Here is a 72089-nt window from a genome sequence, read left to right on the forward strand (position 1 = left end):
ACGAAGTGTCTCCTTGAATCTAGGTTTGTAGCAATCTTTTGTAAGTGTGAACATAATGATGTCAAAGAATGTCTTCAGAATCTTGTACGAAGTGTCTCCTTGAATATAGGTTTGTAGCAATCTTTTGTAAGTGTGAACATAATGATGTCAAAGAATGTCTTCAAAATCTTGTACGAAGTGTCTCCTTGAATCTAGGTTAATAGCAATCTTTTGTAAGGGTGAACATAATGCTGTCAAAGTAGGTCTTCAAAATCTTGTAGGAAGTGTCTCCTTGAATCTAGGTTAGTAGCAATCTTTTCTAGTGTGAACATAATGATGTCAATGAATGTCTCCAAAATCTTGTACGAAGTGTCTTCTTGAATCTAGGTTTGTAGCAATCTTTTGTAAGTGTGAACATAATGATGTCAAAGAATGTCTTCAAAATCTTGTACGAAGTGTCTCCTTGAATCTAGGTTTGTAGCAATCTTTTGTAAGTGTGAATTTAATGATGTCAAAGAATGTCTCCAAAATCTTGTACGAAGTGTCTCCTTGAATCTAGGTTAGTAGCAATCTTTTGTAAGTGTGAACATAATGCTGTCAAAGAATGTCTTCAAAATCTTTTACGAAGTGTCTCCTTGAATCTAGGTTAGTAGCAATCTTTTGTAAGTGTGAAGAGAATGCTGTCAATGAATGTCTCCGAAATCTTGTACTATGGGTCTCCTTGAATCTAGGTTAATAGCAATCTTTTGTAAGTGTGAACATAATGCTGTCAAAGAATGTCTTCAAAATCTTGTAGGAAGTGTCTCCTTGAATCTAGGTTAGTAGCAATTTTTTCTAGAGTGAACATAATGATGTCAAAGAATGTCTCCAAAATCTTGTACGAAGTGTCTTCTTGAATCTAGGTTTGTAGCAATCTTTTGTAAGTGTGAGCATAATGATGTCAAAGAATGTCTCCAAAATCTTGTACGAAGTGTCTTCTTGAATCTAGGTTAATAGCAATCTTTTCTAAGTGTGAACATAATGATGTCAAAGAATGTCTCCAAAATCTTGTACGAAGTGTTTCCTTGAATCTAGGTTTGTAGCAATCTTTTGTAAGTGTGAACATAATGATGTCAAAGAATGTCTTCAAAATCTTATACGAAGTGTTTTCTTGAATCTAGGTTAATAGCAATCTTTTCTAAGTGTGAAAATAATGATGTCAATGAATGTCTTCAGAATCTTGTACGAAGTGTCTCCTTGAATCTAGGTTAATAGCAATCTTTTCTAAGTGTGAACATAATGATGTCAAAGAATGTCTCCAAAATCTTGTACGAAGTGTCTCCTTGAATCTAGGTTAATAGCAATCTTTTCTAAGTGTGAACATAATGCTGTCAAAGAATGTCTTCAGAATCTTGTACGAAGTGTCTCCTTGAATCTAGGTTTGTAGCAATCTTTTGTAAGTGTGAACATAATGATGTCAAAGAATGTCTCCAAAATCTTATACGAAGTGTCTCCTTGAATCTAGGTTAGTAGCAATCTTTTCTAGTGTGAACATAATGATGTCAATGAATGTCTCCAAAATCTTGTACGAAGTGTCTTCTTGAATCTAGGTTTGTAGCAATCTTTTGTAAGTGTGAACATAATGATGTCAAAGAATGTCTTCAAAATCTTGTACGAAGTGTCTCCTTGAATCTAGGTTTGTAGCAATCTTTTGTAAGTGTGAACATAATGATGTCAAAGAATGTCTTCAGAATCTTGTACGAAGTGTCTCCTTGAATCTAGGTTTGTAGCAATCTTTTGTAAGTGTGAACATAATTCTGTCAAAGAATGTCTCCAAAATCTTGTACGAAGTGTCCCTTTGAATCTAGGTTAGTAGCAATCTTTTGTAAGTGTGAACAGAATGCTGTTAATGTCTCCAAAATCTTGTACGAAGTGTCTCCTTGAATCTAGGTTTGTAGCAATCTTTTGTAAGTGTGAACATAATGCTGTCAAAGAATGTCTCCAAAATCTTGTACGAAGTGTCTCCTTGAATCTAGGTTAGTAGCAATCTTTTGTAAGTGTGAACATAATGATGTCAAAGAATGTCTCCAAAATCTTGTACGAAGTGTCTCCTTGAATCTAGGTTAGTAGCAATCATTTGTAAGTGTGAACATAATGATGTCAAAGAATGTCTCCAAAATCTTGTACCAAGAGTCTCCTTGAATCTATAGAAATATGTTCTAAATGTGAACAATAGTTACACCCCTGTGTCACAGACCCGGTGGGATCCTTCCCCACTGGAAAACTTTGCCAAAATTTCGTCCACTGTGGGAAAAATAACCTACAATTTCGATCCAACTGGAAAATTGACTTTTAGTATAAATTTAATCTCCATTCAATGGAAAAAGTTGCAATCCAAAAGTATCTCAATTAAATTTTTTACCTGAGAATGATTTCTATTGATTATTATTCAAAAAACATTTCAACAAATATTTTTCAGCATAAGCTTTTCGTTTTATTAAAAAACATCATCAGTGCATATACAAGTAAAACGTTCAAAATAAAATGTTATCAAATTTATAAAAAAGCTAAAAGTAGAGATAATTGCACTAATACTCATGAGAATATACAAGGTATTGTTGCAAATATCTCTAGGTAATTCCATGTCTAAAAAGTTGTAAAATTTTCGTTTCAATTTGATTGTTTAATGACGGGTTTTTAATTGCTATTATTGAAGCTTCAAGATTCTTTCTCTCTCGGGTATGCTTTGGAGCTGATGAGAGAATTCTCCAAGTAAATGCGTGATCATTGTTACTTTTTAAGTGTTTTGACGGTTCAGATTTTCCGTTTGATGAATCATGCTCGGCCCATCTAATTTCAACATTTCGAACAGTTTCCCCCACATATGTCTCACCACAGCTGCATTCGCCGAAATAAATTTTACAAGATGGGTGAGGATTTTGACTTTTGACTTTAAACAAACTTTTAACTTTCCTTGTTTGCCATTTTATCATGAGGCGAAATTTTTCATTTGTGAAGCTGTGAAACTTTTCCATAAACTTTTTCAAAAGTTCTTCATTTTTCTGGCAGAACGGAATGTTTACGGAAACAAACTTTTTGGGTAATTCGAACAGGTTTTCGGGTATGATCATATCATTCTGCTCTTTTTCATGAAAAATCTTAACAACACTTGCTACAAATCTTGAAGGGAAACCAGCTCTTTCAAACTTATCAACTACAATTTCCTTTTCCATTGAAAAATCTGATGCAATATTCTTTGTTCGATGTAGGTCAACATTCACAGCATTTCGCTTGAACTTTTTGGGAATTTTTGATGACCAATGGACTGGAACCTTTTTATCACTCCGAAATACTGATGTGCTAATTTCGCCATTTTCATACGTTAATTTGGTGTCAAGGGATTTTTCGGGTTTCACTTCAACTGTGAACTTGATATTTGGATGATAGTTATTCAGACTCTCGAGAAGGGTATCCGGTTCATCTTTATGTCGTTTGATTATTAAATCATCGACAAACCTTTTGTAAAACTCTGGTTCGGTAGGGGTTATGACATCTTTTTCCAACTTTGTCATGTAAATGTATCGAAAGTAACTGACAATGGACCACCCATAGTGCAGCCATCGATCTGTTTGTAAAATTTGTCGTTGAACATAAAAAGACTATCAGTGGATAATTTTAGAAGTAAACGCTTGAAAACTGTTTTTGAAGCAATTGGTTTGAATTTCTTTCTATTGTAGATTTTGTCAATAATATAATCGATAGTTGGACGTACCGGAACATTTGTAAATAGACTTTCAACATCGTACGAAACAAACTCCTCCGAATCATTCAATCGCGGTAAATTTCTTATCATTGAAGGGAATTTTTGAGTGTTTTTGATCACGTAGTCATTTTCGTCAACCAAAGGTTTTAAGTAGTTTGCGATAACTTGAGACGCGTTGTATGTTGCAGTACCAACTTGAGCGATAATAGGACGAAACTTCAAGTCGTTTACGTTGATTTCCGTATTGCTTTTGAACTTATGCGTTTTTCCTAATCCATACAATTGCGCTGGTTGATTTGATGACGGTATCATGTCTTTATTTTTCTCAAACTTTTAAAAAAAGTTTGTCATAACCCCTACCGAACCAGAGTTTTACAAAAGGTTTGTCGATGATTCAATAACCAAACGACATAAAGATGAACCGGATACCCTTCTCGAGAGTCTGAATAACTATCACCCAAATATCAAGTTCACAGTTGAAGAGAAACCCGAAAAATTCCTTGACACCAAATTAACGTATGAAAATGGCGAAATTAGCACATCAGTATTTCGGAGTGATAAAAAGGTTCCAGTCCATTGGTCATCAAAAATTCCCAAAAAGTTCAAGCGAAATGCTGTGAATGTTGACCTACATCGAACAAAGAATATTGCATCAGATTTTTCAATGGAAAAGGAAATTGTAGTTGATAAGTTTGAAAGAGCTGGTTTCCCTTCAAGATTTGTAGCAAGTGTTGTTAAGATTTTTCATGAAAAAGAGCAGAATGATATGATCATACCCGAAAACCTGTTCGAATTACCCAAAAAGTTTTTTTCCGTAAACATTCCGTTCTGCCAGAAAAATGAAGAACTTTTGAAAAAGTTTATGGAAAAGTTTCACAGCTTCACAAATGAAAAATTTCGCCTCATGATAAAATGGCAAACAAGGAAAGTTAAAGTTTGTTTAAAGTCAAAGTCAAAATCCTCACCCATCTTGTAAAATTATTTCGGCGAATGCAGCTGTGGTGAGACATATGTGGGGGAAACTGTTCGAAATGTTGAAATTAGATGGGCCGAGCATGATTCATCAAACGGAAAATCTGAACCGTCAAAACACTTAAAAAGTAACAATGATCACGCATTTACTTGGAGAATTCTCTCATCAGCTCCAAAGCATACCCGAGAGAGAAAGAATCTTGAAGCTTCAATAATAGCAATTAAAAACCCGTCATTAAACAATCAAATTGAAACGAAAATTTTACAACTTTTTAGACATGGAATTACCTAGAGATATTTGCAACAATACCTTGTATATTCTCATGAGTATTAGTGCAATTATCTCTACTTTTAGCTTTTTTATAAATTTGATAACATTTTATTTTGAACGTTTTACTTGTACAGGGTGTCCCTAATAAAAGTATCGAGTTTGAACATGCGATTGAGTAGAAAGTTTTAAGTGTGTATTCACAAAATTGTATTTTAAGCTCTCCCTCTTTTTTCTTTGTCATTACGTAACAATAAAAACATACTCTGCCTGTTTACAAATGCAACGAAATTACGATCATGAGAAAAACGCAACAATTAAAACATGTTTGTAAAGAATCGTATGTAAAACTATGAAAATAATAAAAATGGAATGTATGGAACAATAAAAAAGTAAAACGAGGGAATTTGAATTTTTATTAATTTTGATTTTTAAAGACGTACATTTATGCAACAGGGGAATAGTAAAAGGGCTATTGATTAATTTATACGTTGTAACTACCTTTTGTAATGAGCCTATGTGATGGAGAACGTTCTTATATTTTAGCGATAACACACACAAACTTTTTTACTCAATCGCATGTTCAAACTCGATACTTTTATTAGGGACACCCTGTATATGCACTGATGATGTTTTTTAATAAAACGAAAAGCTTATGCTGAAAAATATTTGTTGAAATGTTTTTTGAATAATAATTAATTTTCTGGCTATATTTTTTTACAACAACGATTTCTATTGACTGAAAGCTATTTTGATGATCAAGAAGTGTTACTGGTAACAGATAAATTTATAGGTCATTGCGTTATGGATTGTATCTAGTCCGTATAAAACACCCTGGTCTGGAAGCCTATTGTTGTAACTTTTTGTTAACATTTTCCTTTGTTTAATAACGATTATGAAAATCGATTTGCTCAGTTTTTGATCACGTTACCAAATACTCCTCCTGGGATTGGATCAAAAGTTTATCACATGATAAAAAAGTGAGCAAAACAAACTAATTTCTCAACGCAAGTTCAAATTCGAAACAATAGAAAGAAACAAAAGGCTTCCAAACCAGGGTTTCTTATACGGACTATGATCTAACATTCATGTTTTCGTTTCAGACCCAAAGAATACGACGCCGCCAACGACGACGGCGACAACAAAGAAAATACCAAGGAACAGTCGTTTAGGCGGTAAATCTATGTAGTTTTGTAGTTTTCGTCCATTGAGTTTAAAGCCCGAAGGGCTAGAGTAGAATCTCTAAACCTTTCCGAGGCAAGAAAAAGTGAAGCCACTTATTTCCCATCCAGGAGTCTCGGGTCTAGCCCTTCGGGCTCGGAAGTCAATGTTTTCGCCATCATGGAAGTAAACGTTCGAATCTGTACGCAAATCGAACGTTTACTTCCATAATGGCGAAATCACGAAACTTAACAAAACATAAAAAAACATTGACACTTTTTAAGCCTTTGAAGGACGCAGAAAGATTTTTGAAAACTAAATTTAAAATGAAAATTCTTGATGTCTTTTTCTCTTTTTTGGTTGGCCCGGAGTCAACCTAAAGCTATTTGATAGACTGGATGGTGCGATCATTTGGCCCCGTAGTATATGACACAGATTTCTGTAAAGACCGAAGGGCTAGATGTCGTGCTCTTCTTAGCAAAAAAAGTAATTTGCTGCGAGAGCTGTTGCTGCTGTTTTCGAAAACCCGCGAAGCTTCTGATGGGTTAAGCGCTGAAATTCTATTGTAATGTCACGTGACCTAGGTAGGATTTCCTGCCTAACCTCGGCACACTTTTCAGCCAAAGCACGTCATCAAAAATTATCAATAAGCAAATATCAGCTTGAAGTAGACTCTAGTCTGAGTAGAAAGGAAGATGGAGGTCAAAACTATTAACCGAGGAGCATTTTGGTGCCCCTAACATTTCGGTTCTCTCACAAAAATGGCCACCGCTCCCTAGTCACTACAGTTGACTCTCTAATCCGATCTTCGTTGGACCATTCGAATTATAGAAAGATTCGAATTATAGAAAGTATTTCAGGTGGCTTTCTCATTGACGGGTTCTGAGAATTAGTTTGAATTAGAGAAAGATTCGAATATAGGAAGTTCGAATTCATGGTATGCACCACTGCAATGACTTCACAAAATTATGCGACTTTTCTGGTTTTGTCCCACCCAATACGTCACTTTTTCTATTGTTTAAGTGACGTATTTGGTGGAAAATTTTAAAAGTTCCCGGAAAACTTTAAAGTGGTGCAAATCATGAATTAGCGAGAGTTTACTGTATTCTATTTGTAGGACCACATTCGCATGATTACAAGCGGTACGTTTGCTTTTGGTGTGACCGGCGCTTTACAATCTACAGCATGTTTAAAGTTCACGTCGCCTCTCATCTGGAGGCGGTCAGGGTGCCATGTACAATATGTTCTAAATCATTTACGACAAAGAGTTCCTTGAAAGACCATATGCGAACTCACACAGGTAAATACATCACTTTGTTCTTATAAAAAAAATGTACTTTATTTTTTATTTACAGTGCCTCAAAATCAATACCATGACTACCGGAGGCGATTTATATGTTATTGGTGTGATCGCCGCTTCCCACATTTCAGTGCGTTGAAAGCACATATTTCGGCCCATTTGGAGAGCGCTAGAAAGTTATGTACCATTTGTAATAAAACATTCAGCAAAAAGAGTTCACTGGAAGAACACATCAGAACTCATACGGGTAATAACCACTGACCTTTATATACCCCTGGACCAAGTTATATCCGCCATCAATTTTTTGAATTGGTACCCGTAAAGAAGCCATTGCAGTGTTCAAAATGAACGTTTAACGGCGCTACATCATCAAAAGTATTCCAGGAAAAATAAATCTAGCGCTCTCAATTCATTTACACCGCTATTGAGTAGTGCCACCATTAGGGTACCACTTTTCAAAAAACTCCGATCAAAGATTTTTCTTGGCCGGGATTGAGAAGCTTGGTCCAGGGTTTATTAAAGGTCAGTGATAATAACACTGATCTCTTTCGTAGGGGATCTCTACATATATTTTCTAATCTACTACCCATGTATGTTGAATATAAAATAATATAATAGACCTTTTCATAAATAACAGCACGAACAACATCTGCCTCGTTTTCAAACAATCACCAAGATGATCATATCTTATGCGACCTAAAATGACACATCTTTCAATGAAGTCGAGTTTTGATGAACTCCATTTGGTATTAAAAAGGGGCCAGTAGAAGTTCACAATGTAATTTATGAAAAGGCCCATTAAAGTCCTCCTGCAGATTCAACAGTGATTTAGTGGAATCCATCTGATAAAAATTGTTCCTCGTATTTTATTTCAGGTGAGCGACCATACAAATGCAACCAGTGTGGAAAAACGTTCGTTACATCAGGAAAGCTGACATCACATTTGAAAATACACGCCGGCATTTACGCCCATCACTGCCAATTGTGTGGAAAGAAATTCCGCGAACAGTAAGTTGTAGTTATCGTCATATTCCTTTAAGCGAGGAAAATATAGAAAACTCTGAACGAGAAAAATATATCCCATTTTGTACGAGTAAAAGTGTGATAACTGGTTTATCGTCAACTTGAAAAATATCAAAAAACTTTTCTGGGGCCTGGACTTCCCGAGTTATTTTTTTCCGAGTTATTTTTCATGTGACCTCATAAATCACAAAATATGGTAAGTTTTGTTTTCTAGCTTTTAACTTTTCGAGTTATTTGGTGTTTTTTAACTCGGTTTTTTTTTCGTGCCTTTAAGTTATTAGATAAATTTTAACTAGGGTTTTTTTCTTGGCCTCGATTTATGGAAAATTCGACTATGGGTTTGTTGGACCTACCTTAAGGTAGTGTCCTATAAATTAACCCGTGTTCGTTAGTTCGTTCGTTAGTACGTTAGTTACCAACTTTTCTCGAGATTGGCTCATTCAATTTTTCTGATTTTTGCACAAAGGTGCATTACTATAAACCCTCGAATGTGACGGAGCCCGATTTTCGAAAAAAAAAATTTTCCGGCCGGTAGAACCGGAAATGTCCCGAAAAAAGCGGTTTTTTGAGATTTTCTCGATATTTTATCATTAGTTTTTTGCGATTTTTTGCACATAGATGCACATTAGTACTGCCGAAAAGGTGTCGAAAACCGTTTGCCGAAAAGAAATTTTTTCCGGTCTGTAGAACCGGAAATGTGCCGGAAATCGTCGTTTTTTCACATGTCCGTCACATTTTTTCAACTTATTTAATTGTTTCTTTACAGAAAAATGTTCTTTATGATGATGCCCAAAACTTAGCATCGTTTGATTTCCAAAAAAATCATCCTTTGAATCCGGAACTCCTTAAAAATCGCCGGAACAGCCGAAAACCGGCGTAAAACGGTTTTCCTTCATTTTTTCAACTTATACTCGACAGATTTTCATGATTTTTTGCACAATGATGTAAAATGGCAATGCCCAAAATGTGACAGAGCCCAATTTTCGAAAAAGAAATTTTTCCGGCCGCTAGAACCGGAAATGTCCCGAAAAAAGCGGTTTTTTGAGATTTTCTCGAGATTTTCTCATTAGTTTTTTGCGATTTTTTGCACATAGATGCACATTAGTACTGCCGAAAAGGTTTCGAAAACCGTTTGTCGAATAAAATTTTTTCCGGTCTGTAGAACCGGAAATGTGCCGGAAATCGTCGTTTTTCACATTTCCGTCACATTTTTTCAACTTATTTAATTGTTTCTTTACAGAAAAATGTTCTTTATGATGATGCCCAAAACTTAGCATCGTTGATTTCCAAAAAATCATCCTTTGAATCCGGAACTCCTTAAAAATCGCCGGAACAGCCGAAAACCGGCGTAAAACGGTTTTCCTTCATTTTTTCAACTTATACTCGACAGATTTTCATGATTTTTTGCACAATGATGTAAAATGGCAATGCCCAAAATGTGACAGAGCCCAATTTTCGAAAAAGAAATTTTTCCGGCCGCTAGAACCGGAAATGTCCCGAAAAAAAGCGGTTTTTTGAGATTTTCTCGAGATTTTCTCATTAGTTTTTTGCGATTTTTTGCACATAGATGCACATTAGTACTGCCGAAAAGGTGTCGAAAACCGTTTGTCGAATAAAATTTTTTCCGGTCTGTAGAACCGGAAATGTGCCGGAAATCGTCGTTTTTCACATTTCCGTCACATTTTTTCAACTTATTTAATTGTTTCTTTACAGAAAAATGCTCTTTATGATGATGCCCAAAACTTAGCATTGTTTGATTTCCAAAAAAATCATCCTTTGAATCCGGAACTCCTTAAAAATCGCCGGAACAGGCGAAAACCGGCGTAAAACGGTTTTCCTTCATTTTTTCAACTTATACTCGACAGATTTTCATGATTTTTCGCATCCCGTTAAACATCGATGCGTTTCTTAATTGCTTTCTCCGTTCCAATAGATATATAAATCGAAATTTAAAATTATACATTACTTCCATTAAATTCTAATTATTCGTTTTATAAATAGGTAGGTCCATTAAAGTATTACTTGTTTCGTGAAGGGACATATTTGTGTTAAATATATCAACAAAAAACTCGAAAAGTTAGAACAAAACCGAGTATGCGTATTGGAAGTGAAAAGAAAACGAGATTGCTGTACAAAAATATTATTTCTCGCTTACCAGACCCCTTTTTTGAACGAGGTCTTTTTACCGCATATGAAAATGCACGAGAGCCGTGCTCAAGAGGAGAAAGAACCTAAAAAAGTGTATTTTACTTCATAGCTACAATTTGAAGATGCATATGAAAATGCACGAGAGACGTGCTCAAGAGGAAAAGGAACCTAAGAAACCAAAGATGTGGAACTGTAAGGAATGTGAGGCGGGTTTCACGCGCAAAGAAGATCTGAATTCTCACAAGAAGGAAGATCATAAAACACCTCATCAACTCATGTTAGAAGAACGCAAACTAAAACGAAAAGCAGAAGAAAAAGAAAAAGCAGGTATCTAGTCTAGGCTAGTTTTTTTTTCTTTAAACAGACCTGATTTACAGTTTACGCTCTCTAATTTGATTTTCAAGGGGAATTGCATTTTCATCGAATAAGGGTAAGGGAGGGTATTGAAGAGTAGAGTTTTGTTTGTAAGAGTTTCTTGTTGACGGTGACTTTCAATATAATCGAATAAATGAGTGTATCGAATAATAGAACGTCGTTTATGAGAGTTTCTTGTTGACGGTGACTTTCAATATAATCGAATAAAAGAGCGTATTGAATAGTGCAACGTCGAATTAGAGAGCGTCGATCGTCGTTGACGGGGGGGGGGCTTCAAAATCGATTGCAGTAGCTCGGCTGTGAAATTTTCACTGAGTGTCGAATAAGACATTTAGCTGGTTCGAATTAAAGAGAAATTCGTATTATAGAATTTTTACTTGGTATTATTAATTTAAAAATGGTTGTGTACGCAGAACTCTCACGTTCCTTCACTCTGTTTGCAAAGCAAACCCAGCTGGCACACAACGTTGTTTTAACGTTCAAATAACGTTATTTGGACGTTATGAATGTCAAATGGACGTTGTGTGCCGGCTGGGAAGAGAGAGACAAAAGTTAAAAATCGTGTACAAAATGAACAACAGTAAATCTTTCATTATTCGTTGAGCTCGGTAAATATGTTGATCTATTATTAGTCTCTGATTATGTTTTTCTTCTCTTTGCATTCATAGTAAATGAGGATGGTGTATCAGCCGCCAAGAAACGAACATTGAGAACAACCGGCTTCACCCAAAAAGAAGGTCAGTTTGCCCGTCGGTAGGCAAAAATGGGTGCTGGGTATGTGCGGACGATAAGGGTCGGTTTTTTTACCTTCCAAAGTCTCTCTAAGGTTTACAAAAACCAGAAAATTTCAAAGTAATCCCTCTAAGGGTCGGAAAATTAACTATTTTTAGGAAACTTTTTGATGAGAGAAAAAATTGTAAGAAAGTCTCCCTAAGGGTAAGACATTTTTCCAAAAAGTCTCTTCAGGCACTTTTTCGATAGAAATTAGAAACTAGTTCTATCTAAGGGTCGGTTTTCGGAGGTCCCGTCGGCACATATTCCTCATCCGCCAACCCTAGTACCCCCCCCCTTTAAACAAACAACACAACACAAACACATCTCAGATTATCCAAATTCTCCAAATTTCCGAATCTCTTTTATAGATGGCACATATGTTTGCGATTTATGTCAAAAAGAATTCGTAAAGAAGGATTACCTGAACCGTCATTTAAGACGTCACGAATCAAGCACCGCTACGGATTGCGGAGAATGCGGGAAGACGTACCGAGATAAACCAACTATGCGACAACACATGGTTGATGCGCACGGAAGCGAAGCGAAACACTATTGCAATATATGTAAGCAAGGCTTTGTTATTGTATCAACCTTACAACGTCACATGCGGATCCATCTCGATTCACGTCCGTTTACTTGCGATCAATGTCCGGGTACTTACAAATCGAAAGAGGATTTAAGGCGCCATAAGCGGACCCACGAGGCCGACCGCCCGTACAAATGCGATATTTGTCATAATGGATTTGTTGATAAATCAGGGCTGAACCGTCATATGCGGATTCATACCGGTGAAAAACCATTCACGTGTCCGGATTGCGGGCAGTCGTTTACTCAATGCGGAACCATGAAACTCCACCGTGCTAAGAGACATCCCAATAGCACTATCGAGCTTACGGACCTTCGTTCCGGCGCACGAATTGCCGCCGAGATGACGACGAAAACCGCCACTGATGAAGACACTCCAAAAATTCCCGAAAAATCTGACCCAGATGAAGAAGTCATAGAGTCGGAAGACGAAACTGCTCCTACCACGGAAAACTCCAAGTTTAGTACGGTTCAAGAACTCTTGAATTGGATTGGTCAAAATCAGAATTCAGAACAGAATACGTCATACGAAATGTAGTGTGACTTGATTCTGAAAAGGTACAACAACTGTGTATTGTTTAGATTCAGAGATACGAGCACGTTTAAATACCAATTTCCATCATTCTTCCATTTTGTGCAGACGAACGATTGAACAAACTTGATACTCTGGAAATGACTCGGAAAATGTTTTCGAGGAATGACACATTTTCATTCGTGTGTGTATCAGATATTCTCTCTACCTTTTTAAGGCGTACAAACTTTCGCGAGCAGAAACTTTCGTGAACAGAAACTTTCGCGAGGTCGAGAAATCGAGAATTTGGCGAAAAATGTTCTTTCGCGAGCAAAATCACGAATCAAGAAAAGTTTCACACGAAAAATGGCTGGCTTAGAAGGACAAACACTTCTAGAATTGAAAGCGAAACTTCCTTATTATGAGGATTCAACAGGTTAATGTTACAGATTTTCTATTTTGTTAAGATTTTTCGCGAGCATAATTTTTACCGAATGGCGGCCTTTTACGAATTTTTAGAAACATTTACTTTTGCGAAAAGAGCTAAAATTCGCAAAAATTGCGAAAGTTTCTGTTCGCGAAAGTTTGTACGTCTAACGACCATATTTCATATCAGAAAATATTCATCTTTCTTGATGTATGGTAAAGTCTTTACAATATTAAAATCAGGTGTCAGTAAAATAACAAAGAAGCGAATAATCATTGATTGATACAGTTTGGTAAGATCGCAATCAAATCCGAAATTGTTTTTAATGAAGGCTTCTTTGAAAATAACTAAATTGACCTAAATTGCCTAAATTTTCATAGGTACTTTTTATTGATTTGTTTGTAATGATTAGTTACAAGTTTGGACCAAAAGAACGGCGGCCCATTAGGCTCACGGCGTACTTCCACTTCTGACACACTTCCAGTTCACAAATTATATAAGTGCTGGAAGTGTCTTGTGAGCCATAAGGGCCACCGACCAAGAGGAACGCAAAGATCTTCCAGTACAATATTACACGAAGCGTAGTTTTCTTTCTTTTCTCTCTCTGTAGTTCGATATTTGAGGGTCCTTAATGATTTATATCGCCTGACGGAGACTTTCAGCTGAGTGACTAGGCCGATGTTCTAGTTCGAAAAACAGTAAAATCTGAATCATTTAGTTTCGAACATGAGAAAATTTACTGTAGATAGAAATCGATACACTATCATGGAATTCTGATCCATATATACTCCGCAAACAGAGAACAGAAATTTCTTATGTTATGCTAGCTTTGGCTTTGGAGGTGTGATGAGAGGCGGGTAAATTAATCTCACACTTGCTTTTAAGGCTCTTTTCTATTAATATTGGAGATATTATGTGCACAATCTGAATGCTTACATGAGCAACCAGTCCCGCCCCCGCCCAAGGCGGATTCCTTGATCACGCCTTCACATCAAGGAAATTCTGTTTTCAATCACATAGTATGCTTTTTGAGATCAAGGACCACGCCATCACCACATCAAAAAAGTTCCAAGTAAAAATGACGTCTAGGCTAACATTAGACGATCCTATCCTATCTAATCGTCTACACAAGATCCTATCGTCTACACAAGATCCTATCGTCTACACAAGATCACTAAAAAAGGGAATAGTTCAGGAGAGGCGTGATAAATTCGGGTGGAGTAAGCAGTGACGGAGATGTTTACAGTGTTTTGTTCCAAAACTCTACCGCCACTTTTTTCCCGTAAACCGCCTTGACGCCCTAACTCTTTCCCGCGTTTACTGACCTTTAAACGGACGATAGCATCTTCTGGGCTGTGTTTCAATCAGAGTTCTCAAGATGTCGGCTTTTTTTCTTCAGTTTTTCCACCTAAAATTGAGTGGAAAAAAATTGCTGAGTAAGGATCGTATGATTGTAGTCACGGATTGCTAGCCTTCCGAGTAATCAATCAAACCTTTGAGATCATTTAAATAGCTTGAGCAAAAATTTAATTCATCTTGTTATTACGTAAATAAAACATAAAATCACGTGAGCTTGTCATGATACTACTTCTTGTGTGTCTCTCTTTTATTGCAAAAAAAATATTTTTTTTGCACACTGCTCCTTCTAAAACCTTTGTACTTATGTATAAGAAAATATTTTAAGGATGCTAAAAAATCGTTTGATGTTTATACTGTGTAATCGCTATGAATGTACATGCATTTAACCCACACTGAGTTTATAAGAACATCCAAATATTTTCGGGAAAGAAAAATATTTTGTATAGTGTGTAACATATACAATTTTAGATTTAAGATCAAGCATACAAACTTTACTGCGCTAGAGCGGAGATCTGCAGTTCTGAAAGACCACACTATTTGACTGATTACAGATTAGCGGACTCGACGAGGAATCGGTCGCTTAACAAGTGGTTTTTGGCAGCAGTTCCTTTGGCGCATCAAAATTTATCAACAACATCAGGTATATCTTTATATTATATCTATGTTTTATTCTCGAATTAAAAGGTTCAAATTTATGAAGTTAGTGAAGTCCAAAATTGCACTCGCGCGTAGGAATAGTCGCCGCTATTATATTCATGTCCAATTCCGTGGAAAAGCTCTAGCTCAATCTGTCATTCAAAGCAGCGCAAATTTTTAAAGGCTTCACTTTTTCTAGATGATGTTATTCTCTGTTATACAGGGATAGGAAAATAAACATACGCGGAGTTTACAGGCCGTTATGGCGGTATACGAAAAAAAATCGGCGGGAGAGTTTCGATGAAACGCTGGAAAAAAAGAAAGATTGGCAAGCTTAAAAGTTAAAACTCTTTTCGGCAAAAAAACCGTTTGTAAATTATCTTCGTCTTTGGGCTTTTTTCTTAAAGGGTGTTTTGTCGTAAGGCCTGTGGAAATGCATCCCACATCATTGTTGAATAAAATGTTGGGTTCATTTATTTACGCAAGTCATAAAATTGTAAATTTTTAAGAAAAATGTTGGATATCATGTATATTGGATGGAAGTTTGATCCTAGTTAAACTTTTCATCCAACATCTTTACTGAGATTGACGTCCCTTTTCATGTTGGATGCATTTGCGTAATTATGTTGAAAAAGTTGGACTTTTTTTTGCGTAAATGACTTTTTTGTGCAACTTTTCAAATTTTTGCACGTGACTTTCATCCACCAACCATAGAATTTGACATGTTAAATGCATTTACGCTGGCCTTTAAAGTTATTATTAGCATAATCTTCACTTTTTCTTGCTTGAGAAAGTTTTACCAGATAAAAGCCTCTATCCCTTCAGGCTTCAACTCAATGCATGAGGTCCCCAGCGGACCTTCAAGTCACGCAATCACGACGCAAATTTTTTCCCAAATTCACGCATTCACGCAATGGTTTTTCGCAATTCACGCAATATTTGTTCATTGTTGGAGACACTGAAATAAATGGTAGAGGAGTAGTGGTAAAATCCCGTGACCAATTTTTTAGGTGGAGTATCTTGGTGATATCTCCTGCAGTCATCAGTTGTTAGGCAATTTGTGGTGAGTCAGTATTGGATGACATCATATTTTTAAATCAGACCATTATTTTTAGTCCAATAGAACTATGTAGTAGTGTAGGCATTATGTAAAGACAAGCAACAAGAGTGGTCAGTAGTCAGGTAGTGAGTGAGAGTTTCAACAAAAGTTTTTTGTGCCTATGATTATAATACCGTCAACTGCTCTAACTTGGGACGATTTGTCGAAACATGGGACTGTTTGATATTTGGCCTGTACCCTCTTTGACAACAAATTTGTTTTGATAACTCCACTGTCCACCAGTGTAGACCTAAAGCTCTAAAACAGCATCTAATAACATGAAAACCAGAATATGATTCTTCAATGGGAATCAAAACTATAAAGTGCACTTACAAACATCAATTTGTCAGATCTAACAAAATTAATAACCGCACTGTCATCATTGACAATAAAACAAATGATTTTCTGTCAAGAGCCTTGTAAACATTCCAACAACTTCCATCGAAATGATCTATCACAGCTCAGTCTACCATTTTTAGCGCGGTCCGAGGATTGAGCCGAGACCGCTCCGCGAACTCCTGCGCGGGTGAAAACTTCAATCTGTCAATCATTTTCTCAAGCGAAGAGTACGCGAAGCGATTCTAGCTTTACGATAGTGCCGCGGGACATCAATGGATAGTATTCAATCATCATTATCTCTTTATTTTCATTCCTAGAACTTTTGCAAAAAAAAGGAAAAATAGAAAAGTTGTATTTTTTACTGCTCTATTCACATACTGAATTTGAAAGATCTTCTATGTGGCGTTTTTTTGCAAACTTCAAAAAACTGATTTTTGTCCCGCCTTTGCGGGACTTTGGCTTAAGTGCTTGAGTGCAGCATAGGGTACAAAGTCCAAACATGCGTTTCCCGTAATTTTTGTATGAAGAGTTAGGTCTATACTGTCCACCAAGTTTATCAACCATATTTTTTTCTGTCATAGCTATAACATGTCACGATAACTTTCACTTATACCAGTCTGGAAAGAAGGGAAATGTTACGCCTGAGCTGCGCCAACTTAACTGGAAAAAGCTAAAGGCAGCAAATCACAAATCTCAAATCTACGCCGGAGATATCCGGCGCACAAGCCGCAATTTCCAGACTGGCACTGATAGCGCGCTCCCTTTTTAACTTTTTTGTTTTTAAACATTCAAAATGACCAGACGATCTCAATCGAACGGAATCGACGATCGAACCAATTGAACCAAATCGAACGCAATTGACCGATTGAAATTCGATTGTCGAACGCAATCGAATCTCAATCGAACGTCAAAATTCTGGGTAATATTCGATTGGTTCGATTGTTGTTCGACTGGTTCGATCGTCGATTCCGCTCGATTGAGATCGTCTGGCTTTATTCTTGCAGCTTCCCAACATCCAAGCTCTCAAACATCACATGCCGAATGAAATTACTTTCGATTTCCCGTAGAAATTATGCAATGAACAATCCGGGGGTCAATGAATCGACGATCGAACGCAATCGAACATCAATCGAACGCAATTGAATATCAATCGAATCTGAAAATTGCCGTAATATTCGATTGAGATTCGATTGCGTTCGACAATCGAATTTCAATCGGTCGATTGCGTTCGATTTGGTTCGACTGGTTCGATCGTCGATTCCGTTCGATTGAGATCGTCTGGTAATGACCGGACACTGATTGGTGAATTAGAGAACGCCCACCGCCTAACTGCCTATCGCCTGACAGTCTAAACTTAAACTCCTATATATCAGGATTACATAGCTGTCAACTTCGCCTCGGAAAAATGCGGGAGAGCTTCAAGTCGGAAAAATTCTCCCCGGTAATCCAATTTTTCCGAATGGAAAGATCAGGAAATCCAGGGAACTTCCCTGCGAAGTCCGATTTTATCAGAAATTTTTTTTGAGAAAACAGGGAAATCAGGAATTTTTCGTCCCAATTTTCCAAATTCAGGAAATTTTACCATGTCGTATTTACAAAATCTGAATATTTTTTCAGGAAATCAGAAAATTTTTGGAAATGCAGGAGATGCGGGAGAAAATCCTGAAAGTGCGGGAGATTTGACTGAGTTTTTTTCCAGCGGGAGAAAACGTTGGCATGCAGGAGAGTTGACAGCTATGGGATTAGAAACTAGGCTAGTTGGATAAAAGTATCATTCAGTTAATTTCTATTTAGTATAACGAATGTATTGATCTAAACGATAAGATAAATATATGTACAGTAACATAACTATGACTCCATTATCATACATCCCCCTCCAGTTCATGGCGTAAATAAAAGTCACTGAACTCATAATCAACTGTCTGTCCGGGATCAGGTAAATAACAGTCTGTGAATGTGTACATCAAATGTCCTCTATAAGGTTCATGAGTAAAATATTGTAAAGAAAAAAATACTAGTAAATCAAGTCCAATGTCCTCATTCCGGTTCATATCTGGGAGGGGGTCGTTTAAATCGAGTGGGACGGGTAGGGACGTCTAGTGTGGCCAGAGGTGTCATCACCTGAGTTGATGTTGACGACGGTTCGACCAATAGTGGGGTCGGAGGGGTTGGTATTTCACAAGGGTCCGAGCTTGACGCGTCTGGTAGAGAAGGAGGTACCACCATGGTGACTGTACGGGAGGTTGTCTGCGTATGAGCTGATTGATTGACGAGCGGCAGAGCCATAGGATGAGGTCGCTGCGAAGGTTGCAAGTGGACGAAGTTCTTACTGGTGATGTCTGTGGATGCTGGAAGGAATTGCCGTAGATGGCGTCTGTTACAGCGTGTCACTCTTCCAGTACCATCCACCTTCAAAGAGTAACTGTCATTGCCATGTGTCTCAACAACATTTCCTGATCAATCCCAACGTTTTGGATGGTTACCGCTTTGGTTTTGAATAAAGCAGCGGTGTCCAAGAGTCAAATTCGGTAGTGCGTGTGCATGCTCGTTCCTCTTCCCTGCGAAGTGGTGGAAGCGTTCCCGAAGTGCCTCTTCTTTCTTGGCCCATGCGTCTCGCTACAAGGGTCGGACATTAGGGTTGGTAAACTTGTCCAGGCGACTGGCGAAGGCAAATGCATCTCTGATAGGTCTTCCGAATACGATTTGGGCTGGAGATAACTCACAATCACGATCAGGGGTGTTGCGAAGTTGCATCATGGAACGGTGGAAGCGATCAGTATCAAGGCTGCCATCTGGTCCAGTGTTTGATCGTGGCAGACGTTTAGCAGATTTTACAGCAACCTCAGCGCGTCCGTTCGACTGAGGATTGTAGGCCGAGGAGATGCGATGGTTGACGCCCCATTTCTTCAAGAAGGTCTCTGTAGCATTGGATATGAATTCAGGACCACTGTCACTCGAGATTTCAGTTGGCACGCCAAATCGGGAAAAATAGTTACATAAGCATGCGATGAGGCCCTCTGATCCAGATTGAGGAGAGCCGTGCGGAGCTTTGAATACGTCTGACCATCCTGACAGTCTATCACCGACGACCAGGTAGTGTTGGGCTGCAGAGTCAAAGTAATCGGCATGAATCATCTCAAACGGAGTTGATGGTGGGTTAGAGACAATTGCTGGAAGTGGCGGGTTAGACGTAGCGTTTTTGTTGCAGTCTTGACAGGGTCGTCGCACACGTTCAATGTCCTCTGGGATACCAGGCCAAAAGATGATTGTTCCTAGCATGGGCACCCATTGTCGATACTCCCTGATTTGCTGAATGGAGAACTGCAAGGGTAGCCGGGCGAAGAGATGGTGGGATAACAGCACGGTCATCGAAAACTACTACACCGTCAGTTAGGTATAAGCTATGCCGGTATCTCCAGTAGGAGGCTACTGTCTTGTTTGAGCGACTTTCTTCTGGAAAACCACACAAGATTGCGTCTACTAGGGCACTCATCCCAGGATCCTGTGAAGTTGCGTTGGCGATTCGGTCCCAGGTCAAGGATATAACCGACTCTGTGTCACGACGAATTGCAGCTGCAATGAATGCTTCAACACGGTCTTCCTCGACTTGATCATGTGCGTTTCCAGAGGGTTTGCGCGATGTGGCGTTGGCAGCTAGATTAGTTTTGCCTGGTAGATGGACAATACCATGGCAGGGTACGACGCTTAAGACGTAGCAATCTGGTGTTTGTGATTTCATCGAGACTCGTCTTGTCGGAAAATATCTTAGTCAAGGGTTCATGATCTGTGGCGACGGTTTTAAATCATTACACCCCATTGTAAAATATTTAATATCGTCAATAATGCATTGTTTTGAAAGTTCAAATGCAGCATCAAGTTCTGGGGTCCACCAAAACTGAAATCTGGGAGACAACAACCGTCGAAAGGGCTCAAGATGTTTTCTTAGTTGAGCGTAATTTGCCACTTGATTAACGAGACCAAACCAGCTTCTCACATCGGTTGTCGAGGTCGGAGTCGGAAAGTTTTTAATCGAATCAAAATACTTTGGGAGGGGCTCTATGCGGTCCTCTGAAATACGGAAACCAGCGAAGTCAACTGCTCTCTTGGCAAATTGGAACTTTTCAGGGTTTAGGACAACACCAGCCTCTCCCAGAAGAGAGAGGATATCGATTGTTCTTTTCCAGTGCTCCTCAAGGCTTTCGTCATGGAACAAGGTATCATCAACAACTCTTTCTCTCTGTTCGAATTCAGCGAGGATAGTGTCCAACCTTCGATTGTACCCGTCACCGGAGGAGAGGAATCCCTGTGGGAGACGTTTGTAGCGCCACCGACCAAAGGGTGTGATGAAGGTGGTAAGATGGCGGTCGGCTTCACGGAGAGGTACGCTGTGGAAGCCGTTCCAGGCATCTGTCACGGTTTTCCAAGTGTTTCTGGGTACCCGTCGAGCAACGTGGAATGGGGCTTCTGAATTGTGGGTTTCACGTTTGCAGAACTTGTTTAGTGGCGAGAGGTTGACAGTGCGTCTTGGGTTACCATCTGGTTTTCGAGTAACGACCATTCGGTGACACCAATCGACAGGTTCTCCGATGGGAACACGTTCAACCACGCCCAAAGCTTCGTCACGATGCAAATCAGATTCAACAGTCTTTTGCCAGTGCAGGGGTATCGGAGTAGCCTTGTGACATGCGATCCGTTTGACATCGTCCTTGATATGAATCTCAACTGGAGGTCCTGTCATTGAAGGAAGAAGCTGATGCGGGCACCATGTTGAAAGTCGAGCTCTTGTAACGATCTAAGAGCCAAGCTTTCATTTTGCTATTGTTCTCAGGTGTGCACGGAAAGGGAAACTCGTCTGGCTTATCAGGAACTGGTGTGTTTAGGACAATCACAAATGCCACCGTCATCTTTGGTGGCGCAGCAAATCATACCAGAACTCACAGAAGTGTCAATGTTCTGGGTTGAGCTTAGCTCTATATCTTGGAACATACCGATTTGTGGAAAATGTCTATTGAGAATTCCCAAATCTAACATAGTGTGATAAGAAAGGTACAAAGACTTCACATCCTTCCTAACATAAATCATCGATTGACACGAAACCTTTTTCCCATTGGGAGATCTTCTTGTCAACTTTGCAAAGAAGGCTCCCTCGATTTTAATTGGTGACTTGTTGGCAGCACTCAATGACAAGGAAACTGGCGACAAGTCAGCCTTTGTAAAGCCAGCATTCAAGAATTGGCTAAGCGACCAAAGATTTGATTGGGCACCAGAGTCTGCCACCGCAGTAACTGATGTAGAAGCGTTTTTTGATGAAAGTTCAAGTTGAATGCGAGGGTGTTCCTTGATGTTGGAGCGTCTCCACTCTCCCTTGTTGAAGATATGATGACCAAGCGGAATCGATCGAACGGTTGATATTTGACCAACTGGGTCACTGTCGGAGGCTATAGCACCGGTCTCAGCATGATCACTGGCTCTTGATTTCTTCCAGCACGACTCACATTTCTTGTGGGGATTTCGGTTCCACCTTTTCGACTTTTTGGTGTAAACGTTGAAAGTATTACCGCAATCTGGGCACTTGGCAGTCTTTGAACGATCTGCACGAGATGGGGATTGGCTACGTCCAAAGGATTGACGGTTTGAACGGCGGTAAGATGACAATGCAGATAAGGAAGGTGAATTTGAATTAGCATTACGTGCAATCTCTCTGCTCTCGATAAATGCAATGACTTGAGCAATTGATTTCACCTGAATGTCCTCAGAGCTTAACGCCTCACGACGAATATCACTATCAGCAATGCCGTTAAGCAGGACGTCTGGAATCATCTCATCAGTATAATACACTTCACCTGCCACAGCGTTATTACAATTTCCACAATTAACGTTAAAGTTAACAGTAAATTCACACACTTCAGCTTTTCCTTGCACTTTAGCCGCAAATGTTCGAAATGGCTCATCAGGGTCTTGTCGCATAATACTTAGTTCCGAGCGAAGGACCCCGAGTGCAACTGGTACCACAGCAACGGATTTCAACACTTGTAAAGCCTCGGCTATAGGTTTGGTAGTGAAAGCAGGTTCCGCACGGTGCAATATGTTTCCCAACTGTTCAGTTGTACATTCTAATAATTGCCCTGCGGCGTTATCATCCCGAATTCCAAATCCTGTACGGTAAGTCTCCCAACGACGTTGAAAAGCGTTCCAGTCTTCATTGGTGCAGTTGAGCTGTAGCTTTGGACGGTAAAGTTTCGGGCCTCTTACGGGAGGAGCTGCTGGTTGTGGTACTGCCATGTGTGTATGTGTGAGCGTTCAAGATTGCTGCAGCCCCAACTACATCGACATCATCAGTGGCGAACCCACAACCAGGGATTATATATATATAAAATTTTACTATTCCCTATTGCTAGGTTGAATAGGGTGTGGGCCTGTACCAGTGTCGTTTGACGTCGGTTCCAAACCCACACCGAATTCTTCAAATAATAAATTGAACCTGGATAGGCCAGCTTCACCACTACAAAAAGAAAAACTATCATATCATCGTATCATTTCTTTCTTTGCAATGCAAGGTTGCAAAAACCATCAACACTCACATTTTCATTAACCATAACGCATTCCAAAAGTGACTTGACTGGTCGACCTTTTCGAGTATATTTATCATCATTGAACGTGAGACGTTTAACATTTCTATCAATACACATACGAATAACATGAGCAATATATTTCGATTGGGCAATTCAAAACAGTCATGATGCAGTGATAAGAATCAATACATGGATAAAAGTATCATTCAGTTAATTTCTATTTAGTATAACCATGGAGGTATAAAGAAACAGGAGAAGTATGCTATTGTAACCATGCTCGCCCTACGATTAAAAAAATTACGAGGTATGCATGCTCATAATCTCATATATCGTGCATTTTTAATGAGCTCTTTTGTTGATAGGTGAAATCTTATTGGCTAACTTAAGTGTTGGAAATAAGATGAGACGAAATTCATTGTTTCTGACATTGGTGTAAGAAAATATTTGGACTAAAAAAGGGCCTGTAAACTTCATCAAATGACAAGATTTTTCGATCAACATTTTCTTCAAGGTGAACCCTATTGCTTAAAATACTTTCCTCAAAAATTCTCCAGCGACTTTTTATCTACAAATTGGGTCTGAAATTGTGTGTGCTTATAAAGAACTTTTTATTTTCTGGCTAGAGAAAATATCTTTTCAATACAAAATTTAATGGATGCCAAAATTGAACGCAAACTTATTTCGTGGAGCTAAATTTTATTTTATTCTCGTATATTAGAAGGCTAGAAATCTTCGATGCTGATAGTGAGAATGTTCAGAACAGACTTGAGTTCTACTAAAAAGTCGTATTTCGTCGGGCGAGCCTAGAATTTCTTTTGATTTATTACATAAAAGAAATCAAAAGACTTTAACGACCAATTACCGACAAATTCATCTCCTGTCTTTCTTTATACCTCTATGGTATAACGAATGTATTGATCTAAACAATAAGATAAATATATGTACAGTAACATAACTATGACTCCATTATCGTACACTAGTCTTACCTCTTTTCTCTGTTTGGTTTTTTGCACAATTAGCACAATAATTTTGGGTTTATACTCAGGGGGGGTTTCATGGTTGGTGGAGGAGCGGAATCGGCCCTTTTTTCGGACGGGGTGGCAAAAATCTAGACAAAATTATGGAACTTCGGTTCTCCAATCTGTTACTGTTTATCTGTCAAAATGAAAGACTATTCTTTACAATTCTTATGTTCCTAACTACTCTATCTCTGATACTCCCACCAGCAAAAAAAATTGTATTTTCAGATTTGAGAAATAAAAGTATTTCTCTTTTCGAAATATTGTTTGTTTGAAAAAGTTGAGAATTTAAAGGAAAAAATGCATTTTAAGTAGAATTATTATCCATTTATGCAGAGATACAAATTTTCAGGACGCATATGTCCTCAAACATTGGCAACTATGATTCTTCTTCAAGTCAGAAAGCTCTTCTGAATCTTTTAAATCTTGAAAAAAACTTTTGAATCAGAATTCTTTCTATTCTTCCCATCTTCTCCCTGTTTTATGTGATGATCAAATAATTCGGAATTTATCCTGTTTGCAAATTTCTTGTTGTTTTTTAACCACATAACTGGCTTAGCCAATCAGAAGCCTTACCTAATTCAATTCAATTCGGTCTTTCCGTAAAAAACAATTACATTACCGGTAGGTACAAAGAATAAAAATATATAATAAAATATCTCCCGAGGAAAGGAATTGAAGCATTATCAGCTTTGTCGATAACTATCGAAAAGTTGTATAACTATCAACGATTTATGATAATGTTCCACTCCTTAGTGTTTTTTGCAATTTCTATTGCGTCGTCCCATTCAATATTTAATGTTTTAAGATCATTTTTGACAACACTGAGCCAAGTTGTAGTTGGTTTCCCTCGCGGTCTTTGGTACTTAGTGTTGGCATATTCGAGTGCTTTTTTCATAGGTGTTGAATTATTTGCTCGTAATACAGTTCCAAGCCACTTCAGTCTTCTACTTTTGATACGTTTGCTCCACTTTATGCGTTGATCTTTTGATATTTCATCACATCCTGGGCTTTTGTTTTGTTTCATTTTCTTAACAGCTTTGTTGATTTCGACTGATGTGAACGGTGCTAGCATAGGTGCTGGTGGTACGATTGTTGGTTGTTCTTTATTTTTGAAGAAAATTCCTTTGAAGTATGTAGCTATTATTTCACTTTGTTCTTTTGGGTCTGCTGTTAGTCCGTTTTCTCCTTTGATAAGAACTGATAAGAAGCTTTTCAGGTGGTTTTAGGTTTTTGATTTTCTTGACAGCTTGATACATCTTGTTGTTATCATGGAAGTATTCAAGTTCACGGGTAGTTCTGTTCACTTTTTCGTTTTCTTCTAGATTCATGATGGTGTGTATTTCAGCTAGTATGCGATTGCGAAATTGCTTGAGGAAAGTTTTGGCTTGTTTGGTGTTAAATGATTGTATTCGGTGTTGAATATTTCGTTGAAGTATCGAAAGTTCTTGAACTTCAAAGTTGACGGGGTTTTTGGATTTTTTAACGAAGCCTATCGTGTTGGTAGCGGGTTGCTTTAAAGTTTTTGCGATATTGTCCCACATAGATTGGTTATCTGCGGACTGATCATTTTCGTTCGCTATTGTTGTCATTATCTCGTATTTATAACTGGTTATGGTTTCTGTATTATTAAAGTATATTACATTGAAGCGTTTCGAAACAATATTTTTGGATTTTTGCTGGTATTTCCATTTGACGATTATTTTTGCGATAACTGGTTTGTGGTCTGACTTGGTGACTTTGGAGATTGTTGCTTTGGAGTCTAGGGTTCTTGTATTGACGTTGTTTCTCACAAGGATGTAGTCTATTTGGTTACGGTACGGGTTTCTTCTGGGACTATTTGTTTTCGAGTCCATAACGTTGGTTATATGGATAGGTGACTCCCAGGTGGTAAGGTGGATTGGTTTGTGTTTGAAGAAAGTATTTGTAATTCTGAGGTTATAAACCATACAGAATTCGATCAGCTTTTCTCCATTAATGTTTATGTCACTTTTAGCGTATTTACCAACTATTTCGTTTGGGTAGGTGTTAGGTACCGCTCTGGTTTTAGCATTGAAATCACCTCCTATTATGAGGGCTTCTCTCGCTTTGAAAGTTTTGGTGACGGATGATAGTTTCTCGTAGAAGTTACTGGAAATCCTCAAAGAATGGAAGGAATACTTTAGTGCTCTCCTTAACAACAGATCAACTACGCCAGCTGCTGATCCCGCGCCTGCTGAAATTGATCTTCCAATAAATACTGATCCCCCGACACTTAATGAAACTATCAAAGCCATAAAATCTCTAAAAAGAAACAAATCACCTGGACTGGACTGTGGAATCACTCCAGAAGCTCTTCTTGACGGAGGCGATGCAATGACTTCCATTGTCCATGATTTTTGCCACGAAGTTTACGTTAACAAAGTTCCTCCTAAACAATGGATCACCAATTTAATTATTCCTGTCCCTAAAAAGGGAGACCTATCTTTAATGAATAATTACAGAGGTATAACACTTATGTCAATCTGTGCAAAAGTCTACAACAAACTCCTACTAAACAGAATATACGATATCGTCGATCGTAGACTTCGTCCAAACCAAGCTGGTTTTCGATCCGGTAGAAGTTGCGCCCAACAAGTCCATATACTGAGACGCATTATTGAAGGTTGCACAATTAAACAGCTCCCACTTGTTGCTACCTTTATCGACTTTCGCAAGGCTTTCGATTCGATAAATCGAGATTCCATGTTCAAGATTCTACGATCGTATGGTATACCAAAACCTATTGTAGATGCCATACGAGTACTATATGACGATTCCAAGAGTGCTGTCCTTATTGAAGGCCTAATATCTAAGGAGTTTGATGTCACAACCGGGGTGCTTCAAGGTGATGTTCTTGCACCCTTTCTATTCATAATCGTTTTAGATTTTGTTATGATAGATGCACAAAATAAAAATCCTGCAGGAGGGTTCGTAACCCACCCAAGAAGATCCAGAAGACATCAAGACATTATCCTTAACGATCTTGATTTTGCTGACGATATTGCCCTCCTTGAATCCAGTATTTCTCGCGCTCAGAAGCAACTCTCCAGCACAACAGATTCCGCTGCCTCAGTCGGACTGATGATAAACACTGACAAAACCGAATATCTCACATTAAATTGCTCCACCAACCAACATCTTATGGTTGGTCAAAACGCACTGAATCGGGTTGATGATTTCCGGTATTTGGGGTCCATGGTTGCAAAAAGTCTTTCTGACTTCAAAAGGAGACACGGACTTAGCTGGTCTGTGTTCTGGAAGCTTGAAAAAATCTGGCGTTCGGATTCCGTTCCAATCCATCTGAAGATTGAAATATTCAAAACCACCTGTTTACCCGTCCTCCTCTACAATTGTGAAACATGGGTTATCACCAAAGTAATGGCTTCAAAGATCAACACATTCCAAACAAGATGCCTTAGAATTATCCTTGGAATTAAAAGACTTGATAGAGTTTCCAATCAACAAATCTACGAAGCCACCTCATCATCTCCGCTAATGTCAACTGTCAGAATGCGTCAACTCAAGTTCATTGGCCACATCCTGCGAATGGACAAGAACGAACCAATCAACATTTATGCTCTGTACCTTCCACCACACGGCAAACGACCACCTGGAGGCCAAATGATGTCTTTCGTCGACTCAATTTTAAAATCAATTGACCCAACTGGTGTTCTGACGGCAAACGACGTATCCCGAGCTGCTCAAAACAAAGATGGATGGAGGAAACTTGCAGTCGCCTGCTCCGCAGCCGAACGATGATGATGATGAGAAGTTACGGGTCAGTTCAGGTTTTTTGGTGGTGGATTCGAGTGTGGGCGCGTAAGCACTGACGATGTTGGTAACAGAGTTGGTGTTGGTTTTTAATGTCATTGTGCATATTCTTTCTGAGATCGGATTGAATGAAACTCTTGAGTCGGGTTTTACAATAATGGCTGTTCCTGCTATCGATTTGTTCTTATGTCCAGAGTAGTAAAGATGTAAAGATTTTCCGGATGACGATGTTATTTTGATCATGCCTGTGTTCTGCATGTGTGTTTCTTGCACCATCATCGCTGTCAGGTTGTGGTGATAAAAATCGTCAGCAAGGCTCATTTGTTTAGTCTTGTTTAATAGTCCTTGACAATTGAAGGACCTTACCTAAGAGCTGTTTATATTTTCTGATCACTTCTTTGCTTGATCAAATTAGCCAGAAATACTAGGCAAACTTGAAACTCTGTAAAGTGCTCATAACATTATAAATTTTGACCACATTTTCAGGATTTTGATCTTTTGCTAAAACCCCTAAGAAAAGAAAATAACCAATATGAGACTTAAGTTTTTCAATTTGCAAAAAAAAAAAAAACCTGTGCAAAAGACTACTCCGCTTAGTTGACTGCTGAAGATATCTATTTTGGAGCTACACATATAATGAATAAAATTCATTGGACATCACCAAGATACTGATCAGACAGTATAGTTTTTTTCCTTTTTATCTTTTAGAAATGAAAATTCTCTTGGCACTGTTTATATTTGTTAATCTAATATCGCTGTCATTGCAAATCCCAATCAAAAAAGACCACAACCTTCACACTTTTAAATCGATTTTTCAAAACCTTGGAGCCCATTCATCAACAGGATGTACAATTTGTAAAGGTTTAGTTGAAATCCTTCATGGGGTCGGTTCAACCGGCCTAGGTGAAGGCGAACTGATAAACATTGCAACAAAAATATGTTTAAAAGCAAAGATTGAAGACAATAATGTTTGTAATAGTGTAACAAGAGAGTTTGCAGATGAACTCTGGTATGTCTTAATGGATGCGGCATTGCAACCGGAGAAAATATGTGGCTGGATATTTGGAGACAGTTGTTTACACTATGTTGATTATTTTCCATCATGGAATATAACAATACCACCAAGAACGAGACCAGCTACCAACAGTTGGAAAACGCAGGTTAGTTTGTCCTTCTTTAAAGAGGAGCAAAATTACTTGTGAAATTTGTAGATATTGAATGCAGCAGGGTACAAAATCTAAACAAATGTCACAGGTCAAAACAAAACAAAAAACATGTGGCTGGTATTAATTGTTACTGTAATTGTTTGTTTTGACACATGACTTTTGTCCCTTTCATCATAACCTATTGAATTTAATGAACGTTTCAAGGATTGCCTTCGCAGGGGAGGGGTCATAGCTTGTTCATACGGACAGAATGAAACTTTAAGTTCCAAAAACTGCAGTGTTTAATTCTTAACAATGTAAACTATTATACTTTAGAAAGTCACTTGAATCAATTAAAGTCTGTCCAACTTTAGCTGGGAGACCCGCCTACTCTGTTTGTGTGGTTTCGAAGTATAGCATTTAGTTAAAGCGAATAATAATATAGAAATAACAGAGTAGCTGGGTATTTTTGTAGATGCCAAATCTGGTCGCAGAATTCTATTGGCTGTTAAACAATTGTTGAAATCACGTGATATTATTGTTTTGATTGGAAGTGTGCGAATCTGATTAGCTAACCTTATCAACGGCTTTTTTGGCACAAAATTCAAATCAAATGTAAACAAATTCAAACTGGGTCATAAATACCATACTCTCACTGAGTAGCTTCTGATGGGATTTTTCTTTGTGGTGTAAGTTTGAATAGAGAGTATGAATCTCAAGACTAGTCCAACCTGTTCAAACTAGAATAATAACATTTTATTTTATCAATCCAACTCTTGGCATACATTTATTTTTTCTTTTCATAGAAAAGCAATGTCAATCCAAAGAAGATCTTACACTTCAGTGACACACACATAGATTTTGATTACCTCCAAGGGAGCAATGCTGTTTGCAATGAACCATTGTGTTGTAGACCAGTCAATGGAAAAGCTGGTTTGTTCTTTTTGTTTGTATCTGTACGAAATTAGTTTTATTTGAAAGAATTGAATGACTTGGATCTCTCTTGGATCTTCAACTTGTATGAACTTTCCAGAAAAAAACTGTAAGGTTGTTGAGGAATTTCAAGGGGTTACAGCATTTCCAGCCACAGAGGAATAGACCTTCTCAACAGGGGGTATACAGTTTGTCTCTAGAAAAGCCTATTTTTAAGGAAAACATTTTATACATGTATTGACTGAAATCCATGCTTGATGTTTTTTAAGAAATTATCATGATTTGTAATGGTTATTGTAATAGTTATCAGACAGTTGTGAGTACAATACAAGAAATAGTTTACGAGTTCCGAGAGGTTCCGAGAGTTTTTCGCATAATATTTTTCGAGCCTTTAGGCAAATATGTGAAAAAATCCTGAAATGAGTAAAATATTTCTGTATTGTACACTAGCTTGCATCTGAGAACTAGTTTATCAGTGACCTAAAAAATGCATTTTTTGTGTCAGAAAAGTTGTAAATTGACGCTACTGCTACGTTGCAACAACATCTTTTCGTCAATTTATATTTTTACATGTAAAATACAAGATATATTGTACTCTTTTTAACCGATCAAATTGCTGATATTTTTTGGATCGCCGATAACGTTTTTTAGCCTTTCGCCCTTCTAAATTTGTTTTTTGAAATTTGCGGGCATTCAAAAATACATGTTTATTATATCAAAAGGTTTTTGCGCTGCTTCTAATCTTATTTATTTCAATTTCATTTTCATAGGACCCAATGATACTGCTGCACCAAAATGGGGTTTCCCTGGAAACTGTGATGCAAATCCACTACTTGTAAACAATTTGTTCAACCACATCGCTCTGGCTCATGAAGATGTGAGGATCTTTCTTCATTATACTTTTATTGCTTCTGTAAATTCTTGGCCAAATATTTCTTTGTCTCTATCACTCATTTGTTGCCAGATTTTTAAGGATGTTTGCTTTTTCTGATTTTGGCATATAACTCTTGAAAAACCAATTTGGTGAAAGTCAAAAAAAATTGTTTTAGATAACTTTTTTGAAAAACATCAAAATTGTCTTATATGTAATTTTTTCCTCGGAAAATACAAACATTGGTCGATTTTTCTTGAAAAGAATTTTCTTTAGGTCGTTTCTCTTGCCAAATACAAGAAATGTTTTTTCTCTAATTTTCCTTGGAAAATACAGGAAAATGTTTTTTAATGTTTCATTCATTATAAAAGAAAATATTATTGTTATTTTCCTTGGAAAGTACAAGAAATCGTTTACATAATTGTCATCAAAGTAAAAATTACACTCAATTTCGCAAAAATAACAGCAAGCGAAGCAAGCACTTATTTATCATCGTTCAGAGTCGTGTCGAACTACACATTTTTTATTAGAACAAACTATATAAGAACATAGGGCTTCGATAGCCAAATTATTAAGAAAAAGTTGAGAACATTTTGAGGCTTCTTGGGTTCTAAAACACCCTATTTCTTAGGAAACTGCACGAAAATACTCACAAAATGGTAAAATTATGAACATTCTAAGAACATTTTAGGCTTAAAACTCAAAAAGGCTAAGGACATCCAAAGAATTAAAAAACATTGGATTTTCTTATAAAAAAACGTGTACACTGGGACGACTACTAGTTTTTATAATAATGAGAATTGAGTTGACCTCTTATTTTTACAGGCTGAATATATCTATTGGACAGGAGATGTACCGGCACATAATGTCTGGAACCAATCCAGGGAAGATCAGGTAAGGACAATAGACCTTATCGGAGTTTTTGATTTTTCTAAAACAGCGATGCATTGTGGGATTGTTTCCAATCCCACAGTGCACCGCTTTTTTTAGAAAAATCAAAAACTCCGATAAGATCTATAAAAAGTGAATAGTTGGGATTTTTTGAAGCACTTTTTAAGTCTGTATATCGGCCAAAATACTCTATTCAAGATTGAGTTTTAGAAACTCAATCCAATATTTTCTTGCAAAATTTAACCTTTGATATTTACAAGCTAAAATAATTAATTTGTATACATTCAACATTATTCGGGAGCTTTGTCATCTAAATTACCACCAGGGCTTTTCTCTGGACCCACTCGAGGGATAGAAGTACCCCCAGACCCCCAGCTTATTGGATGCACAGTTCTAATGAGCAGATTAGAAACTCGATCTAAATAGAATATCCAGACTAAAAACAAGAGATGAACATTAGTGGTAATAGAATCAATTGTAATCATGATCTGTAGACTTCATACACCAAAAATAAAAAAAATATCGAGACTAAAACAACAGAGCATTCACTAGATACTCATTAACATTAGTTCTAATGTTTGCAATAAGGCGTAGTGGTATAGTGGTTATCATCCTTGACTCCCGCTTGGGAGGCTCGAGTTCGATATCCACCGTGTCTCTAAGATTCACTTAGCAAGTAAATATACCTTCGCCCGGGTCAACCCATGCCATGCCATGCCATGGGGAATTGGGTACCATTACTCTGATACAAGAGTGTGGGTAGATTAGAAAGACATTGTGACGTGCCATGGCACTCATAAGGTTCGGCATCACGTGAGTGTTGCTCTCCCAGTGTCGTTTGAGTGTCATGTAATACGCCATGGCTCAGCAGCTCGCGTCTGTCAAGTCACAATGTCTGTCAGCGCCGTGATTCCTACTCCTTCTTGGGTAGGACCCATATCCCGAATGCATTCGGAGGGCTCATATCTATCTATCTATCATCTAATGTGTGCATACTTACACTCTATTTTTATTTTCATTTTAGATCTTCACAGTCAAGCAAGCAACCAAGTTGTTAGTACAATATTTTCCTCATAAAAAAGTATTCCCTGCATTGGGAAATCATGAAGGTGCTCCAGTCAACAGGTACGTTGGAAGGTATTAACTTCCTGAAATCATTCCACCAAAAGAATAATGCTAACAGGGGTAAAAAATATTGTTCTCCTGCAATCACGTGGCCTGTACCAAACTTTTCTTTTCTGGCTGAAAGGATAACGCAAAATTCGGTTTGTTACGTTTAGGAAACATTCCGTGTCTCAGACATTTTTACGCTGATTGTGATTTCTGAATGTCTCTGCGGTTGAGCGTAGCGTTTTTTAGTATTCAATCTAGCTCAACTGTATTGACAGTACATTTAACGCATCAATGCAATGGTATCTTTCTTTTTTTAAAGAGCACTCCTACGCCAATTCTTCTATCAGATTTTGTCCCAGAAAACTGGGACACAGAATCTTGCTAACAAAAACAAACCGACACACGGCAAGTTTTTTCAAAATATGAAAAACGCCCGTGTGTAGGGTGGTGCAGGCTAGCAATCACAGTACTTCAAGCGATACAATTGGTGTGCACTAGATTATCCATTTCCATAATGTTCTGAAGAAATTGGAACAATGCATAAAATTGTAGATACAGTAAATACTGTAATCTAATTTATCCTCAACTAAAGACTCAAGTATAAACCTCGTATTTTACAGCTTCCCTCCACCATACATCACTGGACAACAATCATTGTCATGGTTACTGGACACTTTGGCTGAAGACTGGACCACTTGGCTACCCAAGGACACTGAAGAGACCATCAGAAGGTAATTTATTTATAAGAAAACGGATGAAAATAACAGTAAAAATAACGTAACAGCGACTGTAGTGCAGTGGTAGAGCATCCGGCTACGGTGCGCAAGGTTGTGGGTTCAACCGCCAGCCGGGTCATATCAAATATTTCCAAAATGGTACTTGAGACCTTTCTAGTTGATGCTCAGCTATTTAGAGAACGATCAAGGGTAACTGGAGCAATCCAGGGAGAAAGAATGGTGCCCTTCTTTACCTTCGGGTAGATAGCTATCAAAAGAGGAGCCTTCGGGTTACCTCCGACTTTGGTCGATTTACTAGACTTACTATTATAACAGGATATTATTGGTAACCAAACATTATCGTCCCTGCAAAGGTTTTACTCTAAGAATAACCTTTTCACATTTACACAAATGATTTAATTCTGAAGAAGGCTTAATAGAGACTTATTCTTGATATTCATGACGTAATCTTTTATACGGAAATACCCGATAAACACCGGGCGTTTGCCATGTTTAAAAACAATGAAACTGGTGGCAAACGCTTGATGTTTTTCGTGAATTTCCGTATAAAAGAATACGTCATGAATATCAAGAATTAACTCATAGATAGCAAAAATCTACAGCGCCAAGAAGTACGGTCAATAGATAGAAATTTTGATATTTAAGCTGGGTGTCCACTGAAGAAAAAAAAGTTCGTCGCAAATACCTGTAGCAACGAACTTATTTTTCCCAGTGGACACCCATCTTAAGTACAGTGCATGAAATTATGATAATTACCCAGCTGGCACACAACGTTGTTTCAACGTTCATTTAACGTTATATGGACGTTGTGAACGTTAGATAAACGTTGAAATAACGTTGTGTGCCAGCTGGGTAAGCACAGCGCAATGTAACATGCTTGAATTGATTTCTTCATATAGAGGGGGATTCTACACAGTTCTTGTGGAAGAAGGTTTCCGAGTTATCTCTTTGAACATGAATTACGGTAATGATGGGAACTGGTGGTTATGGATCAATAGCACGGATCCGGCTGGTCAATTACAATGGTTGGCTGATACACTGTATAAAGCCGAACAAAATAATGAAAAGGTTAGACAATCAAAGTTTTCTTGCCATTCATTGCCACTGAAAGTCATGTGACATCTTTTTCAACCAATAAGATTTAATAATTTCGAGGGTAAAATAAACACTATGGTTTAACTCACTAAAAGATTATGTTTACTGAAAACACATAATTAATGCTTTAGTAAGTGTTCTGTTGTACCTCAGTTCTGACGTCATACCGTGGCGAAGAATAGAGATTTCAGATACTTTGCAGCCTTTAAGATGTTTGAGTCAAGACTCGGCCAATCTTAGCTACGTACAAGCCCGGAGGGGGGGGGGTTTACTTGAAGGAAAAGGGGTACAGGGATGTGCCGATAGTCAGAGTACTTTTTTCACCTCCACGAGTCCCACGTAGGGTCGCAAAACACCAAAAAACAAAAAAATCCGTCCTTCGTATGGTACCTTTTTGGGGGAATTCAGGAAAATGTGGAATATTTTGAGAAAAAAATGGAAAATTTTGGAATTTCAGTTTCATTCAGGGTCTCTTTTTTTTGCAAAATTTTCAAGTACCCCCGTCTTGGTTTATTTTGAACTTTAAAAACACTTTCTTGCTTCAGGTTCACATCCTCGGCCACATTCCACCAAGCGGTACTTTGTTATGGTTCCGCTTCAATTATTACCGCATTGTTGACCGTTTCCATGACACCATTGCTGCTCAATTCTTTGGTCACACTCACCATGACGAATTCTCTTTGTTTTACCATTCTGAAGACACTGAAGTGCCAAACAAGTAGAATCAATAAATTCTTTATACTACCAGACGGTTTTTTATAAGAGCTCCCAAAACTTTTGAAGCCTTTGGATGTTTTTAAGTGTTTAAAGTTCTAAACCTAAAAGTGTTCTTGAAATATTCTTATTTCCACATTTTTTGAGTATTTTTATGCGATTTCTTGATAAATCAGAATAAACTGGATGTCTTAGACTTTGCTAAGCCTTAAAATGTTCTTAACTTGTTTTTAACATTTTATGCCTCGAAACCTGGGTGTTGTTAAATATGTTCATATTGAATTGCGTCAAATATTTAGAACTTTGTAACTTATTATGATTATCCAACATGACATTGCGTCTAACAAAAGGTCTATGCTACCTTAATTTTCTCGGCTCGTTCAACCTATTCATTAAGTTATTAAAATTTTTCTGATAAATTATGAAATACGTATACATGATGGCCACATTTGTCGTTCCTAGTAATAAGTACGTCAGCCATATAGCGCCCCCAAGCGGTTTTTGTGATGACTAGATTGGGACTTTTTTAAGGCGTGATTACGTGATTGCGTGATGAGAGGTCAAAACTTACGTGATCGTGATTTGGACTTTTTCAACTTTGTAACTCAAGAAAATGGAGTGGAGAATCCATTGGTTTGTTTTATTGTAACTTTGCATGTCCAGAGGTCAACTGATTCTTGTTAGACCTGCTGTCCAGGAGGTTCAAAAGGTGCAATGTCCGGTGGGATGGGTAAATTTCAAAAAAATGATATATCCTCGACCCCCTCCCATATTCAAATTTTTTTCTTGAAAAGCCCAATGCATTGATATCATTTAATAATCTTTATTTTAGATTCTCTACATACTCTCAACTATTTTTTACTTTTTACAGCATTGCATACATCGGACCTAGTGTGACCACGTATAACAACATGAACCCTGGTTACAGAACTTATGATGTCGATGGGCCATCTACCAATGCAACATGGGTATTTTTGTTAAGTTCATTCAGATGTGTTGAACTATATACACTATAATTCGACGTTCTAAAAAAGTTTCTCTCCTTAAAGTTTTCTCGAGGTCTGAAATTTTTAAAAGAACTATTCTTTTTGGTCAGCCCCGGTGACCCTTCAAATCGGTTCCGCGATTTTTTTTCCAGCAGCAGCATCCGCAGCGCATTTGGACTTATTTTTTAAATCCGATTTCGGATTATTTTCGGAAAACAAGTTATCGGTAAAACTTTGGCGCGAAAAATATTTTCTATTGGAAGAGAAAAGAAACACGTCACTTCATTTATTACGATTTGCGCATAATATGAGAATAATAAAAGAACACTATATAAAAGAACACTATATAAAAGAAGAAAGTAGTAAAAATGAATTTTTTTTGTTTATTCAATAAATTGAAAGAAGCTAATGCATTGTAAATAAATAGACAGTATAAAAGAAAGTTTTTTATGATTGGTTTTGAGGCTTTCTTGTCTGGAGACGAGAGAGTTTTTGTGTGTAGGAAAGCAGAGAAATGAACGTCAAAGTGTGGCGTAACATTAACAGAAACTTGGAATCATCATAACTTTTGATTGAGTTATCGAAACTGGACGGAATTTTCGACGCAGCTTCCTCAATATAAAATGCACTCATTCACATTATACTAGAGGCCTACTTAGTTCATCACGTCATTTAAATCAATCTGACAAATGTGACGAAAGCTGCAGTGAACAGTGAACATCTAAAGCGACCGCCTCGGATATACTTTCTCAGAGAATAACGAACAGGTTGACATTCTAACGAACAGATTTAGGTGAAATTTCCCGGGGGGGTTTACTTGGTCAAAATGGATGCGAACCATAAGGGTACCTTTTTTCAGGCCTCAAAAGTCTCTCAGAGGGGTACAAATTCATAAGTTAGTCTCTCAAAGGGTCCCTAAATCATCAAAATTATGTCTCTCAAAGGGTCGACTTTCGGCTCGGACACCCATCACCTCGTAAACCTAGTACCCCACCCCCCAAAGGTGAAATTCCAACATCTATCCCATGTCCACTTTTGGACAAATCCAACTTTGTGTTAAACATTTTTTCGTTTGAAGTTTCAGCCAAAATGAGCTTTTCAACCTCTTTGACTTTAACAACGAATTAGGTTTCTTGATTGTACTTCCTTCTAATCGTTTTAAGCTTATTGGGCTGACCTTCCAGCGCAGCTGGTTTATTTCATTAAAAAGAAGAAAGATAAACTTAAATTTTGATGGGCCATTTATTAAATTCGGTTCTTTGGATCAAAAGTTATGCTCAATTGAATAAAAAAGATGCTTTCTGAAAGTGCTCGAAAATGTTGAAAATCGACCTTTCAAATTTTTTTAGAACTAAAAATTCGTTTTAAAGAAACTTTTTTGTGGCGCATTCGGTCCCATTCATTGTTGTTCTTCAATATTTGATAATATTGAAAGGGGGATGGGGTATAAAAACTCGCTGGGTTGGAAAATCAAACTTGTAGAAACCAGTTTGGTTTTTGGAAAATGTGAAAACGGATTTTGTTATCTGCAATATTTATAATTTCTACATATTTCTTTGGACCAAATTTTCCACATTTAGCAGATGATGATTGTCCAGAGATATGAAACTCTGAGTACTACAAAAAATGAAATAATTGTTTTCTTCTTTCAGATGGTTATCTAAAGCTCCATAGTTGTTTTCTTCTTTCAGATTTTAAAGGCTCTTACAGTTGAACACTATTGAAACATTTTAAACTTGGTGTAATTTCTGTTTCCTTCTTTTCATTTAGAATGTCATCAATCATGACACCTTTTACGCAGAGATACAGAAGACAGATGATACACATCCACCTGAATGGCTCCACGAATATAATGTAAAGGTAAGCTCTAGTTTAGACGGCCGACTTTCTGCCCTGCCGATTCTAATTGTTTGAGTAGGCGAAAAGTGGGCGCAAAGCTGGCAGTTAAAATTTTTGCTTGAAAAAGATGGAAAGATGTCATTACATTGACGTCATAAAACGGTATAATGGGTATAAGGGTATAATGCAAAGGTAACATATTTGAAAAAAATTGAGTTGAAGTGTAATCCCATACGTAGACCTTTTCATAAATTACGTCACGAACATCACTTGCCTCGTATTCAAACAATTTCCTTGGTGATCATGCCCCTTGAGACATTAAATTTTTTTATGAATATAAAGTAGTTTTAATAAAATCTGCTGGGAGTTAATCACCATGGCAATAATTTCAAAACGAGGCAAGTGATGTTCGTGACGTAATTCATGAAAATGTCTATTGTCTAATCGGATTAGTTTTCGCGAGATTTAATTTTGCCAACCAAAATAATGGCAAATTTTTCCAGATTCATTTTTCGTGAATCCGTATTTTGAAGAATTTCGTGTGGATTTAATTTCCCAAATGAGCCAAAAATCAACTAAAAATGGCCTTGAAAACGATATTTTTTCAAAAACAAATCACAAAATTTGCGAAAACGCTTGTTTAGTCTCGCGAGAGTTTATCCCATTAAGTATAATATTCAGCATAGTGTCCTTTAAAGAAAAATGCAAATTATAAAGAACATTTTAGACTACTCTCTAGCTAAGAAGACCATGTTTTTAGTTCGAATAATAGAAAGATTCGAATAATAAAAAGATTCGAATAATAGAAAGATTAGAATTACAGAAAAGTTCGAATAATAAAAAGATTCGAATGATAGAAAGATTTGAATTACAGAAAGATTCGAATAATAGAAAGATTCGAATAATAAAAAGATTCGAATAATAGAAAGATTCGAATTACAGAAAGATTCGAATTACAGAAAGATTCGAATTACAGAAAGATTCGAATTACAGAAAGATTCGAATAATAAAAAGATTCGAATAATAGAACTTCGAACTAGGGGGAGTCCACTGTATGAGAAATTTCTGTTTGTCTTTGTAGGAAGCGTATGGTATGAAAGACTTATCTCCTGGTGAATGGCATGGTTTAATACAACGCATGTACAACGATCCTGAACTCTTCCAAATTATGTTCAAGTAATTTTTTTCTTTATAACTATTGGGATGTATTTGGTGTGTTGTTTTTTTAAGGAAATTTATTTGATAATGACTTCCAAAATGTTGGATAGAGCAAAGACCAGTGTTTCTTTAGCTTTGAAAATGCTTTTACAGCAATTGGTATGGTGGTGGATAGGTTGAATTTGTCACAGGGATTTGTTAATAGAAATGGACCATACATAAGAAAGCTTTATAACAAATGGCAAAAGCTTAATCCTTTACTAATTGTAATAGATGCGGGGTAAGGAGTGAGAAATCTAGCGGTTCGTGGATCGATTCCTCGCTTTTTCCAACGCACCGTTTAGTTTATATATAGCCGACCTGGCTGGTTGTGGACCCCGTAAAAACAATCAAAAGACTGTCTTAAATTAAACTTTTGACTTTTTTATTATCGTCCGCCGGAGGTGGGTTTTTCACATTGGTCTTCTAATCTCGTTTTGGTTGGGCTCACTACTTTGACGACCATTATTCTTTGATTTCGATTGACTCGATCAATTTAGTACTCACCGTATACATATTTTCATTTCAAAATGAATAATCAAGTCTTATCTATTTAAAATGGTAGCGTTGCTACGATAAATTTTTTGCCGGCGGTTGTTCCATTGTGATTTCTACACTGACCTAGTTTTATATTCTATCTTTTGCAGGGCATACCGAAAACAATACAAATATGATACATGTGACACGTTGAAATGTCGTCGAAGTTTCCTGTGTGGGATGATGGATGGCCCATTCAAAAGTTGTGATTTATCAGCCGAAGAGTATGTTATCTTTGAGCGCTTCCGTGCACAAGCTAGTACTAATTGTTGAAATCATTTAAACGCTTTTTTCTGTCTGTAATGAAACTACACATTTAAATTCTGTTATGAAGAATTGGAAGATTTTATCAACTTCCATGTGCTGTTCTCTCAGGTCGATCTAAGACATCTTCTGTGTTTTTACAGACTGCAATTCGTATATTTTTTCTTACACCATAAAACTATCAACAAGGTCGACGATTTCTTTAATTTAAATCCTCCATTTCTTTAATTTATGCAAAATTCGATTATATAAATAAGAAAATATATGTATTTTTGGAAAATAAAAAACTTTTGTTATAAATACATTTCGAACAATATTTTAGGGAAAACAATTATATTTTTTCTTGATACTATTTGAATCGTTTGAACTTTGATTGAAACATCATACTATTTAGAGGATTTTTTGTGCCGTCTCACTTGAAATCAAGTTTGAACCTTCTATGAGAAGTTAACCTAGGAAACAATCCACCTTTCATTTTTATCTAAACCGTTCTAAACTTATTTTTTTCTTTTTACGCATGTAAACATTCTCATTTTTTGTAAAATTTTAGAAAATTTTTAATTTTTATAATTCGTTTAAATTTCGTTTCTTTTATTTTAAAAGGTTTTGTTATATATGATTGTCAAATACAGGTCATTGCAATCACCTTGGCTGTTTTTATTGTCCCGTTAACTTTCTAATGCTAAATTTATGTCTGTCTCCATTTGAAATTGTGAGCACTAAATTGGAATTTAATTTCCAAACAACTAATTCTTTGAAATGGACCTTTAGGAGAACGCGACGGTCTATTGAATAACAAATTGCTACAGCATATACCGGGTGGTTTAAAAAAGTACTGGAAAATCTAAATGCCCATAACTCAATCAAAAATAAATTTTATGCTTAAAATTTCTCAACACGGTTTATTGAGTCTATTTCGGGTATTAGGCGAAAGTTTCGGAGAAAGATAATGTTTTTTTGAAAGTTATTTTTAAGATGATAATGGAATTTTGCCTCGTTCAAAAGAACAGACGTCAAAAAATACATTAAATTTAAATTGTTTTGTTCATAAGCAAGATCTGTTTTTTAAAAGACAAATCAACTAGGTAACATTATTATTAAAGAAATTTATGCTAAAGTAACGAGTTATTCAATAACTTCGCCAAATGGTATAGAACTTCGGTGCAACCTATCAATACAATGTATATATGTTTTTATCTTTATTTACAGAAAAAAAAAAAGAATACAAAAAAGTATAAAATAACATCATCAAATGATCAACAACAAATTGTGTATGGAATCTTGATTCGTAAACATTTTGGTTGTATTGGTTTTCCAACATGTTGCTCATCTTAACCGATGAACAAAAACAACACTTAACATTGGTGAATCAAGTAGATGCTTCTGTTGCCAAAGAGTTTTGTCGCATCGCTGCTGAATTTATACAAAATGGAATCAACACCAAGAAATATCAAATGGCTGCACAAAAACTTGAATTAGATGCCAAATTAATTGCTCAATGTGTCGAGGCCATTATGTATTTACTTTCAGAATCTTCGAAAATGTTCTTAGTGGAAACTGACTTTAAAGATTCGTTGTTAAGTCTAGATTTAGACGAGGATGTTTTTAACACGCTTGATGAGTTTTACGAAAATAACAAACAAGATATTCGAAAGATTTTATCTAAAATGGAATTATCTTTACCGCAGTATAAGAACTTAGAATGGCGTTTTGATGTACAGTTAGCTACGCGCATGCTTACTTATCAGACGACACCACAAGTGATGTTAAAGCTTCATCTCAACAAAGGACCTGGGGAGAATGACGTAACTGTTTTGCAGACAGATCCAGTGAACTTAGTACATATGACACAAGTTTTAGAAGAAGCATTAAATGAAATTAAAACAGCACACTGTCGAAGAATTGCACGCAATATTAAATGATATATTTTCAGATTTCTTACCTTTATTTTAGTTCTCATTGAAGATAAGGAAAATCGTCTGATATGGAAATCCTCACAAGTTTTTGACTTTTAGTAAAAAATAATAGAATCTCAACGTAAGAACCGTGTGAGAACCCAATTTCAGAAATTTCAAATTGTGATCTCTCGACTTTGGAAAATAGTTATCAAAACATACTTGGAGGTTTTACTCAAGCCGCCAAATATCTCAAACCGTCTGATTATTCCAAGCTTGTATTTTTTAACATACGGTAGTTTTTTGTTTCAACTTTAATTTTTTGTACACAATTAGGATATAATTCAAATGATAATTTATTATTTTCTGATATAAAGCTTAATAAAAAGTCAACATCAATTAAAAAGCTTACACTCTGTTAAAGACTTTCTCAACTTTCCAGTTTCTGAAAAGCCCCTATTCTATTTAATAAAGCAAAAGGGTTTTTTTATACTCTGTGATTTAGTACCCTGAGTATCAGAGGCCAAGTTTTCAAAGAGAAAATATTAACGATATTTATTCGAGCTGTGATACTCACGGTAATGATTCAGGCTTATTTTTGGCAAAGTCTTGTCTGAAACAGGTAGCTTTAGATAGGATATTTACAATTTTATTGTAACGTACCCTGAGAAACTAAGATAAATGTGAACAGAAGGTTTTAGAGAGCGGTATTTGCTAGGCAAGAGGCATACACGCTCAAAAACCTCTGAAAGGGGGGGGTACGAAAGCATAAAAAGCAATTCAGTCTCTATTAGGGTTCAAAAATTGCAAAAATTTAAAATTCACATTATCATGCAAAAAGTTCATAAATTTTGCTCAGATACCGCCAGTTTTTTTTTGTTTTTTTTGTCAGTCTCTGGGTCTCTTGAATAAGCTGCTGAGAAAACTTTTAGAAAATAGTATTTTTTCTAAATTTACTGCTCAGCTAATGGATTTTCGGAACAGATATTTCACACTTCTTCTTGGATTTTTGAGCTGTTTGAAGCTCTTGGAAAAAAGCTGATTCCCGAAAACTATCTCCTGGGAAAAAATAGATATTTTAAAAAATATCGCCATTGGTTGCTCTCCTATCCAAACTAATTACGCACGGAGCGAGCGTTAGCGAGCGGAGTGCGACTCTTTTGGCAAAAGCGCGGGAAAAAAAAGCTGATATGCGGAGTGATAAAATCGATTTTTACCCTTTTTCAGCCTCGTTTCCATTCAGACTTTCGTCGTCGTGTGCAACTGTCTTAAGTCCCAATAAGGAGAATTATCGCCTGTACCCGACTGTCTGTTGGAAGCATTACGTAATGGATTTTTTCCAAATCGAGCTCCGGCGTGAAAAACAGTAGGATGTTTTTCATACGACGATGAATACGTCATTTCTTCCAGAAACGTTGCTGGAAAATATAAGTATCCTTCTCGATCGGGAAACGTCGCTCGGTTCGGAAGCGTATTGTTGATCGGACCATACTGCCTTTTAACAGTCAAAACAAAGATGGCGGCAAAATAAACAACTGGTTGCTACCGCTCTTTCGCTATTTTTCTTTGTTTTTTATGCTTTAATGAGTTGAATTGGATCATGATTTTTGTGTGATTGTTACAAGAAATGGTTGACGATGAAGTTTTCTTATTATTCCTTCCTGAATTTGCAGGCGCCGCGGCAGCGGTAGGGCCGGTCGGGCCATGGCCCGACCACTTTTTTTCAGAGTAAAGAATTTTTTTTGAAGTAAAAAATTAATTTTTCAAATGTTTTGAAAAGTCAGTTAGAAAAATAAATTGAACTTTTACGTTCACGCCTAAATCTAATCTAATTGTTTATATTTCTCTTTTTGTTTGTATTTCTATTTTCTTTTTTCCCATTTTTTTGCTTTCTTGCAAGATAACAACATTACCTTGCGCATGATATTCAAGCGCTTTATGAGCTTTATCTTCTTCAAGAAAAGGGGCTGTTTTAGCCAATCTAGAAGAGTGAAATTCGCAAAATTTTCTAGCCCGTCGGCGCCAACCATGGTGGCGCCTCCTTAGACACTATATTATGTGGCCCGACCACTTAAAATGTCGAGCCGCGGCGCCTGATTTGATGTTTCGTTTGGTTTGGCATGAGAGATTGATGCAATCTCTTCTTGAAAAACAGGATATTTTATCCGGTCGATATTTTATCAACTTTCACAACAAACTAACTTCAATTTTGCCCATATATTTACACAAATTCTAACAAGGCAGTTGACTGAATATTTATGGATAAATCTGACCATGCTATATTTGAAAAATTAAATACTTGTGACATCAAAAAAGTTTGAACTCACTACTACTTTTTTATGATGGTCAGATGGTTAGATGCGACACCCAAGGAAATGGTTGTGGTTGGATATGAACTGGTTAGCTTTAATGTAAAAATTTAAACCCAGGAGCAAAATTTACTGATTGATGATTGATGTTTTAAAAATGCAACGTGGAAAACTTTTGGTTGTGAATTTGGACATTTTCTTGCATGTGCGTTTAAAACGTGGAAATTCTTGCTGTGAATTTGGACATTTTCTTCTACGTGCATTTAAAACGTGGAAAACTTTTGGTTATGAATTTGGACATTTTCTTCCACGTGCGTTTAAAACGTGGAAAACTTTTGGTTGTGAGTTTGGACATTTTTTTGCACGTGTGTTTTTTAAAACGTGGAAACTTTTGATGTGAATTTGGATATTTTCTTCCACGTGCATTTTAAACGTGGAAAACCTTTGGTTGTGAATTTGGACATTTTCCTCCACGTGCGCTTAAAACGTGGAAAACTTTTGGTTGTGAATTTGGATATTTCTTCCATGTGCGTTTAAAACGTGGAAATTTTTGCTGTGAATTTGGACATTTTCTTTCACGTGCTTTTAAAACGTGGAAATTTTTGCTGTGAACTTGGACATTTTTTCCTCTTGCATTTTAAAATGTGGAAAATGTTTGTCTTTAACTTGACATTTTCTTCCTCATGCATTTAAAAAATGTAGAAAAATTTTGCTGTCAGGCAAAATTAAAAAAAAATGTAGTGTTTCCGGAATGCGGGTGAAGGAAAAAAGCTTTGATGCGGCCGGCCAGAAAAAATTTTTTATTTGATTTTTTTGATGACTTTAATAATATATAAGATCATTGAAATAGAACTTTAACAATAACTTTTATGTACAAACAATATGAAGTAAGCCCTGAATATACTAATGTATCAACTACTAACTAACAAACAATTCGTGATCTACAAGTGGGAATATCTAACCAAACTACTTTTATAGCTTAAATGCTCCAACTTGATTTTTTTTATAATGAACTATACTGCTGTGGCCAGATCAGAAAATTATTATTTTTCACCCGGTTGGTTTCCAGAAACGCTACATTTTTTTATTTTTGCCTCAATTGAAAATTTTTTCAAGCAATATTCTGGCATGAAGCGGCTAGTTCGAAACGCAGGTCACAGGTCACAGGTCACAGGTCACAGGTCAACAAAGTGCAGACCGGAAAAAAGATAATAAGATCATAACATATACATAACATAACATCAATACATAACGCATTAAATTACAAAAAAGTAATACATGTTATTTAGATATTATAAAATGACAATTGAATAAAATAACAACCTAGTGACACTTACTTACAAAAATAATGACAAAATCATAAAATATGATGCCTAACAAGACAAAAGCACGAAAAATATTTATTATACAAAATGTGATGTGGATGGTGTGAATGGATAAAAAATGGCACCAAACAGAAGCTTGCAAGGTCCCTAAGAGAGTGGTTTTAGAAGGATGGAACTAATTAATATTCAGTTATTATTTTAATGACTTAATGACAACTTTTGACAAAAAATGTTGACAGAATCACAAAAATCATGTCTTACAAGAAAAAAACACCAAAAATATTTAGCATACCGAATGTGATGATAACAATATGGCTGGATATAAAATTACACCAATCAGAAGCTCGTGAATTCTCTGAGAAAGTAGTTTTAGAGCGATGAGTTTTATTATATGTAACCATCATATAACATTACAAACATTACAATATGTAATATACCTGTTATACGTATAATATGGTTTTAAATCTTCTGGTCTGCATTATACACGGCGCAAACTGCGAAAGATCCATAAAAGCACATGGTTAAATTTTGATGTTTGAAATGGTTTTATATGGATGAAATTGCTTGAGAATTATGTTTTTGATAATTCTTTGTGTTTTCCAAACATTTTCCTCTGCAATGACATTGATTAGAGTCAACCTGTCATCACTGACCTGTGACCTGTGACCTGTTGACCTGTGACCTGTGACCTGCGTTTCGAACTAGCCGGGCATGAAGACTTTTTTTTCTTTTTGGAAATTTTGGAAATTATGATAGCCAATTATGTGACATTTTTTGCATTTGCAGCATGCTTTTGAAAATTACAAAATGCCTTCTGCTAGGGGAATTTTTTCCTTTCGGCGTTCTTTCAGATTATGAAAATGTTTCCCAGTATAAATGAGATTATTTTTCTTCTTTTGCATTACACTTTTTTTATATAAGAACCAGTAAAATTTTTCTGAGCCTCGACTGTTCTTCTTTTTTTTTCACTTTAAGCTTCTATCATGTTCTTATTAATAGGATGTAAGTCAGGTACTTTAGAAATCATACCCAATTTTTATTACTTTGACCCCTAAATTGATTGAAATTGAGTAGTTTCAGGCTCAGCATTTTTCTTCAATTGTTCTTATTTTTTGGCGATTTTGAGCCTTATAAAAGTCTTATAAAATTGTTCTTATATATTAAAAAAGTGTATGTTTGAAATTATGAAATTGTTTCCCTGTTTTGAAAGTTTTTTACTTTTTGACATGCATTTCAAAAATATAACTTTTGGATGCTATAATTTTTTACCTTTTTTTTCAATATTTTTATATTTTACCTTTTCTCCAATATTTTATATATAAACCTTTTTTCCAATATTTTATATATGAAGTATATGCAAAATATTTCATCTATTTTGAAAATACAAATTTTCCTTTGGTTTTCTTATTGTAAAATATTCTCAATTTTTGATGAACAAGATCAATTTTTGTAGATATACATTAGCCCCTGATAGTCGCGCGGCTGAGGTCGAAAAACGTTTCATTTCGTGATACATCTTTTAGATTCCAAAAAAAACAACGGAAACTCGCGAATTAGTATGTGTAGATTACAAAATCAAAAAGTTTCCACGATATTATCGTGCAAGTAACGAGTAATTGGCGATTTTTTGCTTTTCCAGGCAAAATTGCAAGGCCTGGAAATTGATGATTTTTGGGGGGTCTTCAAATTAAAAAAAGACCTATATCACATGATAGAGCTCTTCAAACTGAGCAAAAAAGTGTATTACACCAAAGTCCCAACTTCTCTATATCAAAATTTATTGGCCTATTTGTGGTAAAAAACTGATGGAAAACAGGGAATTTCCCCACAATCTGCATTAATTTATGCAAAATTAAACAACTTTTTGACCACAAATAGGCCCATAACTTTTGATCTAGAGAAGTTGGTACTTTGGTGTAATACACTTTTTTGCTCAGTTTGAAGAGCTCTATCATGTGATATAGGTCTTTTTTTAATTTGAAGACCCCCCAAAAATCATGAATTTCCAGGCCTTGCAATTTTGCCTGGAAACGCAAAAAATCGCCATTTACTCGTTACTTGCACGATAATATCGTGGAAACTTTTTGATTTTGGAATCTACATATACTTATTCGAGAGTTTCCATCGAAAAAAGTGGAATCTAAGAGGTGTATCACGAAAATCATTTTCTAGCCACTTTTTTCGACCTCAGCCGCGCGACTATGATTTAAGAAAACGAGAAAAGAGAAAAAGTATTTTAGTTTGAAATTTTAAGATATTTGAGTTAAAAAAACTTCAAAAAAGCAGTTTGTTTTGAAAATAAAATATAAACTTTCTTTTGGTTCACCAGAGTTTGTACATGTTTAAAAAATGCATTAATAGAAATTGCTCCCGTGACGATCATGAAAATTACCAAAAAAGGTTTGTTCACCATGCAAATATCGCGAAAATAGCCCAAATCATGCCTCGAATTATTTCCCGATCACGCATCACGCAATCGGCTGGGTACAACTTTTTAAAATTTTATCATAAAATGGCTAACTTTCTCATTCCCGGGAAAACATACCTGCCCCGTCTCCGGGATCTTTTTTCTTCTAGGCGTCTCCGGCTAAAATCGGTGTTAAATCTACTTTTGTGGCGTTTTGGTCCTTTTCTTTTACACTAGCAATCGGAAAGTTTCGCTGGGAATAAGGAAGTTCTACGGTATGTAGTGTAAAAAACCTTTCGCTTGCGAACACGAGATTTTCGTATCGTGCGTAACCCCTTTTACAATTGATTACGCACGGAGCGAGCGTTAGCGAGCGGAGTGCGACTCTTTTGGCAAAAGCGCGGGAAAAAAAAGCTGATATGCGGAGTGATAAAATCGATTTTTACCCTTTTTCAGTCTCGTTTCCATTCAGACTTTCGTCGTCGTGTGCAACTGTCTTAAGTCCCAATAAGGAGAATTATCGCCTGTACCCGACTGTCTGTTGGAAGCATTACGTAATGGATTTTTTCCAAATCGAGCTCCGGCGTGAAAAACAGTAGGATGTTTTTCATACGACGATGAATACGTCATTTCTTCCAGAAACGTCGCTGGACAATATAAGTATCCTTCTCGATCGGGAAACGTCGCTCGGTTCGGAAGCGTATTGTTGATCGGACCATACTGCCTTTTAACAGTCAAAACAAAGATGGCGGCAAAAATAAACAACTGGTTGCTACCGCTCTTTCGCTATTTTTCTTTGTTTTTTTATGCTTTAATGAGTTCAATTGGATCATGATTTTTGTGTGATTGTTACAAGAAATGGTTAATGATGAAGTTTTCTTATTATTCCTTCCTGAATTTGATGTTTCGTTTGGTTTGGCATGAGAGATTGATGCAATCTCTTCTTGAAAAACAGGATATTTTATCCGGTCGATATTTTATCAACTTTCACAACAAACTAACTTCAATTTTGCCCGTATATTTACACAAATTCTAACAAGGCAGTTGACTGAATATTTATGGATAAATCTGACCATGCTATATTTGAAAAATTAAATACTTTAATTGCGACATCAAAAATAAGTTTGAACTCACTACTTTTTTATGATGGTCAGATGGTAGATGCGACACCCAAGGAAATGGTTGTGGTTGGATATGAACTGGTTAGCTTTAATGTAAAAATTTAAACCCAGAGCAAAATTTACTGATTGATGATTGATGTTTTAAAAATGCAACGTGGAAAAACTTTTGGTTGTGAATTTGGACATTTTCTTGCACGTGCGTTTAAAACGTGGAAATTCTTGCTGTGAATTTGGACATTTTCTTCTACGTGCATTTTAAACGTGGAAAACTTTTGGTTATGAATTTGGACATTTTCATTCACGTGCATTTAAAAACGTGGAAAACTTTTGGTTGTGAGTTTGGACATTTTTTTGCACGTGTGTTTTTTAAAACGTGGAAACTTTTGATGTGAATTTGGATATTTTCTTCCACGTGCATTTTAAACGTGGAAAACCTTTGGTTGTGAATTTGGACATTTTCCTCCACGTGCCCTTAAAACGTGGAAAACTTTTGGTTGTGAATTTGGATATTTCTTCCATGTGCGTTTAAAACGTGGAAATTTTTGCTGTGAATTTGGACATTTTCTTTCACGTGCTTTTAGAACGTGGAAATTTTTGCTGTGAACTTGGACATTTTTTCCCCTTGCGTTTAAAATGTGGAAAATGTTGTCTTTAACTTGACATTTTCTTCCACATGCATTTAAAAAATGTAGAAAAATTTTGCTATCAGGCAAAAAAAAAAAAAATGTAGTGTTTCCGGAATGCGGGTGAAGGAAAAAAGCTTTGATGCGGCCGGCCAGAAAAAATTTTTTATTTGATTTTTTTGATGACTTTAGTAATATATAAGATCATTGAAATAGAACTTTAACAATATTTTTATGTACAAACAGTATGAAGTAAGCCCTGAATATACTAATGTATCAACTACTAACTAACAAACAATTCGTGATCTACAAGTGGGAATATCTAACCAAACTACTTTTATAGCTTAAATGCTCCAACTTGATTTTTTTTATAATGAACTATACTGTATATAGATGAACCCATAGTCTGTGGCCAGATCAGAAAATTATTATTTTTCACCCGGTTGGTTTCCAGAAACGCTACATTTTTTTATTTTTACCTCAATTGAAAATTTTTTCAAGCAATATTCTGGCATGAAGACTTTTTTTTCTTTTTGGAAATTTTGGAAATTATGATTGCCAATTATGTGACATTTTTTGCATTTGCAGCATGCTTTTGAAAATTACAAAATGCCTTCTGCTAGGGGAATTTTTTCCTTTCGGCGTTCTTTCAGATTATGAAAATGTTTCCCAGTATAAATGAGATTATTTTTCTTCTTTTGCATTACACTTTTTTTATATAAGAACCAGTAAAATTTTTCTGAGCCTCGACTGTTCTTCTTTTTTTTCACTTTGAGCTTCTATCATGTTCTTATTAATAGGATGTAAGTCAGGTACTTTAGAAATCATACCCAATTTTTATTACTTTGACCCCTAAATTGATTGAAATTGAGTAGTTTCAGGCTCAGCATTTTTCTTCAATTGTTCTTCAATTCAAAAATTTTTTTTGGCGATTTTGAGCCTTATAAAAGTCTTATAAAATTGTTCTTATATTAAAAAAGTTTTATGTTTGAAATTATGAAATTGTTTCCCTGTTTTTGAAATTTTTTACTTTTGACATGCATTTCAAAAAATATAACTTTTGGATGCTATAATTTTTTACCTTTTTTTTCAATATTTTTTTATATTTTACCTTTTCTCCCAATATTTTATATATTAAACTTTTTCCAATATTTTTATATGAAAGTATATGCAAATATTTCATATATTTTGAAAATATAAATTTTCCTTTGGTTTTCTTATTGTAAAATATTCTCAATTTTTGATGAACAAATCAATTTTGTAGAGGATACATGAGCCCTGGATTTAAGAAAACGAGAAAAAGAGAAAAAGTATTTTAGTTTGAAATTTTAAAGATATTTGAGTTAAAAAAACTTCAAAAAAGCAGTTTGTTTTGAAAATAGAATATCAACTTTCTTTTTGTTCACCAGAGTTTGTACATGTTTAAAATGCATTAATAGAAATTTTCCTTGCTCCCGTGACGATCATGAAAATTACCAAAAAAGGTTTGTTCACCATGCAAATATCGCGAAAATAGCCCAAATCATGCCTCGAATTATTTCCCGATCACGCATCACGCAATCGGCTGGGTACAACTTTTTAAAATTTTATCATAAAATGGCTAACTTTCTCATTCCCGGGAAAACATAGGCTGCATGCATCCCCAAATTAGTTTTGATATAGGGGATGCGAATCAGGCTCTGATATCGCTTCCGAGAAAATTACCGAATAGCTATGTATTTTGCAGAATTTTGGCGACTTGTATTTTTCAAAAAACTCGATGTGTATTGTTTGAGTTATTTGATGACGTAAATAGAAATCAAATAAAGATTCAAATAAAAAGAACATATGGCTAGAAATCTCTCTTTCTCCTCTATTTCTTTTTGTTTATCGAAATTAATTGAATTAGCAAACAAAACTCTCAAGATAACAAAAGACGACAAACTGTCAATCAAAGTTCTCTATCATTCAACTCTTTTTTTGGTTAGCAGATTTTTTGCTAAGTTCGGAACGGTTTTGTGAGCCTGATTCGCATCCCCTATATCAAAACTTATCAGAGGGGATGTGGGCAGCCTAGGGAAAACATACCTGCCCCGTCTCCGGGATCTTTTTGCTTCTAGGCGTCTCCGGCTAAAATCGGTGTTAAATCTACTTTTGTGGCGTTTTGGTCCTTTTCTTTTACACTAGCAATCGGAAAGTTTCGCTGGGAATAAGGAAGTTCTACGGTATGTAGTGTAAAAAACCTTTCGCTTGCGAACACGAGATTTTCGTATCGTGCGTAACCCCTTTTACAATTGATTTCATCGCATGATGCGTGTAATGCGTCAAGTTGTCAAGACTAGCTTGGAGATTTTGGGTCTTGCCCCTCATTGAAATCATGGATAAGGGTGTGTTCATAAAAATTGCGTGGAAGAAAAGCAGCTGGGTTTGGCCGATGTTCGTAATCATATTATAATAAATTCTTGGACTATGGTTGAACTAAAAGTTTTGGCCTACACTACCACTGTAACATCGAAATGTTATACATCTTGCCATAATTTTCCTGAAGTCTATATAATGTACAATGTTGTATTGTTGGGATGAACCCGACTGAGAAAAAAGAAATCCAGTCACATTTTCATATTATTTTAGACATTTCAATTTTTCATTTTCACTTCATATCATCATGGCGTCCTCCAGCTTTTTGGTCCCCCCTAATATGAGCTAAAATCCCCCATCTGGCCTTTCCCCCCCACCTGTCTTTAAAATTCGTGCTCCCCCCCTAATTGGGAAATCCCCCTAGCCGTATTGTATAAGGGTTGCGAAGTGATGATCCAGACTCGCCTCAATTCGCAAGCTACTATAGCAAAAAAAAGACTCTCAAAATCCCAAGAAAGACAGGCTCATAAGCCTGAATGCCCAAACACACCAGGAAGGTCTGTATTTATCCTATTACTCCCCCCACTAGGTAGAGGACTGAATATACCCCCTATTCGCCTTTCTCCCCCCATCAAGCTTGAAATTTTCACTTCCCCCCTGGCACCAAAATCTGATTCCCCCCCATCTTCCTGGGGGGGGGATGATCCCATGATCATTCAACTTGCAACTTACACCGTTAACATTCAGCTGTATCATCCATTCATATATCCGTACACCAGTAAAATAGGATTTCGAAAACCCCAGATGATAAGGAGTTTCCAGTGTCAGCTTGGTAAAATCTGTTTGTTTTGCTTTCCTACAGTACAGTAGCTAGAGCTTTTGATACAAATTAAAAGCTCTCACATTTTTCTTAGACTTTTCCTCTTTTCTCTTTTGGCGACAATCACGATAGTTTCGTTTCGCGTCGCCCGACCGACTCTCGAAAATTGAGTAGAATTGAGTCGGTGAGTCGATAAATCCAGGTATACCCAATCGATAACATCGATCGTCGATTTAATCGATGTCAATTGATAAAAGCCAGACCCGATCAATCGAACTTGTCGAACAACCAATCGAACAATAGACCTTTTCAGTGAGGCTGGAACATCGATTTTTGAGGATTACGATTTTACCAGCTTTTTAGCAATTTTTGCCTTGCTAACCCAAATCTCGCAACCTCTTTATCTTAAAGGATGATCGAAATTAGAGTTTTTCAGCGTTCCGAAAAAAACGCAAAGCAATAATTTTTTCATCTTCACAGGATCGCTTGTCAACAACAAAATACATCTTTTGGTCTTTGGGTTTGTTTCTGACGTTTTTCCTTCAAAGAATATTGATCACTTTCCTTTTCCCCTTGAGCGTGCGAGAAAAAAATGATTAGCTCGCATTCTCGCGCGGGCGAATAAAGATGAGGCAGCAATCTTGCACTGAGGGTGCTACTTAGTTTCCGCCCTATTTTGCACCCACCATAGAATGGTCCAAATACGGGGGTATTCCAAATAATAAACGATATCGTTCTGTAAGTGTTTTATTTTCTGATAGATACAAATAGTATATTGAATACTATTAACTTATTTATTTAAATATTTTTGAGCCCAAATTTAAATATCTGGTTAAATAAAAAACAAATGACAGCAGTTCTGTTTTTCCCTCAAACCCCCTGGAAAAGTTTTTTTGCCGACTTAGCTATTTTACAAATTTCGGAAAAGAACTCCCATAGGAATTCCGATTCATAACCCGATTGGTTCATTTCAGAACGGCTTCAAGAAAGTCATAATGGCAGATAATTTTAAAAGTTTCTCTGAGTAAATGTATATATTAAATATTCTTAACTTTTTTCGTTTTTATCAGTTTGAGTTATTTATATATCAATACTTTTCTTTTTCTAAAATGACAGATATTACATATCTTCACTATATATATCTCTTTTATCACCCAAAGTAGTTAGGTATATAATATGTACAGTTTTAAAAAGAAGCGGAATATAGGACATAAAAATAAACAAAATATATACAAAGAAAATAATATGTTTAGGGGGTAGGAACAGAGCATTTATAACTGTCAGGTAGATCAGAGTAGACAAGGGGATGTAGGGGAAACCAGAGGAAAAGGGATAAGACATACGTGGTCTGAATAGTTATTGCTCTGTTCTTGCCCTCTGAACGCGTTCTTCAAGGATTGCTTTAAAAGCAACACGATTTTCAAATGAGTACCAGTTGTCAATGTAGTATTTGCACTGATCAATTAAGTCTGAGTCATAATGCTGACGAGTACGTTGGAAATTCACTTTTCCAGATAAAATTTTTTTTATTTTTATTAACATCTCTTTTATCACCAAGAAAATCAATGGTATATAAATATCTAAAACTAAGTATAAAGCTCTTTCCTTTTATGTACATTTAAAAATTTTCTGTTTTCGGAACAAAATATATACTATGATTACTGAAAAATAAAGACTGTAAGGCCGCCCAAACGGTAAGGAGATAAAGAGAGTAAGATAACAGTCTAGCATGGGAATCATCAAAGTGTCAAACTAAGAGGCCGGCTGAGATCATCAGCGAGGGAATCGCCAAGCAACTCGAAAAAAAAAAGCCAGAACAAGAAATTACGGGGAATCAGAGTCTGCAAAATGTATGAACGATGGAATCAAAACAACAACAGAAAATCTAGACTGGGCTGCCCGTTCTAAAAAGATATCATTTCAAGAGAAAAGGTGGAAGAGAGAATATTGTATGTTGTAGATATAAGAGCAAGGCAGTGAGAAAATCTACGACCACACAATATTTTCTTCCAGCTTAGCTCTGAATGAAAGTCTATTTTCAAAAATATGCCAATTTTTTATATAATAAATGCATTCCTCAACTTCATCAGAAATTTCAATAACTTCAGTTTTAAAAGTATAACTTTTATTCAACAGCAATGTGTAAATGTTCAAATTTTCTCGATTTATAATATTGTTAGTAGAGTGTACGTAGCTGAAGTCTATGTTCATATTCGTAGTTAGTAGATGAAAGATGTATGGAGCAACTGATTTGTTGTGAATGATTTGGCTGAGTAGCCTAAGTCTTCTGCTATCTATGAGGGTGGTAATGTCAGCTAGGTTGTATAGTTTGTTCAGTAAGTTCCTTGATCGTTTAGATACACCGAAAAGTGACTTAAGACACATTCTTGCTTGGGTATTAAGATGTTCAGCTTCTGATTTTGTAAGAGTCACAAGTTCTAGACCGTATAGAAGTTTGGGTACAACAATGCTATTGAATAGTGTAACAATCTGATTGGGATGACACAGTCGAATTCCAGCTGTGATAAGTGAAGTTGCAACGGACCACATGCTAGCTATTCGGTCAGTCTTATGTCGGTCGAGAGAGATAATGTTATTTTTCAGTTGCCAGTGAAATCCAAGGTGTTTCAGTTCATTTTGTCTATAAATAATGGTGTCATTGATACGTATATAAGGATTTTGTAGGTAGTTTCCAGAAACAGTGAATTGAGTTTTGCTTTGGTTATATTTAAGACAGTTGCTGATGCCATGGTTGATACATTGGTCGATCATTGTTTGGAGATGTGAAAGGGTTGGACTCAATAGGATAATGTCATCTGCGTAAGCTATGATGGCGGTATGAAGATTGTTCGGAAGGTATGTGCCAATTTCGAGAGACCTGATGTGTTGAAGCAGATCTTCTGTATAAATGTTATAAAGAAATGGAGAAAGAATGCCACCTTGACGAACACCCTGGGTTAGTGTGAAGGGCTTTGGTGATTGATGAGAAGCGTAATGGACCACTGCTGTCCCATTCAGATATAACTTGACAAGCAGGGCAACAATTTCATTTGGAATGTTCTTTTTTGCCAGTTTCGAGAAGAGGGTATTCCAGTTACAGCAGTCAAATGCTTTCTCAGCGTCTAAGCTGCAAATGTAAACTGGACTACCCCTACTGTTGTAATGTTTAATGGTGTCTGAGATGAGAATTTCTGCGTGGAGGGTTGACGAACCCGGAACAAAACCAAATTGTGAGAGTGCATGGTCTCCAATTTCAGGACATTTCACCAGTACAACAAGTTCTAATAATTTAGTAAGTATCGGGATTAGACTGATACCACGGTAATTGTTTGCATCGTTCATGGATTTCTTATATGATTTTACCAAAGGTATGAGAATTGATGTTGATAGATGATGAGGTAGCTTTGGTGATATAAATAGCTTGTTGACAAGTCCTGTGAGATAGGTGATGAAAGTGGTATTCTTGGCACAAAGGAAATGCTCTGCATTGATTTGGAATGGGTCCCTGGATTTGCCAAATTTGAGTTTATCGAGCGCTTTGGTTAGTTCTGATTCAGACACGTTGAAATTGTTTGAAAATTTACTTTCAATTTGTGCTAGTAGTTCTCTGAGTTTCATATTGCTTTCATCATTGTCTATATGAGCAATACGAGGCGTATTGAGGAGGTTATCAAAGTGGTTGTGAAATTCGTTTGTAATGTCAGTTTTCTTTGTTTTCCCATTTATAGTGAACAGTTTTTGATCTTTATTTTTCAAGAGTCGAAGATTTTTCCAGTATGATTGTGGTTTTATATTCTTGAGTTTATCTGTGTTGATATAATGTTCTACTGTGGCATTGTTTTTTGCTCTCCTGACGTGATAGCGAAATATCTTCCGTGCAAATCTATACCGATGAAATGATGTACTAGATTGGTGCTTCGGGAAACCTTCATCTCTCCAGTAGTTAAACATGTGACGAAGATTGTTATGGGCCTTGCGGATTTCATCGTTCCACCAAGGTTTGGATTGAAAAGTGTATGTAGACTGTCTGAAATCAATACAAGCTTCACTTGCACAGGTGCGAAGAGCGGAATGAAGTTCGTTGATTGCATTATTTGAATTGAAATCAAGATGTTTGATAGCATTATCTACTTTTACCTGGTAATGGTTGACAAATTTTGAGTTCTTCCATAAGTAGTTCGGTATGAAAGCCATCTCCGTATCAGAATGAATATCTTCCTGATCCATGATAGTATGCGATGAGAGAAGACTAGTTGTCACAGGTAGATGATCACTGGTGTTATCGTGGTTTGGATAAAGGACAGCAGTGTTGGAGAAACATTCAGATAGTGATGATGGAACCAGGATGTGGTCAATATAGGAAGAGTTTGGTAACGTAAAATGTTGATAGGTATAGGATGGACCAGAACCATCTGTCAGATCTATAGGTATCAAATCGTTTTCTGTTATGAAGTTAGATAGATGACTTGATAGAGCGTTTGATTTTGTAGAGCGGCTGTTGGAGGGGAGATCTGGACAGCATTGAAAATCGCCCAAAAGAATCGAATCAGCAATGTCAGTAAATTGGTTCATAATGCCTGTGATAGAAGCAAGTTGTGATTGGTATGTTTGAAGATAGTCTGATTTGTTATTTATTGACTGTAAATACAGACCCATAATGATGAGGGTTCGATCACCAAGTGTGGTCTGGACAGCAGATATGTAGTCCTCTTTTAGGATAGTGGTTACGTTTTTGAAAATAGTTTTTCTGAGTAGAAGGACAGTGCCTCCGAATGGACGACCATGTTCATGTTGATTTGCAGGGTGAAAAATGGTAATAAAGTCTTTCTTGAAGTGGTTTAGTAGGTGGACTTCACTCTGAGTGAGCCAAACCTCTGAGAGTGATAAACAATCATATGACTTTGCAAGTTTATTTACATATATACAGTTCCCTTTGTAACCATAACAGTTCAAGGAGATAAAGTTCGTTAAAAATTCATTGGAGGCATCCATTTTAAAATTGGTCATAACTATTTAAATGTTCATCTGAGTACTTATTGGCTTTGTTGGATTGGTATCGATCGTTTGGGTATTTGTTATTTTGGTTGAACTGGTATCGGTGATTTAACGTGTTGTTGGAAGGATGCTGATGGGTTGGTCGGTTGTTAAGGTCACGGTACGACTGCCCGGGAAACCCTTCTGTGTGGTGGTTCGATCGGTTCTGAGAACGAGAGAGGCGAAAAGGTTGCACACGTAAACCTTCAAGCCAGAGTGATGAGTCGAAAGCTTTGTGGGAATCGTAAAAGTTAATACCAATTCTAAAAGATTGGTTAAACTTATTTTGACGAAATGCAGAAATTTCAATAACTTTAATACCAACTTCATTTTCAACATAAGATCTCACAGATTGTGGGCTCAATTTGAGGTTGAAGCCCCCAACAAATAATTCGAATGGTTTGCGTTCGCCGGTGATGTGTGGTTTTGCTGCTTTGTTTTCCCCATAGATAAGAGCGTGACTGTAGGTAGGTTTTCCTTGGGATTTAGTTGACGATGGGTCCTTGTTCACTAGTGCCTGACGTTGAAGATTAGGGTTCTGGATCTTTGGCTTTGGGGTAGCATGGTAAGTTGTGTTGAGAAGTGACTGGTCGAAGGGTAGGTCCCTTAGATAAGCCGGATCTGAAGGTTGGGTTGTTTGTGCATTTATTGGAGTTGATGGAAGCTCCTGTTGGCTGATGGTTGTTGTATTATCTTTCGGTTTGGAGAAATTGTTGACTGTGGATTTCGGGCTGGGTTTGAAGTATCTGTCAACTTTCGATTAGATGAGAGACGACCTTTCAAACTATTGTTTTCTGTGATTAATTGTTCGTTAGATTTCACGAGCTTTTTGTTAGTCTCAATGACTTCGTTAAGTTTTTTAATAATCAACGCACTGTCCTTGTCCATGATGGGAGGATTAGCTGGTAATGAGTTGGTGGTCGGGTACTTATGTATGTCAGAGGCTAATTTCGGACCAATTCGGTTGTCGTGTATAGCGATTCCAATGTTGAAAATATCGATTGCTGAGTTCATGGGCTTTGCACGCCTCCTGAGGTGCTTAACAAAATCATGATCAGGAGAGAAATTGAAGTTGTTTTCCTCTAATACATCTGGTTCAAAGTGATCGATCAGGGAGAGATATAACTGCTCTCTGAGATGAGTCAGTTTGTTTGCATTAAGTTGTGACAGTAATTGTACAATGTCTTCCTTTGGGAATGTAAAGATAAAGATACTGTTGGACAGCAGTATGGAGCACGGATCTTTCTCTTCGTCTGCTATCTTTGCTACAATTTCGTTGAGTGTTCTATCTCTATCTTGATTTGATTCAACGTCATTTTCTTCGACGCCATTTTCTTCTCCCGCAGCTCTGTCCGCCATCTTGTCCGTTATGTTCAGGTTGTTGTTGATTATAACCTGTTTCGACTTAGATATGAAGCTCGAGTTACACGTGCGAGTGTATAGCATCTTACATGTGTACTGTCTTGTGGTTTTGTTAGCCAAGAGTTGGTTGATAAGTTTCAATTTTCTTCTTTGGATGATGGAGCTGGCGTCTGGGATGTCGTATAGTTTAGAGATATAGTTCTTGCTGTATTTAGAAACATTGAACAGGGACTTGAGGCATGATCTAGCCTGTGCGTTGATACTGTCAAGTTCTGATTTACTTAGGTCGACAAGTTCAAGACCATACATCAGTTTAGGGATGATCAGAGTGTTGAATAGGGAAACTATTGTGTCAGGGTGGCAATGTCGTACACCAGAGGCAATGAGTGAGGAAGTGACCGACCATAACTCAGCTATTCGTGATGACTTGTGATTTTGTAGACAGAGTTCATTTCGCTTCTTCGCCCATTGAAAGCCCAGGTGAGATAACGTCTCTTGAGGAGTGATAGCATTGTTGTTTAAGACGAGACTTGGGGAGGGTAGGTTGGACGTTCCTGAGATGACAAATTGGGTTTTCGATTTGGAATTGTTGAATTTGATGCCGTGTTCACGACCAAAGTTTTCACAGTGGGTGACTAGTGTCTGTAGGTGTTTTAGTGATGCGCTCAGCAATACAATATCATCGGCATATACAATGATACACGTCTGCAGATCACCAGGTAGTGTGGTACCAATGTTAAGGGCTTTGACACTCGATATTAGGTCTTCAGTATAGATATTGTAGAAGTAGGGTGAAAGAATTGCTCCTTGACGGGCTCCTTGAGTTAGCGAAAAGTAGTCTGAGGTTGTTGAACCGTAACGAACTGATGCTGTACCCTTGAGGTAAAGTTGGATGAGAAATGATACAATTTGACTTGGAATATCTTTCTGACAGAGTTTATTGAATAAAGTGAGCCAATTACAAGAGTCGAAAGCTTTTTCCCCGTCGAGGCTACACACGTATACAGGCGAGTTCTGTCTGTTGAAGTACCGGATGGTGTCTTGCATAACGAGTTCAGCATGAAGTGTTGATGCACCGCTGGTAAAACCAAATTGGGATTCGATGTGATTGCGTAAGGTAGGGCATCTCTCAAGGATGACAAGTTCTAACAGCTTGGTGATGATCGGTAGAATGCTAATACCTCTATAACTATTTGCGTCATTGAGTGGTTTCTTTTGAGATTTCAGCAATGGGATGATGATTGATGTACTTAGGATGTCAGGGATGTCCTTGGAAGTCAAAATGTTGTTTAAAAGTTTAGTTAGGTAATTGATAAAAGACTCACTCTGGGCATAGAGGTAGTGTTCAGCTGTAATCTGAAAGGGGTCACGAGATTTCCCCCCATTGAGATGCTTCAGTGCGTTCGACACTTCTGTTTTCGTGATGTAGAACGATTCATCTTGAAATGATTCTTGGAGTGACGTGAGGAGTTCTTTTAATTTGATGTTAGTCTCTGAGTTATCGATACCTGTAACCCTTGGGGTGTTCAAGAGAGTGTCGAAATGGTCATGGAAGTCTGTTGTAATGTCTGATTCATTAGTCTTGTTGTTAATCGTGTACAGCTTGCGAGGTCCTTTTTTTAGGAAGTTGATCTGTTTCCAGTACGAGGAGGGTTTGATTTTCTTTAGTTTATCGACTTTGATGTAGTGATTGATTGTCTCTTGATGTTTGGAACGTTTAACCAGTTTGCGAAAGATTTTGCGAGCAAATAAATATCTATTGTAACTCACATCTAAGTTTGATTTTGGAAAACCGTTCTCTCTCCAGATGTTGAACATACACTTCAGATTCTTGTGAGCGTTCTGTAGTTATTAATGTGTGTAATTTATTGATGTTGATGGCTTGTTGATTCTTTAAAGAAAAAAGATAACAGGTATAGCTTTTTCTAATCCTGGAATATCGAGGTTCCAGCTACACTGCTTTTTTCAAAGAGGCCACCCTTGTTGAATAATTACCGTGAGAAAGGGTAACTTGCATCAGTGGAGGCTAACATGCATAGCCCTCAAATAAATGACCTGGCTGGTCATTAAAATACACATACGCAGCTCCGCTCGCAGCTCTACTCTACCATTTTTGTTTCGATTTATTTTCGTATTTTAATGACCAGCCGGGCCTTTCATTTGAGGGCTATGCATGTTAGCCTACACGTCAGGAAAACACTCTTGACATCATCGCAACAAATCGACCAACTTTTGTCAGTAGAATAGCCCCTCACCCAGGTTTCAGTGACCACGAAACAGCTGTTCTTCTTGACATGGTATGTCATCCTATTCGATCCAAACCTAGCAAACACAAAATCTTCATGTGGAACAGAGCAAACATTGGGTCCATCAAAGATCAAATCTCTGCTGAAATTGCTGAGTTTACCACTACTTACAACTCTGAATCCCCTGTTAATGACATGTCGAAAGCCCTCAAAGCTCTTATCGAAAATGCCATGCTATCCGTCCCTTCAAAATACACATCAAGTCGTTATTCTCAACCTTGGATAACACAAAAATGTAAAAGGTTGTCTCGGCGAAAGAAGAGGGCCTACAAGCGCGCCAAAAAATCATCAAAACCTGCAGACTGGGATCGCTTCAAAAAGCTAACAAACGAATGCAGGAAAGCTTGCAAATCAGCATTCAATAACTTTGTCAAAAACTGTGTAAGCCCAGATGGGGTAAATAATCCTAAGAAACTGTTTCGATTCATAAAATCTCGTAAATGTGAAAATGATGGAGTAGCACCCCTGCGAGACAATGGCAGCTTACACATTGATAACACCAAGAAAGCGAACATCCTCAACAAACAGTTTTCAAATGTCTTCTCCATTCCTGACAATCGAATCCCACCCCTGCAGGGTCAAGCAAATACACCCATGCCAGAAATTAATATCACAGAACCTGGTGTTCGGAAACTCCTTAACGATATCAACCCTAACAAAGCTGCTGGTCCAGACGGTGTCTCATCAAGATTTCTCAAAGAGTTTGCTGACCAAATATCTCCTGGTCTTACCTTAGTGATGCAAGCTTCACTCAAACAGTCTTCCATCCCAGATGACTGGAGGCATGCCCTGGTTGCCCCTGTGTTCAAACCTGGTAAATCCGACAAATCCAAAGCCTGTAACTACAGGCCTATCAGTCTTACCTCCATATCCTGTAAAATTTTGGAGCATATTTTACACAGCAACATTATGGCCCACCTTGACAACACCAACATTCTGACAGATAGCCAGCATGGTTTCAGGAAACATCGGTCATGTGAATCACAACTTGTAACAACCATCCAAGACCTTGCTAAGTCCCTGAACGAAGCTAAGCAAATCGACTCAATTCTACTTGACTTTTCAAAGGCTTTTGATAAAGTTGACCACAAAAAACTTTGTCTAAAACTTCATCATTATGGCGTAAGGGGTAAAACTCTTGAATGGATCACCAACTACCTCTCCGATCGCACTCAAACTGTTGTCGTTAACGGCAAGTCATCTGAAAAAGCTAATGTTATCTCTGGAGTTCCTCAAGGCACAGTCCTCGGCCCTCTTTTGTTTTTAGTTTACATAAACGATCTTCCTGAATTGGTTAAATGTAAAATAAGATTGTTTGCTGATGATGCACTCATTTACAGAGTCATTGACTCAATTAATGATGCCATAAGCCTTCAGGAAGACTTAAACCAACTCATGAATTGGGAACATGAATGGTCAATGGAGTTCAACCCGGACAAATGTAAAGTTTTACGAATCACCAACAAGCGTAATACTATCATTCAACCATATTCAATGCACAACCAAGTACTCGAAGTTGTTGACTCAGCGAAATATCTAGGTGTGTATATCCACAAAAAGCTCTCCTGGAATGTCCATAACGACTATACTGTTAAGAAAGCCAACCAAACTCGATGTTTCATACAAAGGAATCTCAGATCATGTCACCCAAATACAAAGCTTCAATGCTACAAAACCTATGTCCGACCCATCCTGGAATATGGATCAGTCGTATGGGACCCTCACTCAGCCTCCAACATCTATAAGCTGGAAATGGTTCAGAGGAAAGCTGCACGCTTCATCTCGAATGACTGGCGGCAAATGAGTAGTCCCTCATTGATGCTTCGTAATCTTGAACTTAAAACCCTTCAAACCAGGAGATAAAGTTAAATTCATGCATAAAATTCTTCATGGCAAAGTTGAATCTTTATCCGCTCTTGCACCTCGTGCACGTAACACTCATCTTAAACTTATTCCGATCAATGCAAGGATTCAAACATATGAATTCAGTTACTTCCCGTCAACCATCCGCCTGTGGAATGAATTACCCTTGAATCTCATATCTGAGTTAAATTATGATTCTTTTTGTAAAGGTGTCAATGAGCACTATACTTAACTTGTATGTATCATTTTAATTGTTTACATTTTGCCTTCACTTGCTCATAACTCCTCCTGATTTCAAGCTTTTTATTTTAGCTCTATTCCTGCTGTGCCTTAGTATCTAGTCTCAATCTAGTCATCATCCTCTAATCTCAAACTCTCACTAATTCTATTCTTTTCTATTCAGCTCAGCAGCTAGGTCGTGCATTCAAGGCAAAAGTTATTTATTTACTATTAATGTTTCTGCTTTCTTTTTAGCCTATATTAAACATAATACTGAATCATAATATTTAATTTTAAGTAATCATATTTATATATTATATAAAAATTTAAATGTATATTTTATATCTTATTAACTTCATCAAATCACAAGTCTTTCAGGTCTACATTATCACATCTTAGCCTCCCGTTTACTACATACTATTCTAAATCCTTGTGGTGGTGTCTTTCAGCCTCAGTCATATCTCGCTACTTCGCTATCTTACTACTTCTTCTTACAGCCACTTTTAGCTTTAGTTGTTTTCATTTTATTAGGTATTTTTTATAACTTTTTATTTTCAATATCATGATAATGTACGTTAGCGTATTATGTGATCACTTAATAGAACTAGAACTAGAGAGCCTCCACTGATGCAAGTTACCCTTTTTCACGGTATGTAGTCCAGCAGAAAAACAATGATAAAACCATGCATAATTATTACAATATGCATGATACAGTAATTAATTATGCATGGCTCTATCATTGTTTTTATGGCTGGACTACATAATTATTCAACAGGACGTCCTCTTTGAAAAAAGGTCTATCGAACTATAATCGAACTCCATCGAACGATTAAAGTTCGATTTAAAAAATTAATCGAACTCTAAGATTTTTTAAAAGATTGTGAGTGTTCGATCAGTTCGATAAACCAATTTTGTTTGACAAGTTTTATTAGCTTTTTTTCAAAGCCAAATTCAAAATGTAAATCGGGAAATTACCGTAAGTTGGTCTAATGTCGACATCCGTCTTTTAATTTCGACACCCTTCTTTAGAGATAGGAACAATAGAAACTGAGGAAGGTCGGGATCGCTGATTGACTTTGACTAGCTCGATGAGAGGAAAAATCTTTAGTCTATCAGTGATTTCGACCTTCTTATTATTCCTATCTATAAAGAAGGATGTCGAAATTAGAAGACAGATGTCGACATTAGACCAACTTACGGTACTTCCGATAACGGATTACACACTTTTCCTGTGTATCCTTTTAGCGCCAGAGGCGGTTTGTTGGGGCGTAGTATTCCACCACTCGGCCGCGCGCGAAATCGCAACAGAGGGGCTACGGACTTTATTCCGGATAGACAAATATCCGGGTACAATAAACGTCAAGCTGTTAAGTCCGGGAACTGTCAAAATGGCAATCACGTGCCCGGACAAAGTTTTTGCAAGCGAGGGAAGATATGAGGATTTAATATCATCGAATTAATCGAACTTTTTACCGTAAGTTGGTCTAATCTCAACATATGTCTTCCAATCTCGACACCTGATCTGTAAAATAATCAAAACAAACCTTGAATGAAATTCTTGGTATCATAAATTGTTATCGAACAAGTTCATCCATCAAACTAGAAGTTCAGTAAACATTGCAATCCTTTCAATTAAAAAAACAGCCAAATTATTAAAGCAGTTTTACACAACACACTAAACGCATGCAAACTTCCTCGTAACTTTCTCGTGTCCATCATTAAAATTTTACAACTTTATTACGCTTCAAGTCACGTGATAAAAATAATTCGGGCGCTTAGTCAACCTGGTTTCCATTTCCTTATTATTTATTGCAAGCACACGCTCTAGGTGCTAGGAGGCTGCGTTAAACTTCTAGGCGCAACACCTAGCACACCCGGTCCCTTTTCAAATTCATAAGGAAACCGGGTTCTTTTAATTATTTTCTGTTCACGGTAAAAAGGTCTACTAAAAAATTCCTCGCGTGCAAAATGTTGTTGTGATTTGGGCATCTTCGTTGGAAGCATGCTAATTAGTTTTTTAGTGATTGCTACATCGTTAAAGTGTTATTTTCTAATAAGTAATAACAGCTCACATTTCTCACATATTAACAATCTGTGACGTGATAGAGAGAGAGTACAATTTAGTGATTGATTGATAACTTATGGTATGTATTTGTTTATGTTTGATTTTTTATTTCGAAGACCATCCTACAGCTATGTCGAGATTAGAAGACGTATGTCGATATTAGACGATCCTACGGTACTGAGTTAATAGTATTATGTGGCGAATATGGGCTCACGCCTAATGCTACTTAATTAAATAGATAGATTAGTACCGAACTAATCGAACTGCTATTGCTTCAAAAATTGTGAGTGTTCGACAAATTTTTTTAATCAAACTTTAATCGTTAATAATTACTGTATCATGCATATTGTAATAATTATGCATGGTTTTATCATTGTTTTTCTGCTGGACTACATAATTATTCAACAGGGTGGCCTCTTTGAAAAAAGGTCTATCTGGGGAGTCTTCATATTAATTATTATACCACAGGAAAACTCATGAAACTTACCAGCTTAATCTTGAGTTTGGGAAATCTCCGGCGAACAATCATTTTTCCCCACTTACAGCTTTTCTCTTTGTTTATTTTGTTTATTTCTTGCGTCATCGATGACTGCGAGATTTCTTGAAATGGAAACACACAGATTCTGAGTGTAGTATCCGGGATTTCAGTCTGTCAGTCTTGCCAGAAATTGTTGTTAAAAGATATACCCACTAATTTGATACTGTCTTTTTTGATGTTTTTTGACTGTTTTTAATAATGATTTTTGACTTTAATTATACCTCCATATCTCGATGACTACTTTTCCAAAATTAAAAAATGATACATCAAAATTTAAGTTTGTCTTTCCTCTTTTATACCATGAAAAAAGAATTTAGTTACAATTCAATTTTTTTCGGACACAGTTACCCTCCAAACTCTTATACTTTTTCGTGGGTCACCTGGTACTGTAACTTGGTCCAATATCGACATCCCTCATCTAATTCGGACACTCTTCTATCAGTCAGGACCTCCTTTCACTTTATCGATATTACACGAACGCCAGTGTGCGCTAAATTACTTTGGTTTCACTTTCGATTTCAAGCAAAGGTCTTAGCAACAGGACGTGTGTACTAGCAACAGGGCTGGGTAGAAAAATCTAAACATAGAATTCGAAGAAATTACTGATCATCGTATAGAGCACTAAAAAATACCCCCTTTCTACGTTTAGTTTGCTCTACCTTGGATTATAACTGAAAATATCTTCAAATAACTTTTGTCCGCTATCAGCCCACGTGGTAATTTTTGCCCGCTTCAATTCTTAGATAATGATTAAGAGAGGTGCGCTTAGCTAAGTCGTGCTCGCGGCAGATAAATTTATGTTTACTGCAGTGAAGTCAAGTTTGAAGATATTCTTTATTAGAAAAAAATGGTTAAAAGTTGTCAAACGCAATTTACCTTACCTCCTGAGTTTGTCTTTGTTATGCTAAAATATAACAAACTTTTGTCATGCTGTCTAATTACAAAAACCTCCAATCACCACTTCTCCACCATCTTTTTTCACTTTAAATGCCGTGTTTTAAAATTCCTTAGCTACATTATATGCACGGAAAAGGTTTTCTCCAGGTTTTTTCAGTCCCGGTATTAAACTATGAGGGCGGTTCCGCTCGCCTTTTTTCCTTTCGGCGTTGAGCCCCGGGGATACTTAACAATAAAAGAGATTTTAAGATTAATGCTGAAATGCATATTTTTGATAAATTTAGGCGATATTCAACAAAAAGTAAGGTGGTTTTAAACAAATGTTTGACAAATTGGCGTTTCTTTCTGTTCTAATATAGGGGGGGGGTTTTCACTTTTACGGTATGACGGTATTGGGCCTTTTTACCCCCATTGTAAATCGGTATTACGGGAAAAAACGACGGGATTACGGTATTTCATTTTCTACCGGTATTGGTAAATTGCCTGTTTTTTTGTCGGCATTTCCATATTTTTATCAATAAAAAACGGTATTTCGGTACAAAACTATTTACCTTTTAGTTTCTTCATGAGTTTCATGCAGAAAATTTTCAAAAAAGGTAAGTCTATTCCGCTATTTTAACCAGTTAAAATTTTCTTGCTTGCTTCGCTCGCACAATCTTGGATGCCTATTGACTTATTGTCAGGGTGAGGTTATTCAAAATAAGCAAAACTTTACAATATCTAAACAAATATTTTCATAATTTTTCTGCGGGCGCATTTTTTTAATGACAACTTTTGTGATGCAAATACTGCATCCAACGAATGAGTCTAGACAAAATTTTCTCCGTCAGCACTAATTGATATGGTCGTCTCTCCGTATTCACTTATATTGCTACTACAATACAATACACTGATACTGCAGTAACTTAGAGACGGTAAAGGCGGTATTTACTCCTTCAATAATTAGTAAAAGCAGGTAGCTCTAAAAACATCTTGTGCAGCATCGAACGATTAAAAAATAATTCACATCATGATGCACATGATGCGTTTTCAGGCAATCTAGGCATTCTAAATTTTGATTTTTTTCTTGGGCGAAACTCTTGGAACGCCGCACCGGGTACGGCAGGTACGTCGCTCGCCATACCATATTTTTGCCAACAAATGGTCAGTGTTAAATAAAATCAAAAATTGTGTGACCAAACAAGGCATACTTGGCTAACAATAGTGTATTAAGGCTGTTTTTCAATAACAAAGGAGAGCAAAAATTGTCAAAATATTTTCACGCTCGCTTCGCTCGCGTTCTTATTTTACATTTATTTTCTTTCCTCCGTTAGGGGGGGGGGTTAACTTTAGAATTCGCATCCTCTAGTTGCACCACAGAACCACCTCTATGAAGCCTGTGGTGAAGTCTATGGATTCTTAGACGATTGGCACAAACCTCGATTTTAAATTAATTCTCAATATAAAAGACATCTTTTGGGTCTGTGAGGAAGAAATTATTGGGGGAAAGGCTTAATTTTGCATTTGCCTCCCGTAACAAGCAAGTAACTTTGGCGCGGCAGATCTAAAATATTGCTTTATGAAAGCTCAAATAGCTGTAAAAGAGGCCTTAAAAAAACGAGGATATCGAGAATAAGGTCACAAAACTAGCAAAAAACTTTATATTTTGGCGAAAAATTTTGGTATAAGAATAGGTCAATCTGTTTAAAAGAACCATAAAAAGGTTAACTTTACCCCAATAAGGTCACAATCGTTTAACCAAAGTAGGGGGCCTCATAAAGTACAAGACTTATTTGTACAGTTGACTAATTTGTTACTACACAATAGATGTGATAACTGAAAATTCATTATTTTCGAAAAAAAACATAAATATATACTATTGGTATCGGTATTAGGCTTCCTTCACCGACAGTATTACGGTATTTGACCCATGATTGGATAATTTCGGACACCAGGGTTGAATTTTGATTGGTTGAAAGTTTCTGAGCGTGAATTCTGATTGGATGAATACCTGAAAAGTAAACAATAGTATGTCAATATTTTGCTTATCAAAATCTAAAGATTTCCAGGGGGTTTTATTTATTTTGCATGACGATAATTAAGCCTACAAAACACCGAGAAAAAACCCAACATAGAACAAGTGTATTTTGTAATATGCAGAAAATGATAATGTGAATCTTTTTGAAACTCTATGTTAGGATTTTTTCTCAATGCCCGTAACTATGCCCGTTGTACCCGTTGCTAAGACCTTTATGTTAAAAACGAAAGCGATTACGGCAAAAATGCATCAAAAATAGCGATTAGGAATTAGCGAAAGGAATAATATGAAAGCTTGAATCACTGATTGAAAAAGGATTATTCCTCTCTGACCAGTAAGCAAAGAAAAACAGTTTCAGCCGTTCTATAAATTTCAGTTGATAAAAAGGGTGTCGGAATTAGAGGAGGGGTGTCGACATTAGACCAAGTTACGGTAGACCCTAATTTAGTCTTTTTATAAAGACTGTAGCTATTTACACTTAGTTAGGAAAACTTAAGAAATCACATCAGTCATCTCTGGTCATCTCTGCAGAACAAACAATACACAACAAAGAACAAAGAACACTTAAAAATTAATTTGAGGCTACCGGGAGTTATTTTAGCTATACTTTGCAAGAACGTGGCGTGATAAAAAGAAAATGTCATACCTTTTCAATATAACCCAAAAATTTTTCTGCTCGTCCAACTAGGCCCCATGCGTTCACCCCTACAAATTTATTTTTGCCAAATAGCACTCCAATTTATATTTGGCCTTGATTACTTATACTTAAGTCAAAATAATAATTCTGCACATGTAAATTGGTCAGTTGTTTTGCCTACCCAGCAGAGCGGATATAGGGGGTGTCATCTAACTGCTCTAACTTGGGACTATCAGACAAAACATGGGACGGCAATTCGCCCACCATTTCACCGAACCTCCAAAGTCATTTGATTTGAGTTAATGAACGGCGTATAAAAAATACATGGTTTCTCTTTCGGACTGAGTAGGCTTTTAAATCGAAATATGAAAAAAATTTGTAGTGGAACACACGTGAATGTCTGGAACGAAGAAGATCAAAATAAATTAGTGGCAAAACGACGGAGCGTTCGACGTCACTTGCACGACAAGTTACACACTTGTTATTTGTTAATACCTACAGGCGATAGCCGGTTAGATGGCAGGCGTTTTCTAATTCTCCAATTGGCATCCTGTCATTTTGAATGAAAACAAAAAGTTAAAAAGGGCGCATTATTAGGGAAAGTTATCGTGACATGTTATGACAGAAAGTATGATTATTAAATTAATTATCAAAACAAATTTGTTGTCAAAAAGATGTAACAGTAAATGAAAATACAGCCAGATTGTCAACAGTCCCATGTTTCGACCAATCGTCTCAAGTTAAAGCAGTTGACAAGAAGTTTTAAAGAACACCTGTGAGTATCAGAGAAAATCTTTCCACTTGGAGCTCTCTCACATTTCGGTGAGGCGTACAGCTATGCCTATGACAATACGTTTTTCATTAAACTTGATTTGATATTTGCAAATGAGTTTGAAATTCTCACTGACCACTCTAATCTTGTACACAAACATCAATCAATTTATAGTGAATAACATTCATAATGGCTGACAAAGCACAATTAGAAGTTGAAAAAAAGGCAAAAGCAGCAGCAAAGGCTGAACGTAAGAAACAATACGAGGCACAACAAGCTGAGAAGGCAAAACAACAGGGTGGAGACGCTGCAGGAAAAAAATCAAAAGCTGAGCTGAAAGCTGAACGACGAGCCAAGCAGGAAGCACAGAGAGCTGCTAAAACAACTGGTAATTGATGAGATGTCTAATTATAGGTTTCTATGTTTTCTTTTATGATGAATTCTAACTTATGGCTTTTGTGAATTATTTAAGGTTAAAGAAAAAGAATGGAAGTCCTACAATGAACATCACATTATCTAACGCTGTCAAGACTATCAACCGAAGTGAAATGTTTTCTCCCAAAATTATTTTTCTTTATAATTATTTATAAAGGTGATAGCGCTAAAAGTGGGAAAAAGAGCCTAGGTGACAATGTAGGGAAGAAGGGCCAAGGTGACAACTTAGGGAAGAAAAAGCCACTAACAGAGAAGCAGTCAGAAAAATCACAACAACAAGAATCAAAAATCAAAAAACAGCCTAGCTCTTCATCCATAACAAAGTCTCATGAACAACCTCGTGTCTCTTCCAATGTCCAGATGGACAGTGAGAAAGTCCAGAAAAAGATCACCAAAACGTTAGCCAAACAGAACGTTCCTCAACGCAGTGCAGCACAAAAGAAAGTGCAAATGTTTGCACATTTACACCAATATGAGAAAGATCGTTCACTAACAAAAAATCTGAGGTATATAATTTTTCTTTTTTGCTCATACTCTAGTATAAAAGAATTCATTATTTATATATAATGATTGGTATATTCAATCACATGATAACGAGTGGAATTCGGAAATGATTGCACAAGTGAAATTTTTTGTCCGAAAGGACAAAGAAAATTCTAAACAAAAAAATCGAGAGAATCATTTTCCTTTGGAAAGAGAAAAGA

The 72089-nt window shown here is 36.7% G+C and overlaps 5 protein-coding genes and 1 pseudogene across 5 annotated transcripts in view; 4 read left to right on the plus strand and 2 right to left on the minus strand.

The window, feature by feature from the left end:
* The first annotated feature begins 1684 nt into the window (after positions 1-1684).
* On the plus strand, positions 1685-13140 carry LOC136819619 (zinc finger protein 182-like). Its single transcript, XM_067075861.1, has 7 exons — positions 1685-1740; positions 6065-6136; positions 7240-7422; positions 8298-8430; positions 10703-10920; positions 11637-11705; positions 12111-13140. The coding sequence occupies exons 3-7, from the start codon at positions 7308-7310 to the stop codon at positions 12863-12865; spliced, it is 1290 nt and encodes a 429-aa protein (XP_066931962.1). The 5' UTR covers positions 1685-1740; positions 6065-6136; positions 7240-7307; the 3' UTR covers positions 12866-13140.
* LOC136819544 (uncharacterized) lies at positions 3527-4033 on the minus strand. Its single transcript, XM_067075779.1, has one exon. It carries the CDS (start codon positions 4031-4033, stop codon positions 3527-3529), a length of 507 nt encoding a protein of 168 aa, XP_066931880.1.
* Positions 13141-15070: 1930 nt separating the features above from the next.
* LOC136819626 (sphingomyelin phosphodiesterase-like) lies at positions 15071-38500 on the plus strand. Its single transcript, XM_067075867.1, has 11 exons — positions 15071-15264; positions 28790-29241; positions 30033-30159; positions 30930-31036; positions 31856-31924; positions 32946-33046; positions 33655-33765; positions 34671-34839; positions 35412-35584; positions 36452-36548; positions 38337-38500. The coding sequence occupies exons 2-11, from the start codon at positions 28792-28794 to the stop codon at positions 38478-38480; spliced, it is 1548 nt and encodes a 515-aa protein (XP_066931968.1). The 5' UTR covers positions 15071-15264; positions 28790-28791; the 3' UTR covers positions 38481-38500.
* Positions 25438-26655, minus strand: LOC136819545 (uncharacterized). Its single transcript, XM_067075780.1, has one exon. It carries the CDS (start codon positions 26653-26655, stop codon positions 25438-25440), a length of 1218 nt encoding a protein of 405 aa, XP_066931881.1.
* Positions 38501-41719: 3219 nt separating the features above from the next.
* Positions 41720-42535, plus strand: LOC136819625 (COMM domain-containing protein 2 pseudogene; annotated as a pseudogene).
* Positions 42536-71127: 28592 nt separating this feature from the next.
* Positions 71128-72089, plus strand: part of LOC136819614 (translation initiation factor eIF2B subunit delta-like) — a 12779-nt gene continuing 11817 nt past the window's right edge. The window contains exons 1-2 of the mRNA XM_067075855.1: positions 71128-71338; positions 71543-71891. Of these exons, the coding sequence (XP_066931956.1) occupies positions 71140-71338; positions 71543-71891 (548 nt within the window). The 5' untranslated portion in view covers positions 71128-71139. The remainder of the gene's footprint in view (positions 71339-71542; positions 71892-72089) is intronic.

The sequence above is a fragment of the Clytia hemisphaerica genome, unplaced genomic scaffold, assembly GCF_902728285.1.
Source record: "Clytia hemisphaerica strain Z4C2 unplaced genomic scaffold, Clytia hemisphaerica genome assembly, whole genome shotgun sequence".
NCBI classification, from domain to species: Eukaryota; Metazoa; Cnidaria; class Hydrozoa; order Leptothecata; family Clytiidae; genus Clytia; species Clytia hemisphaerica.

Coding starts and splice junctions, on each gene's coding strand:
- LOC136819544 (XM_067075779.1), bottom strand. CDS start 4,033: ATGATACCGTCATCAAATCAACCAGCGCAATTGTATGGATTAGGAAAA.
- LOC136819619 (XM_067075861.1), top strand. CDS start 7,308: ATGTTTAAAGTTCACGTCGCCTCTCATCTGGAGGCGGTCAGGGTGCCA. Junction 7,423..8,297: donor CCATATGCGAACTCACACAG/GTAAATACATCA, acceptor ATTTTATTTCAG/GTGAGCGACCATACAAATGC. Junction 10,921..11,636: donor AGAAGAAAAAGAAAAAGCAG/GTATCTAGTCTA, acceptor TTGCATTCATAG/TAAATGAGGATGGTGTATCA.
- LOC136819545 (XM_067075780.1), bottom strand. CDS start 26,655: ATGGAAGTCATTGCATCGCCTCCGTCAAGAAGAGCTTCTGGAGTGATT.
- LOC136819626 (XM_067075867.1), top strand. CDS start 28,792: ATGAAAATTCTCTTGGCACTGTTTATATTTGTTAATCTAATATCGCTG. Junction 29,242..30,032: donor CCAACAGTTGGAAAACGCAG/GTTAGTTTGTCC, acceptor TTCTTTTCATAG/AAAAGCAATGTCAATCCAAA. Junction 36,549..38,336: donor CATCTACCAATGCAACATGG/GTATTTTTGTTA, acceptor CTTTTCATTTAG/AATGTCATCAATCATGACAC.